A 72,089-nucleotide genomic window follows, 5' to 3' on the forward strand; every position below is an offset into this window, starting at 1 on the left:
CCTTTATTAAAGTTTTCTTGCTATTTCTGTACCCTGGAGAGAGAATGATTCAATGACATTTTTCCATGTTTCAGTTTTTAGAAGGCAAGATGCTCTTCAGAGAACTCATGCTTAGTGGTGCTGATACCATTGGAAATTGGGCCTCACAGAAAAACCTATGCCAGCTTAGTTTGGGAGAAGAGTCTTAACACAGGCTCAAACTTTCTTCCACCACTTAAAATCACACAGACATACTGTATGCTGGCCTGTTGAAAGAAAAAGATCCCAAATTGAATGTAAGTAGTCTCCTTGTAAGGTCTTTAAAAAAACAGCTTTATTTATTCAGACACCATAGAATTCACCCATTTAAGGTATACATTCAATGGTTTTTAGTATATTTACAGATATGTGCATCGATTGCCACAGTGAACTTTAGAACATTTTTACCCCTGAAAAAGAAATCCTCTGACCTTTGGCTATCATTGCCTGTTTCTCAATTCCCCAAACCCTAAGCCTATGCAGCTGCTAATCTACTTTCTGTCTCTATAGATTTGGCTATTCTTGATATTTCGATTAAATGGAATTGTATAATACATGGTCTTTCGTGCCTGGCTTCTTTCACTTAGCGAGACGTTTTCAAGGTTCATCCACATTGCAGTTGCCGTGTGTGTCAGTACTTCTTTCTATAGCTGAGTATTATTCCATTGTATGGATATACTACATTGTGCTTATCCATTGTGAGCTGATGGGCATTTGTGAGGCAGGAGAATAGGGTCTGGAGACAGGGAACCTACGGCCAACTTTTGCATAAGCTCCCAACTTACTTTTAGCCTTTTTGCTTCAGTTTCTAACTGACTGCGGGCAAATCCTTCATTTACATAGGGTGTAACCAATTGGAGACCTCTAAAGGATACTTAAAGATGTTATCAAACTCTTTTAGCTTAATACAAACCCTAAGGAACACTGCCATCCGGGCTCTGGCGCCTCCTGCTCCAGTCACTCCCTCCCTGTGGAGTATACTTTCGCTTCAGTAAACCTGGGCTTTTGTTGCTTCATTCTTTTATTGCTTTCCTTGTGCCTTTTATTCAATTCTTTGTTCAACATGATAAGAACCTGGACAACTCACCCTTAAGACTATCTACCAGGTAACATTTGGATTGTTGCCACCTTTTCGCCATTATAGATAATGTTGCTGTAAACATTTCTGTACAAAATTTTGTGTAGATGTGTGTTTCAATTCTGGAGAGGCATTGCTGGGTCACACAGTAGCTCTATAACCATCTCAGGGACCACCAGACAGTTTTCCAAAGAGGCTGCGACCTTTTGCATTCCCACCAGTCATGTATGAGGGCTCTTAGTTCTCCACATTCTCCCCAGCATTTGCTGTCTTCTGATGTTCTGATTCTGGCCAGCCCTGTGGGGTGAAGTGGACTCTCATCGTGGTTTTGGTTGTATTTCTCTGAGTCTGATGATGTTGAGCATCTTTTCCTGTGCTTATTTGTGTATCTTTCTTGGAGCATTTCATTTTAGATGCTTGATCCATTTTTTAATGTGTTTATTTGTCTTTCACATGCCATCATTTCTGTGTTATTGCTCCTGCATTCTCTTTCAGTTGTCCAGTTACTGTACTTTAATTTCTGGAGTTTACACTTGATTCTTTTTTTTTCTTCTTTTGCTGCTGCATTAGAGCATTTTAGCGGGTGAAATACACTAGGTTCTTTTCTAGATTTCTGTTTCTTTCTTGATATTCTCTATTTGATGGGATGTTGTTATCATACTGGACTTCTTTACATTACAATAGCTGTTTTAACATCTTTGTCTGTTAAATCTGACATCTGGTTGCTCTCCCAGGCAGTCTCTATTGCAGCTCTGGCTCCCCAATCCCCATGCTGTGGGTCATTCTTTATATATATTTTTAGCATGTTTATAGTGTTTTGCTGGGAACTAGGTGTTTTAGATAATAAATGTTTTTGAATTAGATACTTTAGATAATAAATTGTAGTACCTCTGAGTACTGGCCCCATGCCTCTCCCTTTCAGGGGCTTGTTATTGCTCTTTGCTTATTTGTTTAGCGTCTGTTGAAGATAGGGTCTCACTCTGTTACCCAGGCTGGAGTGTAGCGGCCTAGAGGCCCCTGCAGTTCCTAGATGCCCCTACAGTTCCTAGAGGCCCCTGCAGTTCCAAAAGGCCCCTCTGCAGTACCTAGAGGCCCCTAGGCAGTTCCTAGAGGCCCCTCTGCAGTTCCTAGAGGCCCCTCTACAGTTCCTAGAGGCCCCTCTGCAGTTCCTAGAGGCCCCTACAGTTCCTAGAGGCCCCTCTGCAGTTCCTAGAGGCCCCTACAGTTCCTAGAGGCCCCTATAGTTCCTAGAGGCCCCTCTGCAGTTCCTAGAGGCCCCTACCAGTTCCTAGAGCTCCTCTGCAGTTCCTAGAGGTCACTGCAGTTCCTAGAGGCCCCTCTGCAGTTCCTAGAGGCCCCAGCAGCTCCTAGAGGCCCCAGCAGTTCCTAGAGGCCCCAGCAGTTTCTAGAGGCCCCAGCAGTTCCTAGAGGCCCCAGCAGTTCCTAGAGGCCCCAGCAGTACCTAGAGGCCCCAGCAGTTCCTAGAGGCCCCAGCAGTACCTAGAGGCCCCAGCAGTTTCTAGAGGCCCCAGCAGTTTCTAGAGGACCCAACAGTTCCTAGAGGCCCCAGCAGTTCCTACAGACCCCAGCAGTCCCTAGAGTCCCCAGCAGTTTCTAGATGCCTCAGCAGTTCCTAGAGGCCCCAATGGTTCCTAGAGTCCCCAGCAGTTCCTAGAATCCCCAGCAGTTTCTAGATGCCCCAGCAGTTCCTAGAGGCCCCAGCAGTTCCTAGAGGTCCCAGCAGTCCATAGAGGCCCCAGCAGTTCCTAGAGGCCCCAGAAGTCCCTAGAGGCCCCAGCAGTTCCTAGAGGCCCCAGCAGTCCCTACAGGCTCCAGCAGTCCCTAGAGGCCCCAGCAGTCCCTAGAGGCCCCAGCAGTCCCTAGAGGCCCCAGCAGTTTCTAGAGGCCCCAGCAGTTCCTAGAGGCCCCAGCAGTCCCTACCAGGCCCCAGCAGTCCCTAGAGGCCCCAGCAGTCCCTAGAGGCCCCAGCAGTTCCTAGAGGCCCCAGCAGTCCCTACCAGGCCCCAGCAGTCCCTAGAGGCCCCAGCAGTCCCTACAGGCCCCAGCAGTCCCTAGAGGCCCCAGCAGTTCCTACAGGCCCCAGCAGTTCCTTGCTACGTGGGATTTCCCAGCATATTCACTTATTTCATCAAGCCAGAAAGAAGAGTTTCTCTAATAAGTCTGCTAGCAAGATGGTTTTTTTTTCTTTTAGTGACAGGATCTTTGAGTAGTCTACAGGCACATGCTACCATACCCAGCTAATTTATTTTTTTTACTTTTTGTAGAGATGATGTCTCCCTGTGTTGCCTAGTCTGATCTCGAACTCCTAGCCTCAAGCAATCCTCCCACCTTGGCCTCCCAAAGCCCTGGGATTACAGGTATGAGCTCCCGTGCCTGGCCAAGACAGGGTTTTAGATAATGGACTGTAATAATGAGAGTGACATCCCATCACATTTGCCACATTCCATAGGTTAGAGCAAGTAACAGACCTATCCACACTTCAGGGGGAGGGTTATGAAGGCCACCTTAGAGTCTGCCTGCCGCAGAGATTACTATCTCTGAATTTCAGCTTTTTCACCTAAAAACTAATACATCTGTCCTTAGGGTAATCATGAGGATTAATGCATGCAGAACTCTTTGAACAATACCTGACTTATTGCACCTGCTGAGCATCCATGCAGCAAGCTCAGTAATAGATAGGTACCATTATTATTGCTGTTATTATTTTTATTATTATTACTAGATATCTTGCTACAGCCACAAAAACATCAGCAACTCTGACCATGTTTCAGAATTCACTGATTGGTTTGCTCGTGCTTCTCAGGAGCTCCTAACCCATGCTCTTCTCACCTCAACTCAACCCACGTGCAGCTGCAGGGGCAGCTGCGGAGTTTGCTGAACATCTCTTGTCTGTCCATAACCTGATGAGAAAATGAGGAGAGGAAGAGGAAGCATCCTTCCTTTTTTAGACAGGGCTCAGAATTGCTATCAGCTTGAGTACACATCCTGGGCATTTTCAACTATCTGGCCCAAGGCTAGGTTATTGATAAAGCTTAACACTCATGGTATCCACACAGTTTAAAAACTGGATAATCTGATAAAAGAATTAAGTCCTCGTGGGAAAAGTCTGAACCTTGTTGATCTTCCTTACACAAATATGTGCAGTTTGGTGCTGCTTTCATTTGGAATTCCATATGAAGTTAGAGGTAGAAAAACCTTAATTTTCTCAATAAATATGAGCCCTGAAGCTTCTGTTCTGATTTGAACACAGCAGAAGACCTTGAATTGAAAATGTCTAGAATTGAAAAGTTTCTGAATTAGCACTCAGACTTCATTTTTGTTTCATACATCATTAGATTAACCATTTTAATTTTGTTTCTTAGATTAAATGCAACACATCAAAGGCAGTGAGAGGTGAAGTTTCTTGGTGATTTTCCTTTGTCAACAGTCGCACTCACAGCAGACAGCTTGAGACTGATCAGGAGACAGCAAAGCTGTTGACAAAGAATTTTATAGGAAGAGCAATTTGGGACTATTTATAATAGAGGTTAAGTGGCATTGCTTACCTTTGTGGTATCACAGAGCAGTGCAATGTCAAAGAAAGGTTACGTCTTATTGAGAATACTCACTTTAGTCACATAAAATATGTTATACATTACTTTTTTTCAATTGTAGAAATAACACTTTTAAAAATTAGTTATAGGGTCGTGCTTTGGATTTCATGGAAAATTAACTTACGAATAGTATCTTATATGTTAATAAATACAGGTTAGTGTTAGAGTAACATAGTCCATTTGGCAGAAGAATGGTCAAATAGGGAAGGATTTCTACAGAACAGAGGACAAGAAGGTGCACTCTGGCTTTCACCTCCATCTGTGGCACAGGCCATGTGGAAGCCTGCCTGTCACTGTCCTCATTTGCCTCCAGCTGCTGGCTTTGCTTCTGAAGTTCCTGTCACTGCCACATCTAATATCAAACCATCACCACATGGTTGGTCCTGTGTGTGACTGTCTTCTCCTCTCAGCAGCTCTGGGAAACTCTCCCGAGGACAAAGTGTTGCCTCTTCCAGAAAACACCACCGGTCCTGCAGATCCTGAGCCTGGGCCTCTGAAGACCTGCTGCTCTCCTCTGGCCCTTTCGCCACTCATCCCATTCAAGTCACCCTCCAACTTAGCAGGGACTTACGATCAGAATGTGCTTCTTCTTTAAGTTTATTTTAGCTATTAAAAATGGAAGAACTTGAAAATTATGTTTCTTTTACTCCTATTAGGGGTGCCACTCTTTCATAGCCAGAATCTTGGCTGATGAGAGGATGACGTTTCCCAGTGACTGGATCTGCTTTCACACTCATCTGCAGAAGGAGCTGGCATTTCCTTCCTTTGGGTCTTTGGCTTGGGTCTCTAATCGTGGCACTGTTGCTTGAAGTCTTGTTTTGGTTTTCCCCATAGTCCAAAGGCACAGGGGACACACACACACACACACACACACACACACACACTCTCTCTCTCTCTCTCTCTCTCTCTCTCTCTCTCTCTCTGTTCCTTAAAATATTTATTGGGGCTCTTTTCTTGTACTTCCATATTTGAATAAACACACATAGTTTGATTACAGCTTCTTCAAATAGTCAGTTTTCATCTGGCCTTTATGTATTTCCACATAGGAACTAAATGGATTAAATTTTCATTTCTTCCTTTGAAATGTATGCTCTTAAAGCATGAGGAAATGTAACAGGAAAGGACTTTAAGGCCAATGGGATACTGAGTGAGCAAAGAAGACTAATGGAGAAGGTCCATTTATTACTGGAAACTCAAAGCTGGTTATTTGACATTTATAGTTTATACTCAGCCTACTTCCAGGAATTGAGGTGGCTTCAATACATCGGGCTGATAGGGAGAAGGAGGAGGGCGGAGATTTGCCATGGCTGTGGGAGACAGGCAAATCCAGCTGCAGCAATGTATTCCTCCCAATTTATGACTGGCTTACAAAGTAAGTACCCTACAGCTTCTTCCTGGAGTTGCGTGCCCAAGTACTTTAACTTCTGGAAACCGGTTGCAATGGCCTACAGCCTGGAAAGGCCTCCCCAGGACTAGCTTGCTAGAGTCCACAGGAAAACAAGCCTTTGGCTTAGCAAAAGGCCTTGAGTTTTTATTGCTGTTTGTATTAGGTTGGTGCAAAAGTAATCACAATTTTTGGTCATTGAAAGTAATGGCAAAAACCACAATTACATTTGAATGAACCTAATACTTTGTATTCTATCCTTCTTTTACTACATTGTTTTATCTCTCCAGTTGTAAAGTTTAAAAGTTGTCCCTACAATAAGACTGTTTACACAGAACCTAGCTATTTGAAACACGAGCTGGTGGGATCACCCTTGCATCCGTTAGGGAAGGAAGGCCAGTCAGGAGCACTGGCATTTGTTGGAATGTTACATTATTCTGTCACTTGGCAACATTATTCCCATAGATTCTAAAATGAGGTATCAGCACTCTAGCGGTACCGGCTACAGAAGATCATCTTTCTGAATGCGTCCCTGAGCTCTGGGCTCCGGAAGGCGTATATAAAGGGGTCAATGACAGCATTGCACATGATCAACATGCCATTGACCTGGAAGAGAGACATGTAGCAGGCACAGTAGGGGTTACTTGGGCAGAATGTCATTAAGAGGACATGAAGGACAAAGGGGGCCCAGCAGAAGATGAAGACCCCAAGCAGGATGGTCAGTGTGATGGCCCCTTTCATGTTGGCTCTGGGAAGGGTGGGGATCTTCCTGGCGTGGGATCGAGCCAGCAGGAACATGTGCACATAAAGGCACAGGATGAAGACCAGCATCAGAGGAAACAGCGACGTGAAGGTGATCACCGTGGGCACGTGATGGGAGAAGATCACCATGGCGACGCCACTCCCCGTGCAGAACGTCCAGATGACCGCAAGGACCACCACGGTGCGGCGCATGGTCACGATGCTGTGGTACTGCAGTGCATGGAAGATGGTGATGTAGCGGTCGGCGGCAATCACAGACAGGCTGAAGATGGAGCCAAGCAGGGAGAGGATGAACAGGGAGTCGATGATGTCATCGGCTGTGGTTTCGAAACTGCCACGCAGCTTGAGATAGCCCACGTTTCTCAATATGATAAGGATATTTTCCAAGATCTTATATAGGCTGCCCAGCATATCAGAAATGGCCAAGCTACAGATGAAAAAGTACATGGGTGCCTGGAGATTCTTATTCTTGAACACAGCCAGCAGGACGATCAGATTCTCTAGAACTCCAACAATGGAAATTGTGAAAAATATTTCTTCCGGCAAAACCACACGAGGACAGTCGGAATCATTTCTTGCTGTGTTGTTGATGTTTTCATATGGGTTGAAAATGTGCTTCATTTCTCCTGCTTGTGGTTAGGCAGGGATGTTACTTGGACTTGACTTCACAGAAACTTGGTTAATTGCTCAGGATCTTTTCTTTCTTGTAGCACTTGCTGGAGATCTAAGTTAAAATCTCCCAATCACCTAAAAGAGAGTATGCAGAAATATTAGTTGAAAGTACACTAGAAAATACAAACCAGCCACACTCGCTTAAGGAAACTCTATTTGCTCCATAAAAATACAAATAAATCATTATATTAGAAAGAGCCTGCATACGTATGTTTGTTGTAGCACTGGTGACAATGACAAAGATATGGAATCAACCAGCATTCATCAATGGGTGAAGAGATAAGGAAAACATGGTACATATACACGATGAAGTACTCTTCAGCTCTAAGAAAGAATAAGGTCATGTCTTTTGTAGCAACATGGATGGAAGTGGAGACCATTATCTAAGTAAAATAACTCAGAAACAGAAAGTCAGATACTACATGTGCTCACTTATATGTGGGAGCTAAATAATGCACATGTGGACGTAGAGTGTGGAGTGGACATTGGAGACTTAGAAGGGTGGGAGGGGGTGGCTGATAAGAAATTTCCTCATGGGTAACATGAATGTTATTTGGGTGATGGATACACTAGAAGCCCAGGCTTCACCACCACGCAGTGGTGGTGGCAACAAAATGGCACTTGTACCCTTACATTTATAAAAATATTTATAAAGTATTATAATTTAAGTAAAATAATTTACTGGGTCTCATCTTAAGCACTTTGTGAGAAACAGCTTTAGTGGAATTTTGAACCGAGAAATGAGAGCAAAGGTTATTCTTTGCTGCCCTACTTTCCCTCCCATCCTTCTCATGAACACATGTGAGTGTGGGATGACAGGATGGACAGCAGTGGTGCCCTTGATGAGAAAAGAGGTAAAGCGAGGAAAGGTCCACGTGCGAACAGGAGAGCCCACAGCTGCCTTCTCCGACTGGGGGCGGTGGCTGGGCTCAGTGAACTCGGGAGAGAATTAGGTCTCTTCCTTCTCACTGCTCATCTCCCTGGGCCACTGCCTGACCACCCCAGCCTGTGGGATAATGGCAAAGGTGTGGATGTATCATTCCCAAAGATGACTATGCAATGCGCGTTACCGCCTCTGTTTCAAAGGTCCAACTCCCGGGACTGGTATTTCTGGAGAGTTCTTATTTTCAGTGTGTCTGGGGTGAAGTTGACTGTGGCAGTCGACAGTGGGGGATGCCGGCACCACTCGGTAAGGAAAAGACACTTCCTAGGGAGGACAAATCTGGGAGCACAGCCTGTGATCTGAAGTCCACGGGGAGTCCATCACGGCCTCACTCTAGGGAATTGTCTGGAAAGGAACAAATTCCCTTGGAAAGGACTGGGGCAGAGGTCAACTGCTCAGAGGCAGGTTTGTGAGTTCGGTGGGTGTGGAAGGAGGGGATTGACAGGGAGTAGCTGCTGCTAGGGTTCTGCCTGGAATGGCCAATTTACCCTGTTTGCCTGACACATGGGCAGGGTTTAAAAGCCAGAAGTCCTGCATCCCAGGAACCACCTCAGTCCCGGACAGACGGGGATGAGCCACCTTTGTGCCTCCTGCCCAGGCTCGGGGAAGCCTGTGTGCTGTGTCCCACCTGCTGGGAAGCCTTGGGGTTGGGAGGGGACCTGCAGTGGTCAGTGTTAATGTTATCAGCCTCACTGAGCTTCAGGGTGCCAGGTATGTGGTGAGACAGTGTTATGGGTGTGTCTGAGGGTGTTTCTGGATGAGACGCACATTTGAACAGGTGACTGGGTAAAGCAGAGGCCCTCCAGGATGTGGGTGAGCCTCGTTCAATCAGCAGAAGGCCTGAGGAGAACAGAATGGCTCTTCAAGGACTAGGGGGCTCCTCTTGCCTGACTGCCTGATGGTGACGCTGGCCTCTTCCTGCCTTCAGACTAGCAAGGAAGCATGAGCTCCTCTCAGGTCTCACGTCTGCTGGCTTTCAGACTGGAACACACCATCTACTTTCCTGGGTCTCCAGCTTGCTGGGTGCAGAGCTTGAGACTGCCCAGCCGCGTTAACTGTGTGTGCCAATCCCTATAATAAATCTCTTTATGTCTCTACACATCTCCTGTTGGTTATTTTCCTCTGCAGCATTCTGGTTAACACAGGCCCATCCTGGTTAATATAGGGTCCATGTGACTGGGATGGACCATGTATGGAGGCTCTGCCAGGACAGAGATTCCCCATATCTTATGAGTCCATTAAGTGTAATCAGAATTAGTACATATTTCCAATCTCAGATGCATTTGATGGTAAAATTGATGAAAAAAAGGAAATGTTGAAAGTGGTTGTAACATTTCTTAGAAACAGGTGGTTTGGAAACCCAGCTTCCTTTGCTGTGCATTGCTGACCTGCAGCTGCCAATCCTACAAATCCACGAGGAGTCCTGAATTTGGACAGAAATGCAGCATGTCCATGGGGCCCCTTCAACAGGCCACAATCAGCCATTGCTACTGCACATTTGTGGATGCTGCCAAGCTGGTGGTGGGGGCTGCAGGTGGTGTGTGGCCCCGTTCTTGGTTAAATGGACAGTGACACGAATTGGTGGACTTGATGAGTGCTCAGCATGACCTGGGCACCAGCTAATACTCCACACACATTCACTCACTCAACCCCTAGGGGAAACCACAGCAGAGAGGCTGGGGAACTGCCCAAAGCCACAGTCTGGAGAGGATACAGCAGAGCCCACCTGTGACCACCGTGTCACACTCCTTTCACATGTGGCAAGGGTAACAACAGATGCAAGAGCCAGACACAGCACCCCCACTCCATCACGAACTGCAATGAAATTGACACCTATCATTTTCCTCTCGACTTGGCCTTTCTCAGTGCCAAGTAGGATTTGTAAATTATGCTGCGTTGCTATGCTCCTGTTGTGCCTGCTTAGGGATTGCCTGTAGAACACACTAAATGACAATTAGAAGATGCAAAACTCACTCCATATAAACTTCACAAGAACCTGCTGTGAGGTGGCGCCAATGATCCAAATATTTCAACAATGTCTTTGGCTTAAAGGACTTGGATAGGGGTCTGCACCTGCTGTGTGTCTGGCTCTCACTCCTTCAAAGCCTTCTGCTGTCCCCTTCTGTTTGCTTTTTTGTGTCTTGATTGTTTTTCTTTTTTTGAGATGGAGTCTCGCTCTGTCACCAGGCTGGAGTACAGTGGTGCAATCTTGGTTCACTGTAACCTCTGCCTTCTGGGTTCAAGCAATTCTCCTGCCTCAGCCTCCCAAATAGCTGGGACTGCAGGCACACACCACCATGCCCAGCTAATTTTTGTATTTTTAGTAGAGATGGAGTTTCACCATGTTGGCCAGGATGATCTCAATCTCTTGACCTTGTGATCTGCCCACCTTGGCCTCCCAAAGTCCTGGGGTTACAGGCATGAGCCACTGTGCCCTGCCAATGTTTTGATTTCTTTACTGCAAACAACACAGGTCTAGAGCCCTTCCACCTTCCAGGGTTTGTGGTTTTCTGGGCAACAAATGTCCACCCTTCAAGTCCACACTGCTTCCCTCTGTCCATACCCTACTGAAACCTGTCTCAAGTTCCTGGGCTCAAGGCATCCTCCCACCTTAGCTTCCCAAAGCACTGGGGATTTCAGATATCAGCCACCCCACCTGGCAGAGTGATCATAAAATCTCAGTCTTTCTTATGTTATTTGAACCTCTAGAGTTAACTTCTGGCCTGAAGACCAAGCTTCATCACCTTGAGCTCGCAGTAAACAAGATCTTAGAAGGCTCTAAACTCTGCGGTTCTCCCCGAGAGGTAGAGATGGAAGCGTGGATGAGAAAGGAGAAAAGAGGCGTTTTTCACACCTTTAAAATCTGTACCCAGAAGAAACCTGGTTGATTCATTTGCCTGAAGGCGTAGGTCGTGGCAGGCAGAGCAGACAATTGAGGCAGTTATAATTTTTCAAGGGACTGCAAGGAAAAGTGAAATCAACTTTTGTTTTTTGGCTGCGAGGGCACACAAATCATCAGAGTTAATGGCATCACAGGGCAAAAGAATGTGGCCCCAGATACTCAAAAGCATCCCCAAATGTGGCTCACCCTGTTAGATGCTCTTTGCAAAAGTCCAGGGAGCATGGGTAACTCTAAAATGAGATTTTTATATCGATTACCATCTTTGACTAAAAAAAAAAATAGAAATATAATTTTTATATATTTTAAAGGCACTAAGGGTAAGGAGAAGGCTCTGTTATGTGCTAAATTCTTGTTATGTGCCAGCTGATCCTGCGTCCTGTTCTGTGCATGGTGGGTCTCATTTTAAGCCTCTTGACAATGATATAAGGGAGTCCTATTCTCTTTGACTCACCCCTGAGGAGTTGAGGCCGAGAGACCAAGAGACCGGTCTAAAGTCTCATAGGCTTTACGTTGCACAGTTGGGATTGAAATCAAGATCTGTTTGGCTCCAAAAATGATTATTCTTAGGGCTTCCATGAATATTCATTTGATAAGGAAGTTTTAATGGCTTTAGTAAAAAATGATTACAAAGTAACTTATAAATCCTAAACCTCTGTATCTGACCAAATCAGGATGTTTTTTTTTTTGACTCTCTCTGAGATTTTTAATGAAATTCAGAGAAGAGAAAGACCTGTAGTCCCCACTTGTGGCTTAGGAAGGACGTTAATGCTGCCGAAAGGCTTTGAGCAGCAGGGCTGCAGGCGTCCTGGGGCCCCTGGGCTGTGTTTTCCGGTTCTGTGGATCTTCCTGAAGGTAAATAAGCAGCACGTGCCACTTCCCTCTGTGCTGCTGGACTTTTCTTGGATTGCTCTTCTGGAGAAGAGCTGGGGAAGGAGGACTGAGTGATGTTTACCAGAAGCTTTCAAGCCTTTCTAGAGGGCAGTCCCGTAACCCAGGCTTTAGAGAGAGCCAGCCAAGCACTGTGCTCCTGGGCTCTGGGTGCTGGTGGCGGGGCTGTCCCACCACTGGGGCTGATCTGCAGGCATCGGGCGAGGTTCTGGAATCTGCTCTGAGTGAATCAGGAGCTCCTCTCAGTGTTCCAGCTTCTGTGCTGCCTTCCTTCCTTGTTTTCACTAGATGCATTTAAGACTTTTATGTCACTCTTTGAATAGGTTCTACGGCCCAATATACTTATATGTCTGTGTGTCTGTATGTGTGGATACATACAGTACAAAGCTCCCTCCCCACACTCTATCCATTGGTCTCTTTCTTCTGGAATTTCTTGTGTGTGTGTGTGTGTGTGCATGTGTGTGTGTTTTATTATTATACTTTAAGTTCTGGGGTACATGTGCAGATGGTGCAGGATTGTTACATAGGTATACAAAGGCCATGGTGGTTGGTGGTTTGCTGCATCCTTCCCCACCCCTCACCCCACCACTGCCCCTCACCTACATTAGGTATTTATTCTAATATTATCCCTCCCTATCCCCCCACCCCCTGCTAAGCTTCTGGAATTTCTTTATGCATATACCAGCAAACATGAATATGCACATTTTCTCTCAGTTGTTAGGGTTTCTGGGAAGCAGAGGCTGAGATGGGATTAGCAATGCCTGTCAAGAATGCAGAGGAGTCTGCAGACTGGGAGGCAGGCATGGCCCCTGGGCACACAAGGAGGAAGAGATTGAGTAGTGCGAGTCTCAGCAGCATAGCTCTGGGAATGTTTTCATCTGGCCACGGAAAGGCTGCAAGTCAAAGCTGCCCATGAATATTGGTGGGGAGAGATTTGGAAAACTGAGCTGTCAACTCTTTTCCAATGGCAGGAGATCTGAGTGGCTCACGTCCATGACCAGCATGCCCTCACTTCCTGTGCATTCAGGAGAGTATATTGTACATCATTTGGTACCTTGCTCTTATCTTGGAAGCTTTTCAAAGGAGGATCACTTCCTCCTCTCTCTCCTTTCCTTCCTTCTTCCACGCATGATATTCCATTGTATGGATGTATCCCAAGTTATTTAATCTATTCTGTATTGATAATTATTTGGTTTCCAATATTTTGCTGTGTAAATAACGCTATAATGCATAATCATCTAACTATATCGTTTTACGTGAACCTGCATGAGGAAGATAATTTTACAGAAATGGAATTGTTCAGTGCAAGTGTGTATGTGTGGGTGGTTGAGATAGGTGTTCTCAGGCTGCCTTCCATAGGGGCTATCCCGGTTGACATCCTCACCAGCAATGCATGAGTGCCTACCCATTCCCCAGCCTCTTCAATACAGAGTGCTGTCAAGCTTTTGAATTATTGCCAATGACACATCTGGTGGGTGTTTTAGCATCTTGCTTTGATCTATATTCTTGCTGTGGTCTGTGACCCCCCCTTTTGGTGGCTTTGACATCCCAGTTGGGACAAGCACTCACTGCCATTCGTGCACTGTCACAGCATTTTGGCCCTTTGGTTCTTGGGTTCCTACTTCTGTTTCAGTGCCCATGAACAATCAGACCCATTCCACCTCAACATTCAACTGAGGGAGGCACCGGCATTGTCTCTTTGTGCATGACCTGTTCTTATTACTGATTGGTGCTTTTATTTCTTGGTCCTGAATTCAAAGAGAGAAGAAAAACAGTGGAAAAACAGGCAACAAAATAAGCTAAAGATGATCTAATAAAGAAGAGATGAAAAATGGGAAATAGGATGCACTAGTCAAGTACAAACCAACACACAGGGCCAGGCAGGGTTTTGCATAATTTAAAGGGTCCAATGGTGGCCTGCGTCCTGAGAGGCCCAGAGTCTGGGGTCAATTCAGGGGACTTTGCCCTCGTGCAGGGTCATGGTGGGGGCACGGGCTAGGGTATGGATGACCCCTCCTTGCTGATGGTTCAGAGCCTCTGTGGCAGCTTTTAAGGATGTTGAATATTCCTCTGGTTGCAGGTCAGGATGAAGGTGGTCTGAATGTTGAAAGCCACCCTCTAAAAGGGAAAGAGTTATTGTGACTTTCACTAGAGATTACTAGCTTTGACTCAAACTTAGAAAACAGAGAGCGAAGTGTGGGGAGGGGCGGGTTGGAAAATGGGGGTCCTCCACAAGCATGCAGGACTGGCTGCCCCGCCCCCTTGAGAGCCTACCAGTCTCCCCCCCCCTCCCCCACTGGCACCCATCCCTGCTCAGCACAGGCCTCTGGGCACGGTCTGGTGGTGGTTGGAACATGGTGGTGTAAGGCCGGTGCCTCCTTGGGAGCCGAGTGGACACCTCCCCCCCTCCCCGCGCCTAAAAACTACGTCATCATTCTGAGCGCATTGCTCAGCATTTGCCCTCTCCACGCGGACCCCCCCTTTCCCATTTCCGCATTCCAATCTCAGCCCTGCACCTGCCATAAATTTTGAAAAGGCCTGCCAAGAGCCTGCCCTATGGTAGCTCCCCCGTACATCCTCGGCCAGCCCCTCGTCCGTGCTCACTCCCTTCATACCCAATGGAAATGCCCCCGCTTTGTTCACCTCGCCCATCCCCAGTCTTTTAATACCCAATAGAACTACCTTGTCTTTGTTTCCCCCGTAGTCAATCAGCCACTTCTACTCCCTATAAAACCCCACGCCCCAAGAAGAGAAGTGCGACTTCTCTGGCCCCTTCCCGGACCATAGAACCTCGCCCGGGAGCCGAATAAATTGGCTTTTAATTTCCTCACTCCGGTCTCTGTTTCCTCATTGAACTGGGCGAGAAGTCTAACAGGTGGCCCATGAGCCCAGCTCACCTTGGCTCATATGCCATCCTCCTCTGCCCGGGCACTCCTTCACTGCTAGATACTTGGCTTGAACAGGGTAGAACACTTTGAAGGACTTGTAGTAAAAGTGACAAAAGTGACAACAAATGAACATTTTTTTTATGACAGGGTCAAAATAATGTTTGTCCAAATGTCTGGACACCCCATGGCTCAGTCAAGTTGACATAAAATTAACCATGACAACAAGGAAGAAAAGAGAGCTATCAACTTTATTTTGAAACAGAGATATAGAAAGAAATGGAGATGGAGATAGACACAATCTATCACACCCACACACACACTCACACACACATCCCTGTCGTCCTGGCTGGAGTACAGTGGTGTGGTCATGGCTCACTGCAGCCTCAACCTCCTGGGCTCAAGCTATTGTCTGGCCTCAGCCTCCCAACATGCTGGGATTGCAGGTGTGAGTCACCTGCCTGGCCCCAAATGAACGATTTGCAAAGATTTATGTGCTTGTTTTGAGGCCTTTTCATAACAGATCTCAATCTTCAGTTCACGTAGAGAGAACTATATTCCCCTCCAGGAGCCCCCACTGAATGTCCTCTTTTTAGACATGAATACTATTGATTGTTATGACATGTTTTGTGACAGCTTCCACCTGATTTCTTATTTGTTTGAATTCTGAACAGCATCCTGGAGTTTATGTTTATATAATTCACGGGTGGTCCTGATCAAGCGTTTGTCTTGTTATCCACTGTGGCCTGGGGTGGTGAGATGGCTAATTGGAAGAATATGAGTACTGATAGTAAAAATCAGAGAGTAATTTTCTACTCCTGTGCCTTTTGTTTTCTTAGACTCATTTGAAGTGCAGAGCTCCTGCTTTGAAGCTGGTTGATGTGTTTGCTTTCTGTGCTTATGAATATTTATATGAGCTGTGAAGTACAAGGGCCTTGAAGGTGCCCAAGCTCATCAGGTGTGCTGCTAAGGATTCTTTCACTAATGGATTTATTTTTTGCTTGTCTTTCCCTCCACATAAAAAAAGTTAATTAATCACTGAGCTTTCACTTCCCTCTCCAGGTAATGGAGATCTCAGCCGGCCCAGCTGCCTCCTGTGCCTTCCCGATTACTGTCAGTCACTTTGGGGTTTGTGTTGCTTGTTGGTGAGAGGGGAGCTCGATTAAAATCAATAACAAAAGAGAAGATTTTAAATGTTATACACAGCTTATGGGTTTTTCTCAAATAATATAGTACAATGCGGAGGGTGAAGATCACTAATGTGGAGAGGCTGAGTCTGCAGATATTCAGGTCTGTGATCATGTTTAACTGTATTACACAGAAGTGATACTGTTCCAGGAAAGGAGCTGAATTTGTTTTAAGAATAGATTTGAGGGTGTTCACCAGAAGGATGGCCTGAACATATTACATTTGATCCCAACATCTCTTCATAAGGAGGCACTGGCTTCTGGGAGTTTATATTTGAGTGATAGTAAATCTCTGTGTCTCATCGCTGCTCATTCATGTTTCTCTTTAAAAAGATTCCAACAAGGCCGGGCGTGGTGGCTCACGCCTGTAATCCCAGCACTTTGGGAGGCCGAGGCAGGTGGATCATGAGGTCAAGAGATCGAGACCATCCTGGTCAACATGGTGAAACCCCGTCTCTACTAAAAAAATACAAAAATTAGCTGGGCACAGTGGCACGTGCCTGTAATCCCAGCTACTCAGGAGGCTGAGGCAGGAGAATTGCCTGAACCCAGGAGGCGGAGGTTGCAGTGAGCCAAGATCGTGCCACTGCACTCCAGCTTGGGTGACAGAGTGAGACTCCATCTCAAGAAAAAGCAAAAAAGGATTCCAACATTCTTGGAAATTTTTCAATAGTCTTGGAAGAGAAATCTGAGAAACAGAGGCATGTGTGTGTGTGTGTGTGTGTGTGTGAGAGAGAGAGAGAGAGACAGAGAGAAAGAGAGAGACAGAGACAGAGAGAGAGAGAAGATAATATCAAACTAAAATTGATTAGTGACAAGTGACCTTTTGTTCTTTAATTTTCTTTTCTATTTTTTCCTACAATATAGCTGTGAGACAGGTTACCTTTTGGGTATTACTAGAGAGTCTCAAATCTAATTTATCCCAAATTTATGAGAGCTTTTTGTGGAAGTTAATTTTTGCTTTGGTCTAAAATAAATAATCATTGAAATCCAGAAACAGCATCATGAAGATGATAACACTTAGTGCATAGAGTTTGCAGGCTGTGGTCTGGATTCTATGTGATAATGTATGTAAATCACCAGCCCAGATTCTGGAATGCAGTGTGGACTCAATACAGATTATTCTTCAACTAGTTCTCATTGCCTAAAGTATAAAATTCTATTACAACAAAACAAAACAAAACTTGGCACTTAGAGCTCTGTACAGTTTGTTTCCACGCTGTTTTCTCACCATATTTCCTAGCACTCTCCTAGGTAGAACATGTGTTCCAGCTGGCCCAGGCCTCTTACTGTCTCTAAGATATCTTGCTCATTTTTGCCTGACACATTTTTAGTACTGCTCTCCCTCCAAAATTTACAAATCTTTCCTTGTCTAAATCTTATATTTGTTTAAGCCCAAACAAGATCAAACGTCTTGAAGGTCTCTGTCTCCATCTCAACCCATGTGACCTGTCTGTGCCATCACACCACAGCGTGTCTTGTTCTCAGCTTGCATGTGGCAGGTGACACTCTCTGCTCTTGGGAAAAGTCTATTTAAATGTAGATGTCTTGTCTCCTGAGCAGCTGGGCAGTGCCCTGCAAGGCTGGCAAATTTGACACCCTCTTCTTTACATCTTCCTGGGTAACTGAGGTGTGCGCAGCAACTTGAACAACCCACGGTAATGTGAATAATTCACAGCCTGTGTTTCTAAATGAATATTTTTTGGAGAGATCTAAAGTGTACAAGAAACAGAGTTAGGGATTTCATTTTATCATTTGTCAGAGCTTATGTTTTAGTTGATAATATTTGAGTTAAAATTTTATGGGAAAATGAGATCAAAATGTTGCCTTCCTTTTCTTTCAAAGTAGTAGCAAAAAAAAATGTTGCCTTCCTAGAGATCAAAATGTTGCTAGTTTTCTGCTACTACTCCCTCTTCTTTCGAAGTAGTAGCAGAAAAATGGATAGACTTCACTCTCCTCCTAGACAGGGGGAAGTGTCAGGTTCTGTAGAACCCCAAAACAGCTTTATTTACAAGAGGAGTACTTGCAAGTTCAGAGGTCTCTTGGTGGTAAAGGCAGGAAATGCTGGGACCTTTGTGCAAGAGTCGGGAGAGGTATTTATTTGTCAGGAAGGGGCAGAAGAGGACCCCCTGCCTGTAGAAATGAGCTGAAATCAGACCTCTTATTTTTTGAATGTTGAAAAAGAAAATAAAGCTTAACCTTTGCGAATGTTTATTCTCAGGAAGGGGAGTGGATACAGTTTACCTCCAGGAAGAGTGGGGAGGTGACGTCAGACCTGGTTTTGGCCCGGAGTCCCAGGCATGGATAGCACCCTAGGAAGGCCGTGTGTGGTACTGAAAGTGCAGGGGACTAGGAGCTAGCAAATTCTGTGAGAAGGTGGAGGAGCCGCCTCCAACAGCAACACCATGAGACAGCGGGAAGTCAGGACAGTAGTGGATCAAATACCAGACTGGTCTCGCTTAGATCTGGACTCCGTAAGTCTCTAGGTTTTAGAAGATTCAGGGGTACAGAGGCAGCCTAGAGGAAGATACTGACTTTTTTTCCTCACGTACTAGATTGGTATTTGAACATTTAATTTAAATATTAAGAGATATGACTATTTTACCACAACTTTGTGGAGCAACTCATATTAGTTAGATAAGGTCTATGTCAAAATGTGAAATCTATGAGGCACACAGGATAAAAAGCACTATGTTGTTTTAATAAATAAGAGTTAGACAGTATATATCATGATTAAAAAAATAAGGCCAAGATTCTCAATGTAAAGGGATTAAAATTTGTGCAAATCAAAAAAGTGGCATAGGGAGTTAAGAAAGGTGATGTGTTACCTGGAAGCAGTCATCTCCTCCTTGACCCTGGCACAAAGCTTTCTCAACCAGGAAAAAAATATGAGAATTGGCTGAAAAGTGTGAGATGTAACTCTTGTCTGCTTTGGGTAAAAGATGGAGGAAGAAAATAGAAATACAATGATTAAGCAAATAGTTCTTTTTTTTTAACTTGGAAACTAACATTAACAATGACAGTTCAGAGAAATGAAAATTAAAGAAAAGAAGATAAAAAACAGTTATAAATATAAGTTTCTGTGATTCATTTAAATTTAAATAAATATACATTACTCAAAATCCAGGTACCAATTTTTATTAAATATAGGTATCTAATATTGCCTTACACCTTGTAGTTATGAAATGTGTTATCACTAAAGATCTGGAGCAAAGAACACACTCTCTGCCTTTAGGACCTAAAAACCTGACCGATTTGTGACTCAGTGGCCTTAAATAATCAGTGATGTTTAAAAAGATGCATATACAATGACATTCACTGACTTGTTATAGTAGTGAAAAACTCAAAACAACATAAATAACTGGTGATTAAGGATCGGTTAAATACGCTCTGGCAAGTCCATATGATGGAACGCTACATGGCAATTAAAACTGTAGTTCAACATACCCTGAAATAATAAAGGCAGAGGTAGAACAGAATGGCAGAATAGAAGGCTCCACTGATTGTCCCCCCTGCAAGGACACCAACAACATAGAAAAAAACACCTTCATAAAAGCCAAAATTCAGGCGATCCCTCATGGTACCTGGTTTTAACTTCATGTTGCTGAGAGAAGCACTGAAGAGGTAGGAAAAACGGGTAGAAAAAACAGTCTTGAATTGCTCCCCTCCCCCGCCCCTCAGTGGTAGCTTGGTGCGGACAGCGTCTCTGCGTGTGGGGGAGGGCGAGCACAGCAATTGTGAGCACTGAACTCAGTGGTGTCTTGTTAGAACAGAAAGGATAACTAGACTACACTCAGCTGACACCCGCTCACGGAGGAAGCCTTTAGACCGGCCGAAGCCAGGGGAATTGCTAACCCCAGAGGTTGGAACTTGAGTTCCTGCAAACCTCGCTGCAGAAAGCTACAGTGCTCCGAATCTCTAAGTAAACTTGAAAAGGCTGTCTAGGCCACAAGGACTGCAACTCTTAGGCAAGTCCTAATGCTGAACTAGGCCCATAGACAGTGGACTTGGGGTGGGGGCACACAGCCTACTGAGATACCAGCTGTGGTGGCTAAGGGAGTGCTGGCATCACCTCTCCCCTAACCCCAGGCTGCACAGCTCATGGCTCCAAAAGAGACCCCTTCCTTCTGCTTGAGGAGAGGAGAGGGAAGCATGCGGAGAACTTTGCTTTGCATATTGGATACCAGCTCAGCCACAGCAGGATAGGGCACTGCTCAGATCTGTGAGGCTTCCATTCCAGGCCCTGACTTCTGGACATTTCTAGACACACCCTGGGCCAGAAGGGAACCTGCTGCCTTGAAGGGAAGGAACCAGTTCTGGCAGCATTCATCACCTGCTAGCTGAAGAGCCTTTAGGCCCTGAGTAACCAGCAGCAATACCCAGGTACTACATTGAGGGCCTTGGATGAGCCTCTGAGACTTGCTGGTTTCAGGTGAGACTCAGCACATTTCCAGCTGTGGTGGCTATGGGGTAAGATTCCTTCTGCTTGAGAAAAGCAGAGGGAAAAGTAAAGGAGACTTTGTCTTGCACCTTAGGTACCAGCACAGCCACAGTGAGAGAGATCACCAAGCAGGCCCTTAGGGTCCCTGATTCCAGGAGTTGACCCATGGTCAGCATTTCTGGACCAGTCCTGGGCCATCAGTGATCTCGCTGCCCTGAAACATGATTCCCAGACCAGGCAGCATCCACTACAAGCTGACGGAAGAGCCCTTGCAAACAAGGAAACATCGGCGGTAGTCTGGCAGTGCTCCCCGTGGCCTGTGGTGGTGGTGGCTACAGGGTACGGCTTCTCTGCCTTTGGGAAGGAGAGGGGTGAGTGGGAAGGACTGTGTCTTGTAGTTTGAGTGTCAGCTCAGTCACAGTGCAACAGAACACTAGATAAACTTCCAAGGTTTTTCACTCTAGTCCCTGACTCCTGGATAGCACCTCTGGACATACCCAGGACCTGGGGGGACCTTCCTGCCCTGAAAGGAAGGACACAGGCCTGGCTGGCTTTTCTCTCTGCTGACTGTAGAGCCCCAGGGCCTTGAGTGAATGCTGGCAGTAGCCAGGGAGTGGTTACAGCAGGCCTGGGGTGAGACTGAGCACTGTGTGGGCTTTAGGTCTGACCTGGAACAGTCATAGTGGTGGTGGCCACAGAGGTGCTTGTGTCGCTCCACCCCTAGATGGGTGGCTCAGAAGAGAGAGAGAGAGAGAGAGAGAGAGAGAGAGAGAGAGAGAGAGAGAGAGAGAGACTCTGTATGTTTGGGAGAAAGTAAGGGAAGAGAACAAGAGTCTCTGCTTGGTAATCCAGATAATTCTCCTGGATCTTGTCCAAGACCATCAAGGTGATACCTCTATGAGTCTGCAAGAACCACAGTATCACTGGGCTTGGAGTGCCCCCTAAAGCAGATACACAGATCACAACTCCCAAGTCCTTCCAAATATCTGGAGAGCCTTCCCAAGGACTGGTACAAACAAGCCTACCCAGTGAAGACTACAATAAACACCTAACTCTTCAGTATCTAGACACTGATGAACATCTACTAGCATCGACATCATCCAGGAATATGAGCTTGCCAAATAATTAAATAAGTCACCAGGGACCAATTTGGAGAAACAGAGATATGTGACCTTTTGGACAGAGAATCAAAATAGTTGTGTTGAGGAAACTCAAAGAAATTCAAGACAACAGAGAAGGAATTCAAAATCCTATCAAATAAATTTAATAAAGAGGTTGAAATAAAAAGAATCACACAGAAATTCTAGAGCTGAAAAATGCAACTGGCATACTGATGAATGCATCAGAGTCTTTCAATAGGAGAACTGATCAAGTAGAAGAAAGAATTAGTGGTGTGAATACAGGCTATTTGAAAATACACAGTCAGAAGAGACAAAAGAAAAAAGAATTAACACAATGAAGCATGCCTATAGGATCTATAAAATAGCCTCAAAAGGGCAAATATAAGAGTTATTGGCCTTAAAGAGGAGGTAGAGAAAGAGACGGGGTAGAAAATTTATTCAAAGGGATAATAAAAGAGAATTTCCCAAACCTAGAGAAAGATATCAATGTGAAAGTAAAAGGTTACAGAACATCAAGCATATTTAACCTGAAGAAGACTACCTCAAGGCATTTAATAATCATACTCCCAAATATTAAGGATAAAGAGAGGATCATAAAAGCAGCAAGAGAAAGAAACAACAATGGAGCTTCAATACACCTGGCAGCAAACTTTTCAGTGGAAATCTTACAGGCCAGGAGAGTGTGGCATGGCATACTTAAAGTGCAGAAGGAAAAAACATTTATCTTAGAATAGTATATCAAGTGAATATATCCTTCAAACATAAAGGAAAAATAACAATCTTCCTAGACAAACAAAAGCTGAAATAGTTCATCAACACTTGACCTGTCCTACAAGAAATGCTAAAAGGAGTACCTCAATCAGAAAGAAAAGGATGTCAATGAGCCATAAGCAATCACATGAAGGTACAAAACTCACTGGTAACAGTGAGTACACAGAAAAGCACAGAATATTATAACACTGTAACTGTGTCGTATAAACACAGTTTATACAACAGTACAGAAACTAAATAATGAACCAATAAAATGTAATAACTACAACAAATTTTTAAGATATAGACAGTACAAAAATATGAATAGAAACAACAGAAAGTTAAAAATGGGGGATGAAGTTAAGGAATAGAGTTTTTGTTTTGCTTGTTTGTTTATGCAAACAATGTTAAGTTGTTATTAGGTTAAAATAATGGCTTATAAGATAGTATCTGCAAGCCTCATGGTAACTGCAAACTGAAAAACATACAATGGATATACAAAAAACCAAAAGCAGGAAACTAAATTGTATCAGCAGAAAAACATCACCTTTATTAAAAGAAGACAGGAGGGAAAAAAAGAAGGAAGACACAACCATAAAACAACCAGAAAATAAATAACAAAATGGCAGGAGTACCTCCTTACTTATCAATAACAATATTGAATGTAAATGAACTAAACTCTCCAATCAGAAGACACAGAGTGGCTGAATAGATGAGAAACAAGACCCATTGATCTGCTGCCTACAAAAACACACTTCACTTATAAAGACACACACAGACTGAAAATAAAAGGATGGGAAAAAATATTCTATGTTAATGGAACCCAAAAAAGAGCAGGAGTAGCTATACTTACATCAGACAAAATAGATTTCAAAACAAACCTGTAAGATACAAAGAAGGTCACTATATAATGACAAAGGGGTCAATTAAGCAAGAGGATATAGCAATTTTAAATATATATTCACCTAATACTGGAGCAAATTCATTAGAGCTAAAGAGAGAGATAGACCCCAAAACAATAATAGCTGGAGACTTCAACATCCCACTTTCAGCATTGGACAGATCTTCAAGACAGAAAATCAATGAAGAAACATCAGACTTAATCTGCACTTAAAGCAAATGAACCTAATAGATATTTATAGAACATTTCATCCAATAGCTACAGAATACACATTCTTTTTCTTAGCACATGGATCATTCTCAAGGATAAACCATAGGTTAAGTCAAAACAAGTCTTAAAATATTCAAAAAAATTGAAATAATGTCAAGTATCTTTTCTTACCACAATGGAATAAAACTAGAAATTACTAACAAGAGGAATTATGGAAACTATACAGATACATGGAAATTAAACAATATGCTCCTGAATGACCAGTGAATGTAGAAATTAAGAAGAAAATTGAAAAATTTATTGAAATAAATAATAATGCAAACACAACATATGCCAACCTATGGGATACAGCAAAAGCAGTACTAAGAGGGAAATTTATAGCTATAAGTGCCTATATCAAAAAAGAAAGAAAGTTCCAAGTAAGCAATTTAATGATGCATTTCAAAAAACTAGAAAAGCAAAAGAGCAATCCAAACCAAAAAGTAGTAAGGGAAAAAAAATAATAAAGATTAGCAGAAATAAATCAAATTGAAATGAATAAAACAATATTAAAGTTTAAGAAAAAGATTTTTTTGAAAAGTTAAATCAATACATCTTTAGCCAGACTAAGAAAAAAAGAGAGAAGATATAAATAAATAAAATAAGAAATGAGAAAGGAGACATTACAACTGATACTGCACAAAAAATCATTAGTGGCTGCTGTGAGCAACTATATGCCAAAAATTAGAACATATAGAAGAAATTGACAAATTCCTAGACACATACAACCTAACAAGATCGAACCAGGAAGAAATCCAAAACCTGAACAGACCAATAACAAGCAGCAAGATTGAAGCTGTAATAAAAAGTCTCCCTGTAAAGAAAAGCCTGGGACACAGTGGCTTCACTGCTGAATTCTACCACATATTTAAAGAATCCTACTCAAACTATTTTGAAAAATAGAGGATGAAGGAATGCTTCCAAACTTGTTCTACAATGCCAGTATGACCCTGTCACCAAAAACAGATGAAGACACATCAAAAAAAGAAAACTACAGGCCAATATCTCTGTTGAACGTTGATGGAGAAATCCGCCTTCCCCACACTGCCAAATACTGGCAAAGCAAGTTCAACAATATATTAGAAAGATCATTCATCATGACCAAGTGGGATTTTTTTTCCCTAGGATGCAAGGATAGTTCAACATATGCAAGCCAATCAACGTGATGCATCATATCAATAAATGAAGGATAAAAACCATATGATAATTTCAATTGATACTGAAAAAGTGATACAATCCAACATTTCTTCATAATTAAAGGATAAAAAACTGGGTTGAGAAGGAGCATACCTCAATACAATAAAAGCTATACATGACCTACCCATAGCCATGCAATCCCTACCAAAATATTAATGACGATCTTCACACAAATGGAAAAGAAAATCCTAAAGTTTATATGGAATTTCAGAAGCCCCAGAACAGTCAAAGCTATCCTAAGCAAAATAACAAAACTGGAGGAGTCACACTACCTGACTTCACATTATACTAGTGAGCTATGATAAGCAAAGCAGCATGGAACTGGCATAAAAACAGACACATAGACCAATGGAACAGACTCCAGAATCCAGAAATAAATCCAGACAACTAGGGTGAACTCATTTTTGACAAAAATGTCAAGAACATGCATTGGGGGGAAAAGACAATCTCTTCAATACGTGGTGCTCACAAAACTGGATATTCATATGAAGAAGAATGAAACTAGACCCCTATCTCTTGCCCCCCCCACCACACACGGATTAGAGACTTAAATCTAATACCTCAAACTATGAAACTAATACCATAAAACATTGGGAAAAATCTCCAGGACATTGGTTTGGGCAAAAATTTCTAGAGTGGTGCCCCATAAACACAGGTATCCAAAGCAATAATGGACAAATGGGATCACATCAAGTTAAAAAGCTTCTGCACAGCAAAGGAAACAACTACCGAGATAAAGAGACAACCCACAGAGTGAGAGAAAATATTTGCAAACTACCTATCTGACAAGGGATTAATAATAGAATATATGAGAAGCTCAAATAACTCTATAGGATAAAGTCTAATAATCTGATTTTAAAACTGGGCAGAAGATTCGAATAGGTATTCTCAAAAGAAGACATACAAATGGCAAACAGGCATAGGAGAATGTGCTCAACATCATTGATCATCAGAGTAATGCAAAGCAAAACTACGATGAAATATCACCTTACCCCAGTTAAAAATGGCTTATATTCAAAGGACAGGCAATAACATGCTGGCATAGATGTGGAGAAAAGGGAACCCTTACATACTGTTGGTGGGAATGAAAATCAGTACAATCATTATGGAGAACAGTTTGGAGGTTCATTGAAAAATTAAAAATAGAGTTACCATATGATCCAGAAATCCTACTTTTGGGTGTATACCCAAAAGGAGGCAAATCAGTATATTAAAGAGATATCTGCATTGCTATGTTTGTTGCAGCACCGTTTACAATAGCTAAGATTTGGAAGCAACCTGTGTTCATCAACAGATGAATGGATAAAGAAAATACGGAACATATGAACACAATGGAGTACTAGTCAGCCACAAAAAACAGTAAGATCCTGTGATTTGCAACAACATGGATCGAAGTGGAGATCGTCATGTTAAGTGAAATAAGCCAGGAACAGAAAGACAAGCATCACACATTCTCACTTATTTATGGGATCTAAAAATCAAAACAATTGAACTAATGGGTATAGAGAGTACAAGGACGGTTGCCAGAGGCTGGAAAGGTAGTATGTAGGGGGTGTTCTGTGGGAAGGTGGGGATGGTTGATGGGTACCAAAATAGTTAGAAATAATTAATAATACCTACTATTTGATAGTACAACAGGGTGACTATAGTCATTAACAACTTAATTGTACATTTTGAAATAAAAAATGAAGTCTTAGAGGAAAAATTTAAAAAAAACAACAAAAAAGAGGAGGATGAAAATGCAGCTTAATATATCTATTAGAAGTATTTTAAAGCTGTGCTGTTGCTTAGATCTCTGTATGATAAAATTCTTAAAAGAGTGTTTAGGTTTTTAATAATTGCAGATTTTTAAAAATTCATTTCAACAGATGCCTGCTTGTATTTTGAGTCATCCTGTTTCTTTTTCCAATGAAATAAATCCAATTAAAATGTTTAAAAAATCATAATAAAGGCCATGTGTGGTATACTCACAGCTAGCATCATTGTGAATGGGGAAAAATTGAAAGTCTTTCCTCTAAGATCTGGACCAAGACAAGGATGCCCACTTTTACCACTTTTGTTCAACATAATCCTGGAAGTCCTGGCCAGAGCAATTAGACAAGAGAAAAAAAGGAACAAAGCTGGAGGCATCATGCTACCTGACTTCAAACTATACTAAAAGGCTACAGTAACCAAAACAGCATGGTGCTGGTACCAAAACAGATATATAGACCAATGGAGCAGAACAGAGACCTCAGAAATAACACCACACATCCACAACTATCTGATCTTTGACAAACCTGACAAAAACAAGCGATGAAGAAAGGATCTCCTATCCAATAAATGGTGATGGGAAAACTGGCTAGCCATATGCAGAAAACTGAAACTGGACCCCTTATGCCTTATATAAAAATTAACTCAAGATGGACTAAAGACTTAAATGTAAAACCCCAAACCATAAAAACCCTAGAAGAAAACCTAGGCAATACCATTCAGGACATGGGCACGGGCAAAGACTTCATGACTAAAACACCAAAAGCAATTGCAACAAAAGTCAAAACTGAAAAATGGGATCTAATTACACTAAAGAGCTTCTGCACAGCAAAAGATACTATCATCAGAGTGAACAGGCAGCAATCTACAGAGTGGGAGAAAATTTTTGCAATCTATCTATCTGACAAAGATCTAATATCCAGAATTTATAAGGAACTTAGACAAATTTACAAGAAAGAAACAACCCCATCAAACCATGGGCAAAGGGTATGAATAGACACTTCTCAAAAGAAGACATTTACATGGCCAAGAAACATACGAAGAAAAACTCAACATCACTGATCATCAGAGAAATGCAATCAAAACCACAATGAGATTATCATCTCATGCCAGTTAGAATGGAGATTATTAAAAAGTCAGGAAACAATAGACGCTGGCGAGGCTGTGGAGAAATAGGAACGCTTTGACAGTGTTGGTGGGAGTGTAAATTCGTTCAACCTTTGTGGAAGACAGTATGGTGATTCCTGAAGGATCTAGAACTGGAAACACCATTTGACCCAGCAATTCCATTACTGGGTATATGCCCAAAGAAATATAAATAATTCTACTATAAAGATACATGCACACACATGCTTATTCCAGCACTATTTACAACAGCAAAGACATGAAACCAACCCAAATGCCCATCAATGATAGACTGGATAAAGAAAATGTAAAACATATACATGATGGAATACTATGTAGCCATACAAAGGAATGAGTTTATGTCCTTTGCAGGGATGTGGATGAAACTGGAAGCCATCATCCTCAGCAAAGTATCACAGCAACAGAAAACCAAACACTGCATGTTCTCACTCACAAATGGGAGTTGAACATTGAGAACACATAGGCACAGAGAGGGGAACAAAACACCCCAGGACCTGTTGGGAAGTGGGGGGTGAGGGGAAGTAACTTTGAAGATGGGTCAATAGGTGCAGCAAACCACCACAGCACAGGCATACCTATGTAACAAACCGACACATTCTGTATATGCATCCCTTTTTTTTTTTAAGAAGAAATAAAAAAAAAGAAGTCAAATTAGCCTTGTTTGCAGATGACATGATGCTATACTTAGAAAACTTAAAGACTCCACCAAAAAACTGTAAGACCTGATAAATTCAGTAAAGTTGCAGAATACAAAATCAACATACAAAAATTAGTAACACTTATATACACCAACAGTGAACAATCTAAAAAAGAAATAAAAAAGTAACCCCATTTACAGTAACCTCAAATAAAATTAAATACTTAGAAATTAACCAAAGAAGTGAAAGATCTCTATGAACACTGTAAAACAATGATGAAAGAAGTTGAAGAGGAAACCATAAAGTGGAACAATGCTCTATGCTTGTGGGTTGGAATAATTAATATTGTTAAAATGTCCATACTACCCAAAGCAATTTACAGATTCAATGCAGTTCCAATCAGAATACCATGGCATTCTTCGTAAAATCGAGAAATACCTAAAATGTATATGGAATCGCAAAAGACCCTGAATAGCCAAAGCCATCCTGAGTAAACACTACTTGACTTCAAAATGTACTATACACCTGTAGTAACAAAATCAGCATGGCACCAGCATAAAAACAGTTACACAGATCAGTGGAAGAGAATAAATAACCCAGATACAAATCCATGCATTTACATTTATAGTCAACTCACCTTTGACAAACGTGCCAAGAACATACAATGGGGAAAGGACAGTCTTTTCAGTAAATGGTGCTGGGAAAACTGGATATCCATATGAAAGTGGGCCTCTATCTCTCACCATACACAAAAATCAAATCAAGATAGCTTAAAGACTTAAATCTAAGACCTGAAACTAGGAAACTACTTAAAGAAAACACTGGGGAAATGCTTCAAGACACTGGTTTCTGCAAAGATTTTGGAGTAAGAGCTCAAAAGCATGGGCAACAAAAGCAAATACAGGCAGGTGAAACTATACCAAGATAGAAAGCTTCTGCACAGCAAGGAAAACAATCAACAAAGTGAAGGGACAACTCACAGAATGGGAGAAAACATTTGCAAACTCTCCATCGGGAAGAGATTAATAACCAAACTATATAAGGAGCTCAAACAACTCAGTAGCAAAAGAAAACCAACAAATAATCCAATTTAAAAATGAGCGGCTGGGTGCGGTGGCTCACCTGTAATCTCAACACTTTGGGAGGCCGAGGCAGGCAGATCATGAGGTCAAGAGATCAAGACCATCCTGGCCAACATGGTGAAACTTTGTCTCTACTAAAAATACAAAAATTAGCTGGGCATGGTGGTGCGTGCCTGTAGTCCCAGCTACTCGGGTGGCTGAGGCAGGAGAATAACTTGAACCCAAGAGACAGAGATTGCAGTGAGCCGAGATCATGTCACTACACTTCAGCCTGGTGACACAGAGAGACTTTGTCTCAAAAACAAACAAAAAAGAAAAGGCAAAGATCTGAACAGACATTTCTCAAAAAAAAAAAAAAAAAAAAAGACGTACAAATAAATATCCAAACAGGTATATGAAAAATTGCAAAACATCACTAATCACCAGAGAAATGAAAATCAAAGCTACAATGAGATATAATCTCACCCCAGTTTAAATGGCATATATCCAAAAACAGGTGATATCAAATACTGGTGAGGATGTGGTGAAAGAGGAACCCTCATACACTGTTGGTGGGAAGGTAAATTACTACAGCCACCCTGGAGAACAGTTTTGAGGTGACTCAAAAAACTAAAAATAGAGCTACCCACTACTGGGTATATATTCAAAAGAAAGGAAATCATTATATCAAAGAGACATTTCCACTACCATGTTTGTTGCAGTATTATACACAAGAGTCAAAATATGGAATCAACCTAAGTGTCCATCAACAAATGAATGAATAAAATGTGGTATATATAATATGGCATATATAATATAATGTGGTATAATATATGGTATATATAAAATGTGGTATATATAATATAATGTGGTATATATAAACATAATGGAATATTATTCAACCATAAGGAATAATGAAATCTTGTCATTTGCAGCAACATGAATGGAACTGGAGGCCAATATGTTAAGTGAAATTAAGCAAGCACAGAAAGACAAACGTCACATGTTCTCACTCATATGTGGAAGCTAAAAAAGTAAGTCTCAGGAAGATAGTGTGGTTACCAGAGCCCAGGAAGGGTAGAGAAGAGAGGGGGATGAAGAGAAATTGACTAATGGGTACAAATACATTGTCTGATAGAAGAAATGAGAGCTAGCATTTGATAAATCAGTAGGGTGACTATAGTTTACAAGAATCTTTTGTACATTTCAAAATGACTAGATGAGAAGAATTTGAATGATTCTAGCAAAAAGAAGAGACAAGTATTTAGGGCGATAGATTTCCTAAGTACACTGATTTAATCTTTACAAATTATATGAATGTATCAAATTATCACATGTACCCTGAAACTACATACAGCTATTAAAACTACATACATACATCAATTTAATAAATTGCAGTTCAAAAGTGCAGAAACTTCTTTCTGTGTGTGTGTGTGTGTGTGTGTGTGTGTGTGTGTGTGTGTATTTCAAGCAAAGGAATAGAAAAATCCATGACATCAAATTTTATTGGTGGTTATCACTAGGGGTAGAGATATGAGCTATTTTTTAAATAAACATCTTATTTTAGAACAGTTTAAAATTTATGGAAAGGTTGCGAAGATTGGCAGAGTCCCCACAAACCCCACACTCAGTTTAACATCTTATATCATGTTAACATCTTACACAAGTATGGTACATTTATCACAACTAATGGACCAATATTGACATACTGTTGTTAACTTAAGTCCATACTTTATTAAAATTTCCTTAATTTTAACCTAATGTCCTTTTGTGTTTCAGGATCTCATCCAGGACATGATATTATTACCTTTAGCCATCATGTCTCCTTAGGTTTCTCTTGGCTGTGACAGTTTCTCAGACTTTCCTTGTTTTTGATAACCTTGAAAATTTTAGAGTACTGCTCAAAAATTTTGTAGAATTACCCCAATGGTCTGATATTTTTCTCATGATTAGACTAGGGCTATGGACTTTGGGGAGGAAGACCACAAGATGTAAACTATCATTCTCATTACATCATATCAAGGGGCGCACTGTCAGGGTGACTCACCACTGTGGTGCTAACCATGTTCTCCTGGCTGAGTTCGTGCTTGCCAGGTTTCTCCACTGCAGCTACTGTTTCCCAAACACCCCTTCCATAATGGATTCTTGGAAAGGCAGTCAGGATGCACAGCCCCACATACAGAGCAGAGGTTCTGCCCCACCACCTTGAGGGTGGATAGTCTACACAATCCGTTTGGCGTTCTTCTGCATGGGAGATTGGCCTATCTTTCCCCATTTATTTATTTATGTATTCAATCATATGTTTCTATCAGTCTGAATGCATGAACAACTATTTTGTACTTTAGATTACAATCCAATGCTATTTGATTTGTTTTATTGCTTAAATTGTTCAACTTTGGCCACTGGAAGGTCTCTCAGTTGGCACCTGTGTCCTGTGCCAGACCTGCATCACCGTGGCTTTCTGGAACACAGTTACTCTCTGGCACTGCAAGATGCTCCAGGCTGAATTTGTTATTTCCTGACAGTCATAGAATAAGCCACTTCCCCAGAGTGCTCAATGTACTTGTTCCTACCAGGGTGTCATTTAAATTTTAATAAAGTCTACTATTTATTTTTTCCTTCATGGATGATGGTATTCATGTTATATCTAAAAACACCAAATTCAGTGTCATGGAGATTTTCTCCTAGGTTTTCTTTAAGACGTTGTGTAGTTTTGTAATTTTCATTTAGGTCTATGATTCCTTTGAAGTTAATTTTTTCCTGTAAGGAATACGATGTATGTTTAAAATAATTTTCCCCACATGAATGTTCAATTGTTCCAGGACCATTTGTTGAAAAGTCTACCCTTTTCTCATTGAATTGCTTTTGTCCCTTTGTTGAAATCAGCTGGTTATATTTGTGTGGTCCTTACTGATTCTTTGATCAATTTGTTTATGCTTTTGCAAGAACATACTGTCTTGATTACTGGCTTCAGAGTAAGTGTGAGAGGTACTCAGACTTACTATAAAGTAAGGAGTCACAGTCCTCTGACTTACCATAAAGTAAGGACTGACAGTCCTCTGACTTACTATAAAGAGTGACAGTCCTCTGACTTACTATAAAGTAAGGAGTGTCACTCCTCTGACTTATTATAAAGAGTGACAGTCCTCTGATTTACCATAAAGTAAGGAGTGAGAGTCCTCTGACTTACTATAAAGTAAGGAGTGACAGTCCTCTGACTTACCATAAAGTAAGAAGTCACAGTCTTCTGATTTACTATGAAGTAAGGAGTGACAGTTCTCTGACTTACTATAAAGTAAGGAGTGACAGTCTTCTGACTTAGTATGAAGTAAGGAGTGACAGTCCTCTGACTTACTATGAAGTAAGGACTCACAGTCCTCTGATTTACTGTAAAGTAAGGAGTGACAGTCCTCTTATTTACTATGAAGTAAGGAGTGACAGTCCCCTGACTTACTATGAAGTAAGGATTCACAGTCCTCTGATTTACTGTAAAGTAAGGAGTGACAGTCCTCTTATTTACTATGAAGTAAGGAGTGACAGTCCTCTGACTTACTATAAAGTAAGGAGTGACAGTCCTGTGACTTACTATAAAGTAAGGAGTGACAGTCCTCTGACTTACTATAAAGTAAGGAGTGACAGTCCTCTGACTTACTATGTAGTAAAGAGTATGAAGTAAGGAGTCACAGTCCTCTGATTTATTATAAAGTAAGGAGTGACAGTCCTCTCACTTACTGTGAAGTAAGGAGTGACAGTCCTCTGATTTACTATGAAGTAAGGAGTGACCGTCCTCTGTCTTACTATGAAGTAAGGAGTGGCAGTCCTCTGACTTAGTCTGAAAGAAGGAGTGACAGTCCTCTTTCTTAGTATAAAGTAAGGAGTGACAGTCATCTTACTTACTATGAAGTAAAGAGTGACAGTCTTCTGACATACTCTGAAGTAAGTAGTGACAGTCCTCTGATTTACTATGTAGTAAGGAGTCACAGTCTTCTGAGTTACTGTGACGTCAGGAGTCACAGTCCTCTGGCTTACTATGAAGTAAGGAGTGACAGTCCTCTGACTTAGTATGAAGTAAGGAATGACTGTCCTCTGACTTACTATGAAGTAAGGAGTCACAGTCCTCTGATTTACTGTGAAGTAAGGAGTGACAGTCCTCTGACTTACTATGAAGTAAGGAGTGACAGTCCTCTGATTTACTATGAAGTAAGGAGTGACAGTCCTCTGACTTACTATAAATTAAGGAGTGACAGTCCTGTGACTTACTATAAAAAAGGAGTGACAGTCCTCTGACTTATTATAAAGTAAGGAGTGACAGTCCTCTGTCTTACTATGAAGTAAGGAGTGACAGTCCTCTGACTTACTATAAAGTAAGGAGTGACAGTCCTCTGATTTACTATGAAGTAAGGAGTGACAATCCTCTGACTTATTATAAAGTAAGGAGTGACAGTCCTCTGACTTACTATGAAGTAAGGAGTGACAGTCCTCTGACTTACTATGAAGTAAGGAGTGACCGTCCTCTGATTTACTATGAAGTAAGGAGTGACAGTCCTCTCACTTACTATAAAGTAAGGAATAACAGTCCTCTGACTTCCTATGAAGTAAGGACTCACAGTCCTCTGATTTAGTATAAAGTAAGGAGTCACAGTCCTCTGACTTACTATAAAGTAAGGAGTGACAGTCCTCTGACTTACTATGAAGTAGGGAGTCACAGTCCTCTGACTTACTATAAAGTAAGGAGTGACTCTCCTCTGACTTAGTATGAAGTAAAGAGTGACAGTCCTCTGATTTAGTATGAAGTAAGGAGTCACAGTCCTCTGATTTACTCTGAAGTAAGGAGTGACAGTCTTCTGACTTACTGTAAAGTAAGGAGTGACAGTCCTCTGACTTACTATAAAGTAAGGAGTGGCAATCCTCTGACTTATTATAAAGTATGGAGTGGCAGTCCTCTGATTTACTATGAAGTAAGGAGTGACACTCCTGTGACTTACTGTAAAGTAAGAGGTGACAGTCCTCTCACCTACTATAAAGTAAGGAGTGACAGTCCTCTGATTTACTATGAAGTGAGGAGTCACAGTCCTCTGACTTACTATGAAGTAAAGAGTGACAGTCTTCTGACTTACTCTGAAGTAAGTAGTGACAGTCCTCTGATTTACTATGTAGTAAGGAGTCACAGTCTTCTGAGTTACTGTGACGTCAGGAGTCACAGTCCTCTGGCTTACTATGAAGTAGGGAGTGACAGTCCTCTGACTTAGTATGAAGTAAGGAGTGACTGTCCTCTGACTTACTATGAAGTAAGGAGTGACAGTCCTCTGACTTACTATGAAGTAAGGAGTGACAGTCCTCTGATTTACTATGAAGTAAGGAGTGACAGTCCTCTGACTTACTATTTTTTTTTTTTTTTTTTTTTTTTTTTGAGACGGAGTTTCGCTCTTGATACTCAGGCTGGAGCGCAATGGCGCGATCTCGGCTCACCGCAATCTCCGCCTCCTGGGTTCAGGCAATTCTCCTGCCTCAGTCTCCTGAGTAGCTGGGATTACAGGCACGCGCCACCGTGCCCAGCTAATTTTTTGTATTAGTAGAGACGGGGTTTCACCATGTTGACCAAGATGGTCTCGATCTCTTGACCTCGTGATCCACCCGCCTCGGCCTCCCAAAGTGCTGGGATTACAGGCTTGAGCCACCGCGCCCGGCCTCGACTTACTATTAATTAAGGAGTGACAGTCCTGTGACTTACTATAAAAAAGGAGTGACAGTCCTCTGACTTACTATAAAGTAAGGAGTGACAGTCCTCTGTCTTACTATGAAGTAAGGAGTGACATTCCTCTGACTTACTATAAAGTAAGGAGTGACAGTCCTCTTATTTACTGTGAAGTAAGGAGTGACAGTTCTCTGACTTACTATGAAGTAAGGAGTGACAGTCCTGTGACTTACTATGAAGTAAGGAGTGACCGTCCTCTGATTTACTATGAAGTAAGGAGTGACAGTCCTCTGACTTACTATAAAGTAAGGAGTGACAGTCCTCTTATTTGCTGTGAAGTAAGGAGTGACAGTCCTCTGACTTACTATAAAGTAAGGAGTGACAGTCCTCTGACTTACTATTAATTAAGGAGTGACAGTCCTGTGACTTACTATAAAAAAGGAGTGACAGTCCTCTGACTTACTATAAAGTAAGGAGTGACATTCCTCTGACTTACTATAAAGTAAGGAGTGACATTCCTCTGACTTACTATAAAGTAAGGAGTGACAGTCCCTTGACTTACTATAAAGTAAGGAGTGACAGTCCTCTGACTTAATATAAAGTAAGGAGTGACAGTCCTCTGACTTACTATGAAGTAAGGAGTCACAGTCCTCTGACTTACTATGAAGTAAGGAGTGACAGTCCTCTGATTTAGTATGAAGTAAGGAGTTACAGTCCTCTGACTTACTATGAAGTAAGGAGTCACAGTCCTCTGACTTACTGTATAGTAAGGAGTCACAGTCCTGTGACTTACTACAAAGTAAGGAGTGACAGTCCTCTGACTTACTATAAAGTAAGAAGTGACAGTCCTCTGGCTTACTATGAAGTAAGGAATGACAGTCCTCTGATTTACTATGAAGTAAGGAGTCATAGTCCTGTGACTTTCTATAAAGTAAGGAGTGACAGTCCTCTGACTTACTATAAAGTAAGGAGTGGCAGTCCTCTGACTTATTATAAAGTAAGGAGTGACATTCCTCTGACTTACTATAAAGTAAGGAGTGGCAGTCCTCTGACTTATTATAAAGTTAGGAGTGACAGTCCTCTGACTTACTACAAAGTAAGGAGTGGCAATCCTCTGACTTATTATAATGTATGGAGTGGCAGTCCTCTGACTTACTATAAAGTAAGGAGTGACAGTCCTCTGATTTACTATGAAGTAAGGAGTGACAGTCCTGTGACTTACTGTAAAGTAAGGGGTGACAGTCCTCTCACTTGCTATAAAGTAAGGAGTGACAGTTCTCTGATTTACTATGAAGTAAGGAGTCACAGTCCTCTGACTTACTATGAAGTAAGGAGTGACAGTCCTCTGGCTTAGTATGAAGTAAGGAGTAACAGTCTTCGGATTTTGTTGTTCTTTTTCTGTATTTTCTTGGCTCTTCAAGCTCATCTGCTTTTCCACATAAATTCTGGAATAAACTTATTGATATCTTCAATACAGTTTTCTGGACTTTTGACAGGGAATGGGTTGACTCTGTTGATCGAGTTGAGAAGATTAAAAAAGTGTGTTTCTTGTCGTTTTGCAAGTTTTCTGAATTTGGTATTTAAAACATAAACTACAAAGTGCCTGAGGGGGAGCTTGGCAGCTTCCTGTAGCCTGCCTGGAGGAGGGGCAGCTGCGGCTGGCAGGTCCCTGGAGGGCTGCTGGTCCCTGGTCCAGTCCTGGTTGTGCTGAGGCTGGTCCTGTCATGCTCAGCACTAAGGCTCCCTTCAGTGCACCAGACATCAGGAGGACAGAGAAGCGCTTGGAACCTTTCAATCCGTCTGTTTCTCATCACAACAGTGTTTGCCCCAAATCATGCCAGGCACAGTCAGGGAGCTTGCAGTCTCTCCTGTGCCCTAGTGTCTCTCCTACAAAACTGATGCTAGTCGCCATCCCATCATGGGTGAAAGCATCATCTCCAGAAACTGCTTCCTTTTTCAATTCTTATCTTTTACACCTGAGACCAAATTGACACTGGCTCACTTAATGCCATGATTTATGATTTATAAAAAGCAGTCAGAGTGGCTCAGCAGAGAACACAGGCAGGTGCAGTCGCCATAGGTAAGAGTGTGAAGCAGCAAAACTTCAGAGCCAGTGTGATTCCTAGAGCAAGGAGGCCAGTAACAATAGCAGAGACTAGGGGCCAGAGGACACAGGGATAGGACTGAATCCGAGGGCTGGGCAACTAAGGGCAGGGGCGGGGTTGTCAGGGAGCAACCCAGGCAGCCTGCAGTCTCCTGGAGCTCTCTTTTTTGTTAGATAAAAAAACTCCATCAAATCCTTGTAGTTCCCCTTAAAAATGAGTACTAGATTCTTCCCTGCATGGTCCCTTTTTTGTTCTCATCTCTGAAATGGTTCCAAATTTCACCTTTTGAAAAAGCACGAGCTAGTTTAAAACTGGTTTAGCTAGCCAAACAAATGCCATTAAATAAAAAGATATCAATAAAGAGCTGTTTTTTCCTCCCAGATAAGAGATTTAAAATTTACTGGGTATCTTTGGACGAGTGCCTGAAATACTCCTCTGCCTTACCTAGCTCCTATTAGCCCCACCTTTAAAAAGTGGCTGAGTCCATCCCGACTGAACCCCAGAGAAGCCTATGAGCACAGACGGCAGCTTTGGCTTCTGGACCTTGCTCTGGAGTCACTGGCTTTGTACCATCCATGGCAGGGTCTCCATCCTAGGGACTGGGGGGTGTTAACTGGGAAAAAGGGGGATGGGCCATATGGGGAGGAAAGGAAGAAGGAGGAGTTAAGATCTTTTGGAGGCTTTAATCCTAGTAATCAGTTGAAGAATTGGCAGTTTTTAGCGTATCTAGAATCCAATTTTAGGTTGTGTGTCACTGGAAATCCAAACGATACAGAAAACACGTTACTGTCCATGAACATCTAGCTGAGGAGGTAAGACATGCACAGCTGAGAAAGAGGACAGGTGAGGCTTTGGCCACTTGCCATTTGGGGTCAGAACTGCTCCATGGTGTAGATGGCATTGGAAAGAACTGGCTTCACTTATGAGTGCTTTAGGTAATTCATTCTCTACTGTGTCGGGCCTGCAGTGTGTGTTCAGCAATTTTACTTAATACTCGACCAGGTGAAATAGCAGACTCTTGGATAGCTCAGCACAGCCTTACAATTCTGTACTTTAAGGGCAATTTGATTGTCTCTATGTTAATGGTTGGAGAAAGGACAGAGTGAAAGGTATTCTCCCTCAATGCTCCAATTACACATAAGGGGTAGTGTTTCTATTTCCTGCTCCCCTGCCTATATCATAGATAAGAAAAGTGAAGCTCAGAGAGGTTGAGTTAGTTGCTCAAGGTCACCCAGCCACTGAATCTGCCTCGTCCCAAGGTCCGTGCTTGCTTGGTTATTACAAAGAGCCTGAGAGGCTGAGTATTTGGAAGCAGAAGCAGCAGGACAAGCCTAGCTCTGAGGGAGGTATGGGTAGGAAGGCGGGGTCAGTTTAGGCCAAGAGCTATGGGAGGAGCCGGGAACTGAGGGGCTCAGGACTCTGAAGATTATTACTCATCAAATAATCAATACTTTGTCGAAACAAATAGGAGAAATCTAAGGACAGGTGAATTTCTATTTTGTTTACCGCTCCCCGACTGTCCAACAGCTTTGCTAGGGCTCAGTCACTGTCTCCAGCTGAAGTGAGTGTTCCTTGATCTTACTGATGTTGATCTTGCAGAGTTGTAAGTTACCCTTATCACTATGAAGAGGGGCTGCAGCCAGCAGAGCTCATTATGGGAGGCAGTGGCTCATCTGAGTCTAGCACATATCCTGTTTTGAATTCCACATAGACTCAATTATGAGAGGCGTTCAAAGGAGCCTTATTTTGGGAGTAGCCTTATTCTTTTTCCCCGTGCTGGGTATAGGCAGAAGCATCTCTCAGTGTGAGCATCCTGCAGGCACTGAGAAGGTTTACAGCTTTTCCCCACACTTCACAGAGCACCGCTGCTTACAGTATAATTTCTTTTTTAATATCCACAACAAGACTGGAAATTAGGCATGAATTGGGCATGAATGACAATGTTACCACAGCTTGGGATGAGCAAAGGAAGGTCTCAAGAATGGAAGCTTTCTCCGGAGCTCACAGCTAGGGATGTGTGAAGCCAGGGCTGGAGTGCTGTGGTTGGAAATGAGTGTGACGCCCGCCTCCCTGCACGGCCTCACCCCAGCTGCCACCTTCCATCCACTCACATCTCCTGTCCTCTGAGCTCCACTGCTCATAGCAGGCTTCCTCCACGGCACCTTCCCACCTTTGTGACCCACCCGGACCTTTCCCTGCCACACTGTGCTGCTCACACAAATACTTGCTGCCCCCAGGTTTCGGTGCTGGGACGCCCACTGGGTTGACTTAGTCTCTATTGTTTGCGCATGTTGTTTTCCCACCAAGCCAGGCTCTATGTCTTACCCATGCTTCTAGCATGGTGCTTGGCACACACATATTTTGAGTTGAGAACTTGCTTTAAAACCATCTTCCAAATTTTTGTGCCCTGGCAGCTCATAGTCAGAGAACAGAGAAGTTGATTTTAAGACTCCACCACACTTTAAGGCCCAGTAGGTGGGGTCTGCACCAGCACTGGGCTGTCTGCTCACACGTCGCTCTCCCTGGGCCTGCCCACATCCCTCCTCACTTCTCACACTCAGCACTGTGTCCTTGCCCAAGGGCAGATTCTCCTCCACTGCCCCTGCCCCCCATCCCAAAGCAGCCCAGGATCACTGCCCATCTATGTGCCTGTAGCTCTTTGTTCTTATTTCTATGATGGCATTATTCACATGGAAACCCTGCAGATGGATCTGAGTTCCTTAGGATAAGACCTGCCTTGACCATGTCCATAAACCTGGCCCCTGCAGACAACCTGGCCCACAGCAAATATGTTTGTACAATGAAGACAAGGAATGCAGCTTACACTGACAAGAAAGCTCTCAGTGAAATTTATTAGACACTAAGGATTCCATGGGAAACATACCTGGAATCATTAACAAGGTAAATAATAAGATGGGTTTTTGTTTTGTTTTGTTTTGTTTTAAACAGATGTCTTAAGTTGCTCTGAGGCAGTGAGAGGGCAATTTGCTTCTGGAGCAAAAACTTCCTCTGCCAGAGATTCAGGATCCACTGAGGTCAAGACGGCTTTGCAGCCATCTACCCCATTGCCCATGTTCATGCCCTCCTCCTCTCCTGCCGCAGCCTAAGCAGGATCCCAAAGGCAGGGTGAGGGCTCCCTCCTCCCTGCTCCCACAGCTCTTTGTTTGTGGGTGTGTGCCCTGTCTGGGAGCTGGTGTGAACTGTTGTCTCAGCATGCTGTGTCCTCAGCCCTGGGGTTCCAGGAGGCTCCACTCTGACTTAGGCTTGCAACAGTGCCCAGCACGTGAGGGTTCAGTACAGTTTGATCCAGGTGTGAATGTGTGAGCAGAGCCTGTGACCACAGCCTCACTCCCAATCTAGGGATGGGGTGTGGAGGGGATATGAGGGATGCTCCTCCTTCCAGTCTGCTCAAGGCTGTCTGTTCAACACCCCTTTGAACCCCTTTCCCATTCCTATCCCTTTTGGGCTTTTTGCATGGGTGTGTATATGTGTGTTTACAAGTGTGTGCACATGTATGTGTGTGAGTGTGTGTGTGTATGACAGAGAGTGTGTGTGTAAGTGAAGAATGGGGACGGTTATCTGAAAGCATCACAGACAAACTGAAATATGAAAAAAAACTGTTTTATCAAAAGCCTGGGGCCTCCTTTTGAGGTAACAGGTGCCCCCTGACAGAGCCAGCCAAGGAAAGGTAGGAGCCCCTGATGACGGCAGTGACTGTGTGCTTTTCAGGAGTAAGTGATAAGCAGCATGCTTTTAGTTCTTGTTTACCCCGCACCCCATGTTGCTGCCTAGGAAGCTGGAGGATGACTGAGCTAGTGATTGAGAAAGGCACAGAAAGCGTGCGTGCATCTCCCAGAAATGTAACATCACACATGTTGATGGTGGAGTTGCTTAGAAACCAACGCCTGAGGTGCAGGAAGCCACCGCATGCCCATGTCTTTGTGGCACTAAACACCCCGCAGTCTTACACCTAGAAAAGCTATTCAGATGAAGGGGCGAGCTCCTTCATCTGAAGTAATAATAGAAGTAATAATAGAAGCATGATTTGTTTCACCCCTAATTCCATTAAGAAAAACTGGCTGTATTCCTTGAATAGAGCTCAATGACAATTTGAAGAGTACTAGAGAAGCTAATAAATTCATTAATAGGGAATATTGTTTTAGCTAGACAAAAAGGTAATAGACTTCATTGTAACAGTTTAATTAGAAAAACAATGAACTTCCTTAGGAAGGATGAAAGCCCATAATTAAAAAGATGAGCTATTAGGAGGAATCCTGAATATTACCTCTTCTCAGATTTGTTCCTAGCTGCTCTATTCATGGTCCAAAAGCACTTAACAAGCTGAGGAATTAGTGGAAAATGTACTTACCTTCAGCTCCGAAGCAGGAACTTTCTGGCCAAAATGACTGAGAAGGAATGAGCTCTGAGAGAACAGCAAGCAAATGGACCTTGGGCCAGGAAGGGCCGGAGCACATGCATCACCGGGCAGACAGCTAGATTGTTATCATTACCTTGAATAAATGTCATCCGACATGAACTGCAGATTTCCGGTAATGTGAAGTTAGAGAAATGGAAAGACACAGGCAGATGAAGACATAATTTCCATGAGCTCAGCTAGTCAAGGTTGCTTGCAGTGTTTATGGCGATGTTTACAGCAGATTATGGAATTGTAATCTTGCTCTTTTTAAATGCAACTTAAGAGCTGTAATTAGTTCTAAAAATAACTAAGGAATTAAATTGCATTTTTGAGAAAACGGTTTTGGAAGAATTCATTTTAAAACTTGCAGCAAACTTCTCAAGACATCTTGCAAACATTTGGCTCATTAGTCTCATTGAAAGAAGGGAATAGCCCCATTATCCATATTTCACAAGACTAAACAGTGAGACGGAGGGAACTGTGTGCTCAAGTGCACATGTGACCCATGGGCCCAGATGAGAAAAACCCTGTGTTCTGCCAATGCTTCTCCATCCAAAAACTTCATAGAAACTGCCGTAGATAAGAGCCATCATTCAAAGCAAACTTCTTCCATTTTAGGGTGCAATACTGAGTGTTTTCTGCTTGCCAGGGCCTGCGGGAAAGGGCCACTGTTGGTGTCTGTCACAGCCATAGGAATGTTGAAGTGTAGAGTTGGCCCACGTTTTCGGATGGTCCTAGGTTTTGGGGCTGGGACCAAATCAGTGGCTGTTTCTGAAATGTGAACTTCAGCCCCAGGCTGAAAAGTGTTCACATGTGGGCGGTCTGGAAGGGATGAGGAGAGAGGCCTGAGTTGAATTTGCCAGGTGGCTAAACACAGTTTTATAAAGTGGCTTTCCCTGGCCTGTCACTGAGGCAAAGTGTGTTGTTCTCAGGAACTCACGGACCCAGGGTCATGCCAGGCTTCGACTGTTTCTGAGTAGGTGTGTGCCCTGCAACATGCCCTGCAGCTCAGACCAGTGCGTTCCACACGCCTCTTTCCCCTTCCCAGAGTCATGTAGTTTAGGTAACACAGAAAAGCAAGGCATTGCCTCCAGAAAGCTACTGTATTATCTGAAAAAGTAGAGACAACTTGCCCTTAGCCCTTGGACTTACAGAAGCAGAGGCCCTTTGTGGGAGATCTGTGGATCTGATTAGCTGGTTGGGAAAACTGGTGGCCAGCCCTGGGGAGTGGGACATCAGGCAGGCTGCAGATGGTGGGAACACTCTGGAGAAGGCGAGCCTCAGCCAGTCCTCTGTGTGGGACCTGGGCCACTCTGATTGGGAGGGACAGAGAGAGACTTCCAGCAGGTGGAAGGTTGCCTAGGGGTTTGGCTAAGCCCTGAAAGAGAGTAGCTATTGCTATTTTATTCTTCCATTTTGGGGGCTCATCTCTCTCCAATTTTTAGAGAAAAGAGGGCAAAAATCTCTTGGGAGAAGCAGAGTAGAAATGACAAAGGATTTAGAGCCAGGAGACTTGGGGTCAGAGTTCTGATGCCAGGCCTCTAGGACTCCATTGCCTTGTGAAAAGTGGGCTGTTGTGAAGATTGAGATCAGGTTTTAAGAGTGCTCAGGGAAATATAAAATCACATACCAATACCTGTGGTTTTATTATAACCTGGTCCAAACACTCTTGAAATAGTGGTCTTTTAAAAGAAATATCTTTGCTATGGGGAAACTCATTCAGCTGGTGAACATTGAAAAGGAAACTTGTAAGCGGAGATGCTGGCAGATGAACTCTGATGACCACGTTACAACTGTGCCACCATTCCATCACCAGCTCAGTCTCTCTCTCACCCCAAGAGACAGGATGGAAAAGGGGAATTTTAGGGAGCATTCAAAGGGCTCCTGTATGCACCCTTTTTGTCTTCTCATACAATTGTATACAACTTGGTCACTTTCACAACTACAACTTCATCCCCAGTGCTGTCTCTCTCATGGAAAAGCTAACAAGGCAGAGACAGGGTGAGAGGGTGGGGGAGGCTTGGGAGGCAGAGGAAGTGGGAGGGAGTTGGAATGGGGGAACAGAAGAGACAGGGCCAGGGATCTGTCTTTTGTGTTTGCAGGACCGTGCCATTCTGACACAGAAAATGCTGGGGTTGGAAGGTAACTCACAAATGTCTTTGCTGAAATCTGCAGTTGAAGCAATGGTAATAATCCACACTGGGTTTCCTACATGCCAGCCATGGTGAATGTTCTCAGTGCTGTACACATGTCAACATTTACTCTTCACAGCACATGTGTGAAGTCACCTTACAGACCCCATTTGCAGATGGGGATCTGAGAAGTTCAGTAGCTCTGCAGAGGCTATGATAGCACTTAAGATTTCCCTGTAAGAACGATGAGGAGTCAAGACTAGGATGACATGACCTGATTCAGGCTTTAAAGGATCCCTCCACAAAGAATGGGTTATAGGGGCCAGAGGGGAGATGGGACAGTGGTAGAGCTGGGTGCCTGGTGGGAGCTGCTTGAGGAGGGAATGGGAACTGAGAAGACAGCAAGCATGGACAAGCTTTTATAAAACATTCATATTTAATTTTTAAATTAATATTGTATATATTTAAGGTGTACATGATATTTTGTGTGTACACTCACAGTGAACAGATGACGACAGCCAATCTGCTGAATATACCCATCAGCTCGCAGTTGCCTGTCTGTGCGTGCAGTGAGAACACTTAAGATGTGCTCTCTTTGCACATTTCAAGCATACAACACAGGATTAGCCACAGTCACCGTGCTGTACCTCCGGCCTCCAGAACTTACTCCTCCTGCACTGCTGAAACTTCATGCCCTTTGACCAGCATTGCCCCAGGTCCCCACCCCAGGCCCTGGCAGCCACCCTTCTCCTCTCTTCCTAAGGGTTTGACTTTTTAATTATTCTACATAGAAGTGGGATCAAGACATGGTGAAGGCTTTCAGTTTTGATGTGAGAAGATGCAGAGCGGGAGTGCATAGGGAATATTTTGATGTGAGAAGGTGCGGATGGGGAGTGAATAGGGAGTAAGTGGGGCCTGCCTTTTAGGAAAAGACCTCCTGAGTAGGTAACTTGTGTGGGGTTGGGACTATCCAGCAGAAAGCATGGGCTAGGTCAGCAGGTCACAGTGGAGCGGAGGTGCACACATGTTCCTGAGTAGGCAGGGGGTGGATCCTGAGGACTTGAGGAAGGGGTGACCTTGACCAGAATGGCCAGACAGCAGGCACAGTTGTAGGGAGCCCATGGCCTGGTGGTGGGGAGACGAGGGCCTGCCTCTTGATTGCGTATTTTGTCACAGAAGTACAAGGCAATCTTATTTTGGTCTGATATATGAACAATTGGGTAATTGCTCCAATATCTGAGCTACCTGAGTAAAGTAGGAAGTGTGTTTGACATACGAGCATGACCAACAGGGCTCACTAAAGCCATGCCACCCAGCCTGAAGAGGACCAGCCACAGACACAAATGTAGCCCCCATCCATAAAGCCAAAGGAAGCACATTTCTAGCAGTTTTAAATTTCCCATTTGGACCCACTTTTCAGTCTTCAAGGAAATATTTTGAAATCCATTTGCAGAACGCCTCCACTTGCACAGAAAGCTCCACAATAATAATTGGCACAGAGCGGGTGCTCAGTGAGATCCTCCTTCTCTTCCTAACTTCCTTTGCTTTTTGAGACACGGTCTAACTGTGTCACCCAGTCTGGAGTGCAGCAGTGGGATCTTGGCTTACTGCAGTGTCAACCTCCCAGGCTCCAGAAATCCCCCCACCTCAGCCTCCCGAGTAGCTGGGACTACATGCATGTGCCACCACGCCCAGCTAATTTTTGTGTTTTTTGTAGCAATGGGGTTTTGCCATGTTGCCAAGGCTGGTCTTGAACTCCTGAACTCAAGTCATCTGCCCACCTTGGCCTCTCAAAGTGCTGGGATTACAGGTGTGAGCCACTGCACTTGGCCCCTGTTCCTGACTTCCTGTTAGCCCTCTGTTAATTAGATTTCCAAATGCATTGGTCTCTTCATCCTCACACCAATCTCATGCATTGCACAAAGGATAATGAAGGCTTATCAATCAATTTCCTCATTTGTTCTGTTCTCATTTGATGAGTCTGTACTATGCGGCTGGCACTGTGGGGATGCTGGGGATGCAGATGTATGACATAGCCTCTGACCTAGAGGAGTTCAATATATAGCTGGAAAGAAGGACCACATAGGTATAAGTGTGCCACACAAGTGATAAGGGCTAGATCCAAAGCATACTAAAATATTTGGGGAACTCTGATGTTAAAGTACCTATTCCTCCTTTAGGTGAGCATAAGGACGTCTTCCTATGTTGTTTAAGTTGCATTGTGAGGGGTAAATAGGATTTTGCTAAGCAGATACGGTCAGAAGAGGATCACAGGAGATGCAGAAAGCAATCATGAAAGTGAGTGTGAGAGGGTCTAGGAGGAGTGAAGAGTGAGCAGGGAAGGGCGACGGGAAGGAAGTGCCTGTCATGATGGTTCACAGTATGCACTGTGGAGCCAGACTGCCCATGTATGATCTTGGATCTGCAGCTGATTTTGAACCAGTTATCTCACCTTTCCAGGCCTTTGTTTTATAGCTTCCTTCTCTTTAAAATAATATTAATATTCCTAGCTGTGGCAGAGACACTCTGCTCACCAAACATCACATGTGCTCTTCCAGATTTCTCAGTTTTTCTTATAGTTGGGTTGGGAATGACCATGTGACTGGTTTTGGCCTTAATGTAATGTGTGTGGAGTGTCAACTCCAAGCTGAGCTGGTGAAGTGCCAATGTGACTCACCTGTCACTTTTGTTTTTCCTTGTGCAGGCACCTTGGAGGCATGTGTTTCATGTGATAGAACTACGGGAGCCTCTCTCAGCCTGGGTCCCTGAGACAATGTGGAGCAGAGCCCTCTCGGATCCACATTGCCCACATCATGAAAAATAAGCCTTTGTGTGGTAAGCTATTGATACTTTGGGGTCAGTTTGTTGCTGCAACTTAGTTTGCCCTGTCCTAACCAGTACATCACCAGTTAGCGCTGTTATAAGAATCAAATGAGCAAACTTGTAAAGCATTTAGAACAACACCTGGCATATAGTGAGTGCTACACAAGAGCTTTTTAAACTAAATACAAGAACAGAGGGTGGGGAGTGCTGAGGACATGGCAGGAGGTAAACCAGCACAATTTGGCTCATAAAAGCTCTTGCATACCCTGTAAAGGAACTTAATTTTTAACTAGAGAAGTATACTAAAAGTAGGTAAATACTTTGTCAATGTGGACGGAGAGAGTAAAGGCAGTGCCTAGCACATACAAATGCTTGGTGAAGACTGCCCTAGTTGTTTCATTGTTGTCTTGTAATCGCAGGCGCTCCTTGACTGCTGGGTAGGGGCAGAGCAGGCAGCGACTTTGAGAGTGCAAGTTTCTCACGAAGGAGAGGTGGGAACGCCAGCCACACCTAAAGCTGAAGGCTGTTAAAAGAATCGTGTTTATCAGTTTATTAATTTGGGGGGGCAGGTGGTGGCTGTTTATGAAATATGGTTTGTGCCTTAGCCCCTCTGTGTACGGATCACCACCACGGGGGCTGGAGAAACTAGAAAACAAACACTGTGTGAGACCAGGTCAGGGAGTCATCGTTAGAGCCTCGGGAGAGCTGAAAGCTACACTTGAAACCCTCTGTCTCTGTACAGGCCTTCTCACCTTGCCGATGAAGAAACTGTTCCCAGAAAGGCTGGCTTGCCTTCCTGCCCAGCGGCTGCTCTGCAGGGATGGAGGGCTGAGGCTGCCTCTCCTTGCCCGTGCCTGCTGTCTGCATGATAGCAAGCACTTTCTCTCTGCCTTCTCTGCTTCAAGTAACCCTTAGTTCTTCTGGCTTCTATATTTTCATCCCAATGATCACTTACTGTTTTCTCTTCCTGAACTTTTTCTAGTATTCCTATATCCCTCCCAGATTAGAGCTTCGGTTAAACACAGAGACAGTCAATGTCTTGCAATGGGTGGTTCACTCAGACTGGACTATTTGAGACAAATTTAATAAAAGGGCCATTTATGGCCCTGCACTGTGGCTCCCGCCTATAATCCCAGCACTTTGGGAGGCTGAGGTGGGTGGATCATTAGGTCAGGAGATCAAGACCATCCTGGCTAACATGGTGAGACCCCGTGTCTACTAAAAATGCAAAAAATTAACTGGGCATTGTAGCATGTGCCTATAATCCCAGCTACTTGGAAGGCTGAGGTAGGAGAATTGCTTGAACCCAGGAGGTGGAGGTTGCAGTGAGCCAAGATCGCACCACTGCACTCCAGCCTGGGTGACAGAGTGAGACTCCAACTCAAAATAAATAAATAAATAAATAAATAAATAAATAAATAAATAAATAAAAGGGTCATTTACAAAGATGTAGGCAGTGGAGCAAGCCATACTGCAGAGCACAGGATCTGGGCACAGCCATGCCTCTCAGCTGCCCTGGGTTTGAGGTACCTATCCAGCCTGTGATGACCTGCAGGGGAGAGCTGGGAGGATACCTTGTCACCCCTCTCTCCTGTCCAACTCATGGGTTTAATCCAATCAAAAGCCAAAGGGCAAGGAAGTTGATTCCAAGTTACTTGTGCTCAGCCTCCCGGGCCACGAAGCTGGGGGAGAGGGTGGACAGGGGATCTGGAATACAATACAATGTGCGGAGGCCATTGTTTGGACTGAGCTTCTGTACCTGGCCACAACAGATAAGACCAAACCAGAATGGAGTCACTTGTGCTAGATGCCACATAACCAAACTGAGCCTAGAAATGGACCTGTTTTCCAAAAAAGCGGGAGATTCAGAGCAACCAGTCCTAAGGGGCCCAGTCAACCTAAGTCAGTGGCTCTGTAAGGAATGTAACTTTGAACTAACTCATCTGCTTTTTGTTCCCTCTTTCTGCTTCTTCAGCCTCTTCTGCCTATTAAACCTACCTCCTCTGCCCAACTATTAATACCCTCTTCATAGATGGGGTGCTACTCAACTCGTGAATCATTAATAAAAGCCAATTAGGTCTTGAAACACAATTTGTTGAAATGTTTTCTTTGACAGCACAGATGAACATGGTCCATAGAAGCTGGCTCAGAAAGGAGTTTGCAGAGATGGCAGTGTGTTTGCCACCTGGCAGGTGCCATCAGCCTGGGCCTCCCAGCACTGTGCTTGGAGTCTCAGCTGTGGTCCCAGGCTCTGACTACTGCTTATGCAGAGCCCAGTGTCCCAGGGACTGGGCCCCTGCGTCACTGAGTAGTGTCTCGTGTTCTAGCCTCGGCTCTGGTTACACAGGGATAGAATGGTTCTGTGACAGATGCCCTTGCAATCCTCCAAGCTTAACCTCATGGCAGCACTGCGTGGTTTATAGCTGGGGAGAGGGTGCTTTACACTCTTGGAAGATATGTGTAGAGCAGGGTTTCCAAACCTCAATTGTACAGAATCCTAGAACGCTCCTTTCACACTTGGCCAAGTCATCTAAGATGCTTCCCTTGCACTGCCTGTCTCCATCGGGAGAGACTACGGTTATCAGAAAGCACAGCCTATCTGTGATAATTTAAATGGAAAAAGAACAAATTTCCAAAAGCTTTAGAAACAAAAATAACTGAGAGTAAATTCTCCAGCTTAAAGCTGACAGTTCCATCAATTCATTTGGTTTTAAAGCCTCCCTGGAAAAGGAAAAGGAAAGCGTTTAGCTTTGTTTCAGTCCATATGCACAGGGCCGATTGCGATTTCTTTTAATGAAACACCTCTAGCAAATCCTAGGCCCTTAGAACTGAAAGGCACCTAGGGGTCCATGGGTTTAAACACTTTGATGTGCAGAGAAGAAAACTGAGACCCCCAGAGGTGAAAGGACACTTTCAGTGTCACCTCGAGAGGCCGTTTCATACTGGACACAGTTTGTTCGGGTCCCGTGTTTCCCTGTGTTCCCTCTGACATAGAAATTAAGTAACTCGAGCTTCCTTTCTGTGATGCTGTGGGAGTTTAGCTCCTTCCCCCGGTTGCTGCTGTGATTTTGTAACCAGTGTCTGGTGGCTGGTGCCAGCCTCTGCTTGTGGGAGCTGCTGCCAGCCTCTGCTTGTGGGAGCTGCTGCCAGCCTCTGCTTGTGGGAGCTGCTGCCCCTGGCGTCTCGCCTTTGCCTTGGACCATGCTTGGTCCGGGAGGCTGGAGGCAGTTCCCATGCTGCTTTTCTGGAGCACACGTGAGCCTCCCCTTTAGTCTCCTAGCACAGAGAACTCAGGAAGGTGACAACAGTCTCCAGGCACAGAGACCGGCTTATGACCAGACTGCACTGCAGGTTCACTCAACAGCCACTCAAAGTTTGGGTGCTGGCAATTTAACAATTCACAGAACAGAGTCACCGAGTCACTGCCCTAAGACCGTCCACTTTAGGGCCAGTCCTCTTTGTCCACAAGGTGCTTTCTCTTTCCTTCTCCTGCCTGATCCCACCTTGAGAGACACCTGGGTCCTCAGAGCAGAGTCTTTTCTATCACATCCTCTGTAGTTGAGATCTGTGTTGTCTCCCTTTTATTCTCAGTGGGCCAGAGGAAAACAAAAAATTCTTTTAAACAAAGAAATCTGAGGAAAAATACCTCTTTACTTGATTTTCTTGAGCAGTGATTTTCACAGTGGTCAGCTGACAAGCAGCCGGAGGATCGCCTGCACATGCATAGGACAGCAGCAGACCTGCGGTCAGAACTGGGGTGTGGGTGGGGGACTGCACTCTAGGGGCTTCCGATGCCTGGGAGTCTGAGAATTTCTGTTGTGGAGCAATTAAACTCCCGCCTGTCTCAATGTTCCATCTCTTCTAGGCCTGCACATCTCTGCAGAAGCATGAGGCTCAATAAAGTTCTTTCCCAAACAAAAGAGTTACTCCCAGTAAGTTCAAGGAAAAAACAAAAATAATCTAAGAACTATGACTTTTGGAAGACATTGTATTTCAAAAAATGGATCATGGTGTAGATATCAAATTGTGTAGTATTTTAGACTCCATTGAATGTAATAAGTGATAATAGCTTTAAATGAACATTTACAGTCAGCTGAGAATGACATCCTTTGCAGTTATTTAAGCCTATAATGAAAAGTGTTGGAAGTCACCTGAGAAGTGTACTCAGGTTGAGAAGGGAGGTTTCCTAAATCCTTTTAGTGGGGACCTGAGCACAAATGTTTGAAGACTGCTGGTCTATCACATCCAAGCTACACTTCTTGATGTAAACACTGTTTGTGGTACGGCTCCTGTTACATCTCCAGGTTCTGGGGGAGCCGGGCTGGCACCTTCCCCCATCTCTCCACACTCTGAAAAACCTGCAGGACCTGAATGCATGTGGGATGCTGGCTCAACTGCCAGTCTATGCCCTGTGGCTGGCCTGAAACACCCTCTTCCGAGCTGTGTGGCATCTCCCACCCATCTGCAGCCTCCGTCAGCTCCCATGACTCTACCCGGGAGGGGAGTGCTCTGCTGCTCTCTGATGGGACTCCCCTTGCACCCACCTCATGGTGGTGTGATGGCTCCTTGCAGCATTTTCTCTGCTAGCATGTGAGCTCCTCAGGGGCAGGCACCTGGGCCTCCCTTTTTGCCCTAACTCCCTTGCAGGTGTTTTTGTTTAAGTTATCCAGTAACTGGTTTCATTTCTCCTTAGGTAGCAGCTTTGACATTTTTTCTTGTTCCTTAAAACATTAGTATATGTCACACTGTCATTCTTCTATGTGTCTGTGCAAAGCACGTGCTGCACATTTGTCAAAATAGTCTACTTTGCCGAATGCCCATAGAGAGTTGGTATGTGAATTTTCCCCTCTAGGACAACACTTACCTCAGGTTGGAGCTGCACTGTCCCTTCCCATCTCTGAGCACATGCTTCTCCTTGGATCTTCTAGTGAGCCCCCCATGTGCCAAAGGACCCAAAAGGACTCCAGAGATTTATATCAGAAATGCAGAGTTGCTCAGCTACCCACAGACGGAGTTCCACTCTTGGATAGAAACTCAGAGGAATCCACACACAGCTGTTGGCTGAATTTTTATTTGCTGTTATTAAGCAAGTAAAAAATTATGATTCAATGTCTTGTATAGTGACTTCAGGTAAGAAAAGATGCTGGTGGGATACCCCCCATTTGTCATGGGGCTCTGCACCCCAGTTGTTACTAGTTCCAGCTTCTGCTGCTTCTGTGGTTGGTTCATTGATGCTCACGTCTTTCCTGCTTGTGTACATGTTTTTTAAAAAATATATGTATACAACTACTGAACACATCTCAGATCACTGTGGATAATAAAATCGTGCCTAAGATCTTACATAAATGGCATGTTTCTTCCAAGATATGATGGATATGGTGGCATGCCCCATCGGGATGCTTGGGATTTGATGTCATTACTTGTGTCCTAAAAAAGCTGGATTTTCAGTGATGTAATAAGGTTATTCATAGGAAGTGCCCAGACAATAAGTTCTATGGGGGTGCAGAGAGCAGATTCTGAACTGAGGACTATTGGTAGCTGGCAGCTGGTAGTTCTGAAGTAGGTAGGTTTTACAGTCTGGGGACATTAAACTACAACAGAACCTGCATTGGGAGCTCGGATCCAAATCTTTGAATGAGATCCAAAATCAGGTCATGGAGAGCCAAACTGTGATGTATGGATGCAGGTACATGTGTGTAGGTGCATGTGCACATGGTGTGCAGTTAGAGCCTCTGTGAGTTCTGTGGATGTGTTGCTTCCTTGGTAGCTTTCTATGGACTGAGCTAGACCAGGGTGGATAGGCCAGGGTATGAAATGGTAGTCACCAGCATGGCAAAACTTAAGAATAATCTGGAACTAAAAAGAGTAAACTGTAGCAGCCAAACCCAAAGGTTTAGGGAATCAGATGAGTAATAAAGGCATTTAAATGCTCTTCTTACTGAGAAAATGGAAAACCGTGGGCAACAGAGGATCTTTAAAGGGGAGCTCTTTGGATCTTCTTCTTTTTTTCAGGTGCCTTATGACTATATTCTTTGTTTACTTTCTTCCTATTCTTTTTCTTTTTTTTTTTGTAAATATATATTTTATTGCACTTTAGGTTCTGGGGTACATGTGAAGAACATGCAGGATTGTTGCATAGGTACATACATGGCAATGTGGTTTGCTGCCTCCATCCCAGTCACCTATATCTGCATTTCTCTTCATGTTATCCCTCCTCAACTCCCTGCCCCCCACTGTCCCTCCCCTAATGCCCCCCAATAGACCCTGGTGTGTGATGCTCCCCTCCTTGTGTCTGTGTGTTCTCATTGTTCAACACCTGCCTATGAGTGAGAACATGCAGTGTTTGATTTCCTGTTCTTGTGTCAGTTTGCTGAGAATTATGGTTTCCAGATTCATCCATGTTTCTACAAAAGACACAAACTCATCCTTTTTTATGGCTGCATAGTATTCCATGATGTATATGTGCCATACTTTCCCTGTCCAGTCTATCATTGATGGGCATTAGGATTGGTTCCAGTCTTTGCTATTGTAAACAGTGCCACAATAAACATACATGTGCATGTGTCTTTATAATAGAATGATTTCTAATCCTTTGGATATATACCCAGTAATGGGATTGCTGGGTCAAATGGAATTACTATTTCTAGGTCCTTGAGGAATTGCTACACTATCTTCCACAATGGTTGAACTAATTTACACTCCCATCAACAGTGTAAAAGTGTTATTTCTCCACATCCTCTCCAGCATCTATTTTCTCCATATTTTTTAAAGATCGCCATTCTAACTGGCATGAGATGGTATCTCAATGTGGTTTTGATTTGCATCTCTCTCATGACCAGTGATTATCAGCAATTTTTCATATGCTTGTTGGCTTTATATATGTCTTCTTTTCAAAAGTGTCTGTTCATATCCTTTGCCCACTTTTGAATGGATTTGTTTGTTTTTTTTCTTCTAAATCCATTTTAATTATTTGTAGATTCTGGATATTAGCCATTCGTCAGATGGGTAGATTGCAAAACTTTTTCCCCTTTCTGTTGGTTGCCAGTTCCCTGTAATGGTTGTTTCTTTTGCTGTGCAGAAGCTCTGGAGTTTAATTAGATCCCATTTGTCTATTTTGGCTTTTGTTGCCATTGCTTTTGGTGTTTTGGTCTTGAAGTCCTTGTCTATGCCTATGTCCTGAATGGTTTTGCCTAGGTTTTCTTCTAGGGTTTTTATGGTGTTAGGTCTTATGTTTAAGTCTTTAATCCATCTGGAGTTAATTTGTGCCTTTGTTCTCATGAGTTTAGAAGAACATCTTTATTTCTGCCTTCATTTCATTGCTTATCCAGTCAACATTCAAGAGCCATTTTTTCAGTTTCCATGAAATTGTGTGGTCTGAGTTAGTTTCAGAATCCTGAGTTCTAATTTGATTGCACTGTGGTCTGAGAGACTGTTTGTTATGATTTCTGTTCTTTTGCATTTGCTGAGGAATGATTTACTTCCAATTATGTGGTCAATTTTAGAGTAGGTATGATGTGGTGCTGAGAAGAATGTATATTCTGTGGATTTGGGGTGGAGAGTTCTGTAAATGTCTATTAGGTTTGCTTGGTCCAGATCTGAGTTCAAGTCCTGGATATCCTTGTTAATTTTTGTCTCGTTAATCTGTCTAATATTGACAGTGGAGTGTTAAAATCTCCCACTATTATTGTGTGGGAGTCTAAGTCTCTTTGTAGGTTGTTAATAATTTGCTTTATGTATCTGGGTGCTCCTGTGTTTGGTGCATATATATTTAGGATCGTTATCGCTTCCTGTTGCATTGATTCTTTTACCATTATGTAATGTCTTTGTCTCTTTTGATATTTGTTTGTTTAAAGTCTATTTTATCAGAGACTAGGATCGCAACTCTTGCTTTTTTTGCTCTCTATTTGCTTGGTAAATCTTCCTCCATCCCTTTATTTTGAGCCTATGTGTAACCTTGCATGTGAGACAGGTTTCCTGGATATAGCACACCAATGGGTTTAGACTTTTTATCTAATTTGCCAGTCTGTGTCTTTTGACTGGGACATTTAGCCCATTTACATTTAAGGTTAATATTGTTATGTGTGAATTTGATCCTGCCATTTTGATGCTAGCTGGTTGTTTTGCCTGTTAGTTGATGCAGTTTCTTCATTGTGTCAATGCTCTTTCCCATTTGGTATGTTTTTGGAGTGGCTGGTAGTGGTTGTTCCTTTCTATGTTTAGTGCTTCTTTCAGGGGCTCTTGTAAGGCAGGCTTGGTGGTGACAAAATCTCTGAGCAATTGCTTGTTCATAATGGATTTTCTTTCTCCTTCGCTTATGAAGCTTAGTCTGGCTGGATAGGAAATTCTAGGTTGAAGGTTTTTTTTCTTTAATGGTGTCGAATATTGGCCCCCACTCTCTTCCGGCTTGTAAGGTTTCTGCTGAGAAATCTGCTGTGAGTCTGATGGGCTTCCCTTTGTGGGTAACCCAACCTTTCTCTCTGGCTGCCCTTAGCAATTTTTCCTCCATTTCAACCCTGGTGAATCTGATGATTATGTGCCTTGGAGTTGCTCTTCTTGAGGAATATCTTTGTGGTGTTCTCTGTATTTCCTGGACTTGAATATTGGCCTGCCTTGCTAGGTTGGGGAAGTTATCCTGGATAATATCCTCAATAGTGTTTTCCAGCTTAGATTCATTCTCTCCGTCACATTCAGGTACACCTATCAAACGTAGCAGGTCTTTTCACATAATCCCATATTTATTGGAGGCTTTGTTCATTTATTTTCACTCTTTTTTCTCTAATCTTGCCTTCTTGTTTTATTTCATTGAGTTGATCCTCAATCTCTGATATCCTTTCTTCTGCTTGGTCGATTTGGCTATTGAAACTTGTGTATGCTTAGGAAAGTTCTAGTGTTGTGTTTTTCAGCTCCATCAGTTCACTTATATTTTTCTCTAAGGTGTTTATTCTCCTTAGCATTTCATCAAACCTTTTTTCAAGATTCTTAATTTCTTTACCTTGGGTTAGAACATGTTCTTTTAGCTCAGAGAAGTTTGTTATTACCCACTTTCTGAAGCCTGTTTCTGTCAATTCATCAGACTCATTCTCCATGCAGCCTTGTTCCCTTGCAGGTGAGGAGTTGTGATCCCTTGGAGGAGAAGAAGCATTCTGGTTTTGGGTGTTTTCATCCTTTTTGCACTGGTTTCTTCCCATCTTTGTGGATTTATCTACCTGTGGTCTTTGTATTTGGTGACTTCCAGATGGGGTCTCTGAGTGGATGTCCTTTTTGTTGATGATGAAGTTATTTCTTTCTGTTTTTTAGTTTTCCTTCTAACAGTCAGGTCCCTCTGCTGTAGAACTGCTGGAGGTCCACTCCAGACCCTGCTTGCCTGGGAATCATCTGCAGCAGCTGTAGAACAGTAAGGGTTACTGCCAGTTTCTTCTTCTATTATCTCTGTTCCAGAAGGATACCTGCCAGATGTCAGCCTGAGCTCTCCTTTATGAGGTGTCTCTTTGGATATACGGGGGTTGGGGAGCTGCTTGATGAGACAGTCTGTCCCTTATAGGAGCATAAGTGCTGAGCTGTGAGCTCTGTTGTTCTGTTCAGAGCTGCTGGGCAGGTTCATTTAAGTCTGCTGCAGCAGAACTCATAACCCCCCTTTTTTTCCTAGGTGCTCTGTCCTGGAAAGGTGGGGTTTTATTTATAAGTTCCTGACATGCTGCTGCCTTTTTTCAGAGATGTCCTGCCCAGCAAGGAGGTAGCCTAGTCACACTCTGCCAGCAGAAGTGTTGCTGAGCTGCCATGGGCTCTGCCCAGCTGCTGTGTGAACTTTCTTGTAGTTTTGTTTTTTAGAGGTATAGTTAGAACTGCCTCAGTAATGGCAGACTGTCTCTGTAATGTCGGACTGTCTCTGTAATGGCAGACTGCCTCAATAGTGGTGGACTGCCTCCTTAATGGTGGTTGCCCTTCCCCCAATAGAGCTGGATCATCCCGGGCCCAGCTGTGCTTGCTGTGAAACTGTCAATCCAGAGCGTTTTAGATTGCTTGTCTTTGTGGAAGTGAGACCTGCTGAGCCAGATCTCATGGCTTCCTGTTTCAGCCCTCTTTTTTTCTGTTGAATGGGCAACTCTGTCTCCCAGGTGTTCCAGGAGCCAGTTGAAATGGCACCCAGATTTGTGTGAGTTTTTGTGTGGAGACCTGCTGCGCTGGCTGAAACAGCTGTGCTGGAGGCTCATGGCACTTTTCCACCCAGGAATCTCCCGGTCTGTAGGCAGCAAAAATTCATTTGGAAATGCAGTGATCACTCACCTTCTGCATTCTTGCTGGGAACTGCACTCCAGAGCTGTTTCTATTTGGCCATCTTGAATCATCTCTGGATTTTCTTAATAGAAGAATAAATGTTGAGAAAGAGAAGGAACCATGAATAGGGTTAAGAATTACAGAAGAATTTCCAAATTAAGTTGAGGTTAAAAATGAGAAGGACAGGTGACTTGATCAAATTAACAAATGGAAGAAAACAGAAAAAGAGGCAACAGCAAATTAAAGTGAAAAGTAAATCTAAACAGGAAGGCAGTCAAATAAGTGCCATAGTCAGTACACTCCACGGGACACTCTGAAGTCTTCTGGCAGAAGCAGGGACAGGCAATTTGGGTTAAAAAAACAAACCTCATCTAAAAGAAATGCTATCTTCTCACTTATAAGTGGGAGTTGAACAATGAGAACACATGGACACAGGGAAGGGAATGACACACACTGGGGCCTGTTGAGGGGGCACAGGTGGGGAGAGCACTAGGAAAAAGAGTGAATGCATACCGGGCCTAATACCTAGGTGATAGGTTGATAGGTGCAGTAAACCACCATGGCACATGTTTACATATTCAACAAACCTGCATGTCCTGCACATGTATCTCAGAACTTAAAAAATGAAATAAAAAAAAAAAATAAAATGAAATAAAAAAGTAGAAGGAATGTTAAGTGAAAGTGGAAAATAAAGTGCTTGAAACAGAGATACCATGTAAATGCACATAAAAATGGTCATGACAATATCAGTCAATGTGAAATGTGTGAATGGTATTAAAAGGAAAAAGGGATGTTGTCATTAAAGAAGGAACAATGAAGATAATATAATACCTGAAAAAATATATATGCAACACAAAATACTAGCTGAATAAATAATGGAAACGCTATTAGAATGACAAAGAAAACTTAAAAATAACAGAAATATAGTGGGAGATCTGCTCATCTCCTGAACAGTTCCCCAAATCAAAACACAAGGAATTGAGTAATGTGAAAAACAAACTTGAGTATCTGTGCTTTTCATGTGTGTACATGTGGTGTGTTTGTGCAAAAATGTACCTATGTGTGTATAGATATGCTTTGTATCTCAAGCACAGAAAATATACATTTCATATAACCATAAAATGTTTTTAAAATGTCACATTAGTACATAATCCAATTATTGGGATGGTTTGCAATCCAATAAAATTGCCTCCCCAGCAATGCAGGACTGTGAGTCCATTAAACCGATTTTCTTGACAAATTATCCAGTCTTGGTATGTCTTTTTTTTTTTTTTTTTTTTTTGAGACGGAGTTTCGCTCTTGATACCCAGGCTGGAGCGCAATGGCGCGATCTCGGCTCACCGCAATCTCCGCCTCCTGGGTTCAGGCAATTCTCCTGCCTCAGCCTCCTGAGTAGCTGGGATTACAGGCACGCGCCACCGTGCCCAGCTAATTTTTTGTATTAGTAGAGACGGGGTTTCACCATGTTGACCAGGATGGTCTCGATCTCTTGACCTCGTGATCCACCCGCCTCGGCCTCCCAAGGTATGTCTTTATAGCAGTGGGAAGATGGACTAACATACCAGCCTCTCCAGATAATATGACACTCTGAAAGTAATATACAGCCTCAGGCAAAAGAAAAAGACCACCTTCAGCGTAGCATGGTCTCAGAGTAAGGTAGCCTTAAGGTGAAGCCTTTAAGCTAGACAAAAATTCTCCCAGTAATACTAAGGGTGTGCTGTGTACACCTGTCAGCTAGACAATTAGGCTTTTAAGAATCTCAGAGGCATTCTCCCATATCGTCTCACATGGGACTTAAGGTAGAAATACCCATTCTGGAAAGAAATGCGGTATGATTTTTGTTTAATGGGATATGATTGTGACTTCTGTCTAATTTGATACATAAAAAAGTCACAAAGGTTTTAAAGGAAGCATGTCATTTTGGATTGAAAGGGACAAAGACAAAGATAACAAAAAGAATGTGGGCCCTCATGTTCCTATGAAAGGAAGCAGGCTGAGAAACTTCTTCTCTATATACTCGGGCCATTTCTTATGGGAAAAGAAAGGTGATTCAGAGCATGGAGTCAAAAAGTCACAGGAAACCACTCCAGCTAGTGGAACTCCAGCTCTAATCAAGAAATTGGTGACGTGTCTGTGGATTTCACAAGTGCCCTGGGCCCATGCCTACGTGCTTCCTCTCTCCCCCTGCTCTGAAATGGGAGGAGCTACAGCAATTACCTGATGCTTGTTCCATGTTGGGTGTATGGGAGGCCCAGGATTCACAGATCTTCAAACTGAGATAAACCACCCAAGAAGTTGCATCCAAGGAACCCCACTGGAGGAGAATTGTCTTGTGATTTGGATGACAATATCCTGGAATCTGAGTTGATTCTTTCATGAGATAAAGACTTTTGGGGTCTTAGGAGAGGTTCGTGTATTTTTTTGCAGGGGGAGGACGTGGATTGTTCTGGCTAGAGGGCAGACTGTGTTCTAAAATAATCTGAAGAAATTCCATTCTGCTCTGTATGTGCATGATGCTTCTCTCTTTAGGAGCTTATGTCTCTTCCACTTGATTCTGGGATGGGTCTATGACTACTTCAGCTAATATAAATAAGGAAGAAGTGAGTGTGGGAACTTTTGAGTTCATACTGAATGAATACCTGCAGTGGCAGCTTCTTCTGGAGGAAGCTGTTATACTAGGAGGAAGTTCTAGCAGCTGCGTGAAGGGGCCAACATGAAGGAAAAGTGTGGCACCTAGTCAGCAGCCCCTGTGAGCTCCCCACCCACAGCCAGCAGCACCTGCTGGCCACGTAAGTGAGCCATCACAGAAGTGCCACCACAGGCCCAGCTGAGCTACTCTGACAACAGAAGTGCAAAAAGCACGGGCAAGTCCCCACCATACCTGCTCACATTGCAAAATTTTGAGCAAAAAAAGGACTCTTTTTGTTTCAATACACTAAATTTGGGGATGATTTTTTATGCAGCAATTGATAATCTATACCAGAAGTAATTTTCTTCTCTGAGAATTTAACTTATTGCTAGATATTCTCAATAATGAATTTAATATAGGAAATGCTGACAAGTAAAAGGGGATTGCAAGAAGAAATGGATTAAAAACAACTAGAGAATGGAGGCACGTAGAGGGAATTTGAGTATGTTTTTAAAACAGAATAATTTTGGAGATTTTAAATGTTGAATATATAATCATAAAATCTGAACTGGGTGAATTTGAAAACTGAGATTTATTTAAAGGCAAAGTCTTTGAAAACAATGAAAAAGTGTTATCATTTCAAAGAAAAAAAGTGCAAAGTATGATGTCCTTTTTGAGAATAAATCACAAACTGAGACAGTGGAAGAGACTGGTTGGGTTGATCCAGAGCTAGTTCTGCACCTAAGCATTGAAAGAGAGCACTTTTCTTATTTCAATTGCATTTGGTTCTGGTCTAGTGGAAAAACAGAATCTTAGCAATTAAAATCTATTCATTTTGGTTACATTCACAGTTGATTATGAAGCTGGGCTGAATCAATTATGTATTGAACTATTGGGAAGGATGGGACTATCTATCCATATGTAACATGGATGTAACATCACCTGGGGATAGTGGTTTTTCATTTCCAAGCATATCTATATGTATAACATATGGGAAGCATCCTACATATGGGAAAGACCCGTGGAGTACATGGAGAACTTTTGCATAAGCAGAACTTTTGTACACTATGTACTGCATGTTGTCTCGTGAAGTACTTGATAAGGTATCATTTACTCATTGAACAAACACTCACTGGAAATCTATTAACTAGACACCGTGCTTGGTACTGGGAGTACAAAGACTTTTTTGTCCTCTACTGCTGCAAATGGGCCTTCAGGGTGTGTGTGGCTGGGTGGTGTGGCCCATGTGTCTCTGCTTTGCTATGGCTACTTTCTGATGGTGGGCCTGGAGAAAGCACCAGAATGTGGATCTTGGCTCTTCTAACTCCAGGACAAAATGAATGAGTTAGAAGTCAACCAAAATTTAAACTGACTTTTAGGAGGAATGGTGGGCCTGGAGAAAGCACCAGAATGTGGATCTTGGCTCTTCTAACTCCAGGACAAAATGAATGAGTTAGAAGTCAACCAAAATTTAAACTGACTTTTAGGAGGAATTGTCAGAATAAATTGTGTTCATTGATGATTCTGTTTTCTGGAGACCCTGCATCCTAGCAGTAAGTAAACACTATGCTTATGTGAACAGGCTAACAATTAAGTTTAAGATTCTTCAGAGTTGGAGAATGCAATGTTATGGTTATGATTGAGTAGATATATTGACAAATAGAAAGTTACCATATGTTATATCTAGTGGCAACACCTAGGGGATTAGAATTTAATGAAAGATAAACTGTGAGTTATGGATGCCTAACAAACCAGCCCTACACTCAGCAACATTAAACAAGAAGCATTTATTATTGAGCAATTCTTCTGATCTTGGTTAGGCCCCATGATGAATGTGCAGTCAGTTTTGGGTCAGACAGGTGGGTGCAGATCTTGGCTGGGCTCTCTTATATTCTGAGGGTTGGTTGGCTGTAAGCTGGCTTAGGATGGCCTCAACTGGCCTCAGCATGGCTTTCCTTGCACTATTTTCACCTTCCAGCAGGCTAGCCTGAGCTGTTTCCACACAATGGTAGAGTTTTGAAACTCTCATTTCGTGACGCAAAAGTACACACTTTTCTTTAGGTGTAAAAGCAACTTCAAACTGGTATACCATTGAAATTAGCCCAATACTCCTGTAGACTGTTCTTTTGGATAAGCACAGACATTGACCCTTCTGCTGTTAAAGCCTGAAACTTGTATTTCTTTTATCTGAGTTCCTTCCTCAGGAAAGGACTTTAAGGTCTCACTCAAAAAAAAAGTATCAAAGAACTGAAACTCACCAGATCATGGGACCAGATGCTCCTTGCCCCTCCCTAGTTCTTGTTTTCTTACACATTGTTACATCTCTTCCCTGCTATATAAACCCTAGTTTTAGTTAGTCAGGGCTTCCCTGCTATATAAACTCTAGTTTTAGTCTGTCAGGGAGATGTATTTGAGACTGATTTCCCATCTTCTTGGCTGGAGCACCTGATTAAAACCTTCTTCCTTGGCAATACTCAACATCTCAGTGATTGGCTCTCTGTGGGGTGAGCAGCAGGGCCTAGACCAAACTACTAGGGTTTCAGTAACATCATCACTTCCCCTGTATTCTACTGACCAAAGCAGGTCTTAAAGGGGCTGGGGAATAGACTCTAACTCCTGATAATAGGAGCTTCAAGTTACATTGCAAAGGGCACAAAAGAATTACTACCAGTTTTAGAATAAATCTATCCCAGTTTGTGTAGTGAAAATAACAGATTTTGGAGTCAGATCTATGATTGATCACCAGTTCTGTATTTGCTAATTTTATCACCTTAGGTAAGTTGGCCATAATTAAGACTATCTTATAAATGACATATACTAATTTCCTTCCCTTCCCATTGGCACTATATAAAATGGATTGTGACTTTGTTTGTTTTATAATGTGCTATGAACTCAGTTTTGTTCCCCTTGAATTCATATGTTGAAGCCCCAACCCCCAATGTGACTATATTTGGAGATAGAACTTTAGGGAGGTAATTAAAGTTAACTGATGTCATAAGACCGGGTTCCTAATCAAATAGCATTGGTGTCCTTATTAGAAGTGGAAGACACAGATCTCTGTCTGTACACACATGGAAGAAAGGCCCTGTGAGAACACAGTGAGAAGGTGGCCGTCTACAAGTCAGAGAGGCCTCCCCAAACACCAACAATCTTGAATCTTGGACTTCCAGCCTCCAGAACTGTGAGAAAATATATTTATGTCGTTTAATCCACTCAGTCTGTTTATTTTACTGTGGAAGTCCTAGCAGACTTATACATAATGAATACAATGTAGAAAAATATCATGTGTTATATCTTTTGTTAATAATGTCAAAATATTCTTAATATTTGAAATATCTTATTGTGCCTTAGGATCATGGTTGTGGACACCATTTGTCTTTGTAGGACCAGATGGCTATTTTGCCATGTGGCCAGACTCCAGAATAGCCGTAGCCTCCCTGGGCTTTTCTGTGCCTTGTCCCAGGGCTGAAGTCCTTCTGTAATGACAAGCTCTCTGTAATGACAGGACTTGTAACTGGCTTTAAAATGACCTGGAGCAGGTGGCAGCATGCCTCACTCCCACCTGAAATTGTAACTAATTTAGGATTTGATGTATCGTGCCTCAGCCTTGCAGGCAATGAGGATGAACCTTTACAAACTGGGGCAGAAAATACTGCTTGCTGGGCTCAAGTAGGGTGGGACCTGGCCCCAGCGGGGCTTAAGTACATTATGATTGGAAAAGAAGGGCGTCGTTTCTAAGCAGGAAACATTTCCAGATGGGTGTTGTAGCAGGTCTTGTTGCCATAGCCACAGTGAGGTCCTGAGGAGAAAGTGGACCATCAGCATCAGTGTAGGGCAAGGTTGGGTCTGGGCTGGGATTTGAGACCACACTGAATGAGCTTGTAATGTGACTCACAGTGCCATGGAAACCTGTGCCCAATGGCTTTATCTGCTGCACATGAACCCCTTTCTGGGGAGGGTGAACCTGTCTGTGTCAGTCCTGCCTGGCCTCCAGGGCTCAGACATCAGAGGGAGCTTCTGGTAAGTCACATGTCAGGCTGCCTTCTAATCAGTTAGCAGTCCCTCAGTGGGACTTCTCTGGATTTGGTTCTTCCCTACAGGACGGGAGCATAGTTGTAAGAATTTGCTTTCTTCCTTTTATCCTTCTTCCCCACTTTCCTCACTCTGGGGCCAGAGCAGGTGTCATCATCCTGGGCTGAGACTTTATGAAGAGATGATGTTTCAGACCGCAAATGGCAGGAAGAGCAGCTGGGGTTGGCAGGATAGCAGTGATCAGAAAGGAGAGGAATTAACATAAGATGCCTGTGGAGATTCCTTGCAAAGCATGGCTTTGTGAGTCTTAGGTGTTCTTGAGGCAAAAATAGCTCAACAAGTGGATCTTCCACACTCATGCTGGTTCTGTTCATAGTTGTCCTCCCAGGAATCAGAGGATGCCCTCTGCAGCTCTCCTGAATGTATCCCTCTTCCAGTTAGTGCTCCTCCCAGGGACCCATGTCTTTATCCCAGGATTTGTCTGCAATGTACAGGACCCAGCCGATCTCGCTTCGGAGTGCCAGGAATCAACCCACAAATCATGGACAGGTGGGCATGCATGCGATGTGTACACAGCTTGGTTACAATCTGCTCTGTTCAATTTACCATCCAGGTATGCCTGGTTGTTTTCCTTCCCTCTTGTTTCTCTGCTTTACCTGCAGATCAGGAAAGAGTCACTTTCCATCTTTAATTAATGAGTATAAGTAGCTATTTTTTGATGGTGCCACATATTGGAAGTTCTGGCTAAAATTCAGACCTCCAAAATTTCACCTTAATTCTCCAGCTCCTCTCATCTTAGAACCAGAATTCCAATTTCTATTATTTCTCAGACATTGACACAGGCCAGCTCTGGAAGCCCCATTCTCATTTTCTGTCCCCAAACCACCCAGTTGCCCTCAGCTCTCAATTTCCCTAGCCTATGGCCAAGCGAGTGTTTTATGACAGTTGGATTTCTTCCCTAGATAATTCCTTCCTGTTAGTGTCCATAGCCATTGTCTGCACATTTCTGTGGAACTTATTATGTATCCTGGGGTTTAGGACCACCCCAGACTTGGTGCTCGTAGAAACGTGCAGTCATCAGGGTTTTTCAGGACTTGGAATCCATTTCAGGATCCTCTTAGTGCACGGCCCCACATCTCTTGAGAGAGATGTCCCTGTGCAAGAGTCCAGTTATTCTGCATTACTGCACGTGCAGATGCAATGAGATAATGTGTCTATCAATAGGAGTGTCCAGAATCCAGGAGCCCTCACTGTGCTCTTGGTATTGAGCTGAGTGCTTTATGTGCTTTGTTTCATTTGATACTCATAACAACCCTGCAAGATAGTTAACATTAATGTCTTTTACAGATAAGAAGACTGAGGTTTAAGCAGGCCTAGTAATTTCCCCTATATCGCATGGCCGACAAGTCACAGAAATCAGATTCAGATTCAGGCCTGTCTTATCCCGAAAGCCCTAACTCCTGGCTATCTCTTCATGTGTTTGGCCTCTTGCAGGGAACTGAGCATCACACTGAAGCTTCCTAAGCTTTTGATGGGTGGTAGTTCCTATTTTTACCCTTAGTTTACACCAGGCTCATGCATGTGGAAAACTGGGGTCTGCATGCTACAGCCTCTTAACAACAAACGCTTGTGATAAATCTCCTGGTCCCCAAATAGAAAGTGGTTGCCAGAGTAAAGTAGCAATGATCTCACATTGATAAAATGTTCTTAGAGTAAAGTAGCAATGACCTTACGTTGATCAAATGTTCTTTTCCTTGTTGCCAGGGAAACATTCCTGCCTTCTAGCTACTGAAAAGTCATGACAGTGCATTCATCTTTCTAACATTTGCCCTTCATGGCCAGACATTTGCTCTTGAATGACTCAACCCAATGGATAACACCTTCCCTTCCCTTTGTGCCTGGCTTAGTTAAGGCCTCCTTCCTTCCTGATGATTTTATGTGCCATGAAGAATTACGTTTCTGTTTCCTTGTCAGATATTTAGGTCTTTAGGGCTACTCAGGCCTTTATTCTGTTGATGTATGATAGAAGTGTTTCTCACTGGGTTGCTATGCACTTCTTGGAACTTGGTATTCTGTATTGGTTTTACTTAGTAGCAATTTAGAATCCAGAAACTCTTTATAGGCCACAGCAACCCACTCTCATTTCAGCGTGGGCTTCAGACTTACTTTCAGAGATACATGATGGAACTAAGAGGAAATATGTGTCTCAGTTTCTAACACGAATATACAGAAAGGAAAAAATAGGCTGTGTTTCAGTTAACTAAAGGGATGCTTGCCTCTGTTATATAAAAGAGATGATGTGATTCCATATCCAGTTGTTTAATTGTCCTCCCAAAGGCCACTTTTGTAATGAGTTCCAAGAATGTTTTCCCAGACCGATCAATGCTTACGACCATTTTCTACAGCATGTGTGAAATGGCAGTTAACAAAAGAGGAAGTAAACTGGTTTCAAAGAGTTTACTGTTGGAAAAGGATATAAAAAGAACAACATCTATGAGTCGACTGGGGACTTAAGCCAAATAATATTGACGTATTTCAACATTAAGAACCTATTATGTTGCATGGTTTGTGCTCTGAAAAGCAGGAAGTTATGACAGTCTTACAGCCAAGTGTATCATTCAGTAAGAGATCCTGGGAGAGACAAATCATTTTTGGTTGTTATAAAAGGGTTTAGGGAAGGATTGGGAATAGATAGCTGAGAGAATTTCTATAAGCCTTTGGACCTAGATAATATCCTGAAATATTAATTACTTTAAAACCATTTTGTTCACTTGTGCTTTCTCTGGTGAATCTGAGGCATCTTCATCTCCTGGGAAGCATGAGGACTGTTGTAGATAGACACAAAGAAAAAAATGAGATGGGACCACAGCAGGGGACCATGACAAGGCCGTGGGAACCTATGCTCCTGCTCAGTCCATTCTTTACTGTTACAGATTGAGTGGTGGCTCCTAGAAAGCATGTCTGCATCCTATCATCTGGAGCTTGCGAATGTGAGCTTATTTGGAAGAAGGGCTTTGCAGATGTAATTAAAGATCTTGAGATGAGGTCACCTTTGAGGGCTGAGCATGTGGAAGGCACTCTGCCAAACACTCTTCACACACTTGCCAGCACTTCCCTTGCTTTGCACACTCAGGACCTTCTGGAATTGATTCTTTAATTCTCTATGATACTGAAGAGACAGGCTGTAGTGGAGGTGCATGGAGCTGCCGGTCACTGTCATTGGTGTGAGAGCAGCAGCTCTCAGACTTGGATTCTGATTCAAACCAGGTAGCATCATTTAAAAATTTCCAACTACTCCCTCCTCTCCCTGCAGCAACTGAGCCAGAACTCTCTCTCTCTCTCTCTCTCTCTCCCTTTGTGTGTGTGTGTTTCACACTTTCCTGGAGATTTGTTTCCATAGTGGTGAGATGGAAGACCTTCATCCAAGAGGAAGTGCATGATGGGTGGGTATAATTATCTCGGAATCTTTTACTTGTTCTGGTTCTTCCACCTCTTCTCCTGGTCCTTGTAGATTGGGACTGGTGGTTCAGGACAATCCTAGATTTCTTACTTGGAGATTCTGTGAATATATCTATGCAGACAGGTGGGTTTGAATTTTAGTCCTGGCTAAGCCATCTAAAATGCTGAAAGTGAAATTAGCCAGTGCACTTAGGGTAGAAATACAGATTTATCTTCCAGCTGCTCTTCTTAGCTATGTTCATTCTAGTTTCCAATTGTCTAAGATCCTCAGTGCTTACTCATTCCAAATGGCAGGTGCAGAGAGGAATGGAAATAGTGATGGGTTCCCATGCTCTGGCTGTGCTCTCCTTTGCCCTATGGGGTTGCTGTTGAAAGTAGGTCCTGTCCATCTGCTGGGAGCTGCCATCAGCACCGATGGTATTCTGAGATGACACCCTGCACTGGCCTCTGTGATGCCCCACACTTGCTTCCCAAAGGCTTCAGCTATTTTCATTCAGAGCTGCATGCTAAGCCATTGTCCCTCTGAGGATGCCACCATGCCAGGCTAGTTGAGTTCCTCAAGGTCCCCACCCTCAGGCACACACTGACCAAACCAGTAGTTCCTACTTAAAGATGAGCTCAGGTCACCAGCCCACATTGCCTTGTCACCACTGTGGGCTCTTGGGTCAGTCTATTTTAGAATTCAGGATCTCAAGGCCAGGGATTAAACTTGATCTTTTTTCTCTCAAAAGATCCTTAGACTTTAGTCAGTAAGCCCCGCCCCTCCCCAGGGCTCTTTACCCAGAGGAGAGACATGGCTTTTGCTCAGCTGAATGCACATGTGGTCTTGTTACAACTCCTGCCCTGGGGCAATAGATCCTATAGGGGGTACGTTTTAAAACAAAGTCTTTCTGAAATGAAACTAGCCCTACTTCACCCTCTTGTGATTGGCAGCCTCCGAGATGCCAATCACAGAGGCTGGCTCCCAGAGACCCTGATGGGCTGCCATCACACTCTGGGTAACCATCTTCTCTGCAGCATGGGCAGGACATGATGACTCACTTCTGATGGGTGAAATACAGCAAAACTGGTGGGATATTGCTTCTGAGATGAGGGTGTAATGAGAGTGTGGCCTCCATCCTGGGGTCTCCCCTTCCCTGCCCTCTGTCACACACTTGGTGTGAGGGAAGCAGCTGCCATGTTGTGAGGCACCCTGGGAAGAGGCCACATCCCAAGGAACACACAACTTCAGCCCATGGTTGAGAGGGTCTAAGTGCTGCCAACAGCCTCATGAGTCATCCTGAAACCAGACCAGCTCAAGTTGAACCTTGAAACAACTATGGCCTTGGCTAGACTGATGGCAGCCTGCAAGAGGCCTGAGCCAGAGTCATACAGCTGAGCTGTGCCCAGATTTCTGACGTGAGACCCTGGGAGACAGTGAGTGCTTCCTTTAATCTGCTAAATGTTGGGATCATTTGTTATGCAGCAATAGATAGCCAGCACACTCGCTATTACTTTGGGTCTACTGAGTATTTGGGGAAGCTGTTGGCAGCTTATCCTTACCCCACCCCCAGCCACCCAAATTAGAGTCTCAGCCCAGGCATCACTCTGTCTTCCCAAACGCCCAGTAAGACCATGTGATTGTACACAAGACACCTACCCTTTCTGGCCCTCCATTCCTTCATCTGTAAAATGACAACAGCAGTAATACCACCTTCACCAATTCAGCACCCTGCAGGGGCGCAGGAAGGAGCTGACTCTCATTTCCTCCTTTCCTCTCCTTAGTATAAGTTATGACTTAAGACAAATTACAGATTCGTCAGAGAATTATTAATCACCTAGAACAAATTTCTGAAGTGTTTGAGAGGCTCAGCATTGCACATTGGTAAGAATGTGTTAGATTGAACCATGTGACATTACCATTTTTGTAGGTCAGAGATATTTATTGCTGTCTCCCCACTGCCTGCTACAATGCATGGCACAAAGAAGAGGCAGGGAGAACATGTGTGGTTTGGTTAATTCCCTGAGTAATTGACTGTATTCTTCTGGATTATAAATATCTGTCTACTGGAAAATTCCTGTGTGTCCTTGAAAGCCCAGCCCAAGTATCACGCATCTGGGAAGCTTCCTCTGACCTTCTCAGCAGGACTGACTGTGCCCTTATCTCAGCTCCCCTCTACTGTGGCTTTTCTGCACCCACTTGTCACGTTGTTGATTTGCATGTCAGCCTCCCTCAAGGCCAGAGACTGACCCAAGGACAGAGCTGGGCTGTGGATCTCTATACCCTGGGCCCAGAACATTCTCCATGAATGCTTGGGAACTAAATGGATGTCAGAAAACTCTGCACTTCATTTTCCTCCCAAGGAAACTGCATACCATTTTCTTCTACATTTTTTTTTTTGAGATAGGGTCTTGCTCTGTCACCTAGGCCGGAGTGCCGTGGCAGGATCTCAGCTCACTGCAACCTCCGCCTCTCATGTTTAAGCAATTCTTGTGCCTCAGCCTCCCAAGTAGTTGGGGTTACGGGTTTCCATCACCATACCCAGCTAATTTTTTGTATTTTTAGTAGAGACGGGTTTCATCATCTTGGTCAGGCTAGTCTTGAACTCCTGACCTCAAGTGATCCACCTGCCTTAGCCTCCCAAAGTGTTGGGATTACAGGCATGAGTCACCACCACAGCCCTGTATTCTTTATTAACAGTGAATTATCTTTTCATGGTCTGACAGATTAATCATCTATATATTTTTAATTACACAATTTCTAACAGGTTTTCCTCCTAAATTCAGCAGCCTTCTTGGGTAGGAGAGGAGAAAACAACTCACTTCACATTCTGTCCTCAGGTGCTTCTTGATGTAGCCTCTTTTGAGCATTTCTGTCTGGAGCATTAGTCTTAAAGCCAGAGCACAGGGAACAATAGGAAAAATTGTGATGAAGGACACATTTCTGACATGATTGTGAAAAGAACAAAATTATAGTGTGAATGGATGCTTCTCTCTGTTATGAAGAGCAGTGTGTAAAGCCATCTCTCAGATCCCATCAAGCAATGTGTTCAGGTTCTGTCTCTTCCTCTTAAGTTAGTGTCCAGAGGTAGCTCTCTCAGCCTTGATTTCCCATCTTAACACAAGCATGGCTTTTCTGTAGGGTGGCTGGAAGAATGAGACAATGGCATGATACTGTCAAGGGAAAGATTCCTGATACATGTTATTACTTCCATGATTTTCCCCCAATTCAAATTATTAAAATCAACCAGGAGGAAGGGCAGAATCCATTAAATAAAGAGCTTAAATGCCTGCTTCAGGTTTTTGCAAAATAAACCAGTGAGAAGTTGTATGTTTCCCTGGCCGTGCCAGGATCAGGAAAAAAGGCTATGGTTAACTGAAAGAAACAAAGTTCAAAGGCTCTGATTATCATCACAAATGTTTTGAATCCAGGCTGTCTTTTGTCACATAATGTGCTTATTTTCCATTAGTATATTCTCTAATGACATGTCTGTTCATATCTTTTGTCCATTTTTCTAATTGAATTGTTTGTTTGCTGTTCAGTTTTGAGAGTTCTTTCATTCTGGATACAAGTTCTTTATCAGATATGTGATTTGCAAATTTTTTTCCCAGATGCAATTTGTCTTTTTATTCAGGATTTTCCACAGAGCAAAAGTGTTAAATTTTCTTAAAGTCCTTTTATCAGTTTTCCTTTTATAGATCGTGTTTTTGGTGTTAAGTCCAAGGATTCTTTGCCTAGCTCTGGATCCCACACACTTTCTCATATTTTTTTTTCTAATTGCTCTAGCATCATTTATTGGAAAGTTATCTCTCCTCCATTGAATTGATTTTGCACTTTGCCAAAAATCAGCTGTGCATTCAGCATAATCAACAGAGTGAAGAAACAATCTCCAGAAAGGGATAAAATATGTGCAAACCATGCATCCGATAAGGCGTTAATATCCAGAATATGTAACAAACCCAAACAACTGAATAGCAAGAAAACAAAATAACCCAATTAAGAAATAGACAAAGGACTATTTAGGTTTCTCAAAACCTAAATAGGCAGGAGGATTGCTTGAGGCCAGGAGTTCAAGCCAGTTCTCTAAAGAAAACATAAAAATGACTAACATGTATATGAAAAAAAGCTCAACATGACCAATTATCGGAGAAGTGCAAATTAAAAACATTTTGTGATATAAACTCACTCTTGTTAAAATGATTGTATAAAAAAGGTGAAAGAAGTTGAGCATGGTGACTCATGCCTGTAACCACAGCACTTTGGGAGGCTGAGGCAGGAGGATTGCTTGAGGCCAGGAGTTCAAGACTAGCCTGGGGAAAAAAATCTGTACAAAAATTACAGATAGAGTGGTGGATGCCTGTAGTCTCAGCTACTTGGGAAGATGAGGTGGGAAAATCACTTGAGCCCAGGAGTTTGAGGCTGCAGTTATTAGCTATGATGGTGCCACTGCACTCCAGCTTGGGTGACAGAGCAAGACCCTGTCTCAAAAAAAAAAAAAAAAAAAAAAAAAAAGAAAGAAAAAGATGAAAGATAAATGTTGGCAAGGATGTAGACGAAAAAAGAACCCAAGCACACTGTTGGTGAGAAAGTAAATTAATACAGCCATTATGAAAAGCAGTGTGGTTTCCCTAAAAAAAACTTAAAAAACAATTCCCATATGATCTAGCAATTCCACTATTGGGTATATATCTAAAAAAAAAAAGAGAGCAATATGTTAATACATGTCTTCATTCCTATGCTTATTGCATCATTATTAACAGCAGCCAAGATTTCGAATCAACCTATGTGTCCATCAACAGATGAGTGGATAAACAAAATATGGTGTACATACACAACAGAATACTATTCAGCCATAAAACATAAGGAAATCTTGTCATTTGCACAACATGAATGGACCAGGAGGACATTATGTTAAGTGACATAAGCCAGGCACAGAAAGATAAATATTCCATG

At 43.1% G+C, this 72,089-nt stretch overlaps 1 protein-coding gene across 2 annotated transcripts; it reads right to left on the bottom strand.

Annotated features, from left to right (window-relative positions):
• Positions 1-3,087: 3,087 nt before the first annotated feature.
• MC2R (melanocortin 2 receptor) lies at positions 3,088-41,918 on the bottom strand. Of its 2 annotated transcripts, none has more exons than XM_012472535.3 (2): positions 41,759-41,918; positions 3,088-7,603 (listed from the first exon to the last, which is right to left on the bottom strand). In XM_012472535.3, the coding sequence occupies exon 2, from the start codon at positions 7,475-7,477 to the stop codon at positions 6,584-6,586; it is 894 nt and encodes a 297-aa protein (XP_012327958.1). In that variant the 5' UTR covers positions 7,478-7,603; positions 41,759-41,918; the 3' UTR covers positions 3,088-6,583. The 2 variants fall into 2 exon arrangements, with proteins under 2 accessions (XP_012327958.1, XP_012327959.1); XM_012472536.2 differs by lacking the exon at positions 41,759-41,918 and adding an exon at positions 19,162-19,244.
• Positions 41,919-72,089: the final 30,171 nt, after the last annotated feature.

This window comes from Aotus nancymaae, unplaced genomic scaffold, assembly GCF_030222135.1.
Source record: "Aotus nancymaae isolate 86718 unplaced genomic scaffold, 86718_ANA_hifiasm-v0.15.2.pri h1tg000020l, whole genome shotgun sequence".
NCBI lineage: Eukaryota > Metazoa > Chordata > Mammalia > Primates > Aotidae > Aotus > Aotus nancymaae.

Excerpts from the sequence above, each read along its gene's own strand:
- MC2R (XM_012472535.3), bottom strand. The coding sequence starts at position 7,477 with ATGAAGCACATTTTCAACCCATATGAAAACATCAACAACACAGCAAGA.